A 72,089-nucleotide genomic window follows, 5' to 3' on the forward strand; every position below is an offset into this window, starting at 1 on the left:
TGGGCGAGATGTCATGATTCCTCACCTTGTCCACACTGGCCTTTTAGTGGGAGGTTGTTGGGGTAAAAGGTCTCTCGGCCTGCCCATGTACACTGCGACCACCCATTCTTTATTCATATATAATATGATAGTGTAATAAGGCTGTCAGTTCAGTTGGACAGCACCTATATTGTGTGTGTTATTCTCTCCCGCATCTTCCTCTTCTCCTTTTCCACTGCCATTGCATCCCCTTCAGTCTTTCCTTTTTTCTTTTCACTCCTCACCGAGGCTGATTCACCTTTAAGTGGGAGGTTGTTGGGGGTAAAGGCACCTCTGCCTAGCCGTCTTTGTATTACTACATTGATGGTACCCACGCCTGCACATTGCAGGCGCCCATCACTGTCACTTCATTCATTATTATTTCAGTGATATTTGAATAAAGGGAAGGCCTGTCACACATTGTGACTGTTGAAGTTCCTACATTATGTGTGTCTCTCTCTCTTGCTCTTGCTCCTTCCACCATAACTCTTGCTCCCGCTTGTGCTTCCACTTCAAGGCTCACCTCCCTTCACCAATCCTATGGCTTTTGTAACACGTGAACTTATTCTCCACACAAATCATGCATTGGCATCATTTCACTTTACAAAGTGATTAAATGGTGGAGGGGATTGTAATCATATTGGTGCACTTACTCTCATGCCATGACAACAATGATATACTTGGAACCTTGCGCCCTCTCTACATGAGCATTTTTCAAGGCCATTGTCTACTAAAATCCAATGTGGCATTTGCTTTTAGCAAAGTGGTCATGCTTCAAAAGATGGAATTGAAGCCGCTCCAAATCATTATAAGGGTGTCAATTTATGACACATTGTTTTTTCTCTTAGTTTAGAAATGAGACACATTTATGAGTAATCCACATGCACAAAAATCGATTTTGCTCTCAACTAATCACAAGTATGGTGTTTTTAAATGCATAAGATTGAAATATCAAATTGTTAATCATTTGTATAACATATTTACAACTTTGTTATGGATGATCTTATCCATATTAGGTTGAAAAAGGAACAAAAAGGCTTCCCCTTAGTAGTGAACATTACATAGCATTATTTAGTGACATATACAATCTTTTAGCATTTTCCTTTGACCTTAAGATTCCTTAAGACATATTGGAATGTCTTGCATCATTGCATTGTAGTTGTCGGCCAAAATACTTTTGGCTTCTTTGATGCACCTCAACACTTGTGGCATTTTTAGTGCTACATATGTATTTTAACTCTATTTTCTTGGACTCATCATTTATGCTCTGTCTATCACCCTAGAAGTGTCTACCTCACGTGCAATTAGTTGTGTAGGCTAGCCCTATCCATGGCTTTGACTATCTTACTCCATGATGCTAGAATTTTGGACACCTATAAAAAAGATTCATATCTTTTTCGTTACATTGGCAAAAGTAGCACCATGGGGAAAAATCCTTGAATTTCACCAAAGTTTCCTTTGTTTGCAAATTTCATGCCATGATCTATCATCATAAGAAGAAGTTTAGCCTAAGAGAAGTTGTCAATCTCCAAACTTTCTAAAGTCACTTCCCCCACACACTAAAGGATTCATGTGGCAAATGCTTGTTCCAATCATTTGCCACTTTCATAATCCACTTTGGATTGCTCTCCTCTAGATCATTTTTCTTCTTAGCTTTGGTGAGGGGCAATCCTCTACTAGTTGTCCATTATTTGCATGGGTTGACCACCCTAGTACTACAAGTTGTTGGCCATGGCTCCTTGATCATCCTAAGCTATCCTACATTGTGCTTTTTGTTGAGCGAGCCCAATTTGGTTTTGGAGATCTCTTGGCTTCTTAAACTGCATAGCTCCTACATCCCATATGTTAGACCATATCTTAATTCTTTTCTTATCCAATTGCAAATTGAGGTTGTGTCACTAGTGCCATCTCGTCCCTACACATAGCATCATCTATCCAATTTGATTGTAGTAGGGAGGAGTCACCCTCGTTGTTTCCTTGGCCCTTCCATCTCAATCTACTATGATATGTTGCTAAGTTAGGAATAATAAGTGTGCTAGAGTTGACTCCTTGATTGCCAGCTTCACTCAGTTAAAGAGTCTATTTGACCATCCCAAACCTTTGGGGTCCATTGGCTATCTTAATCTAGAATCACATCACAATAAGTTGTTGGCTAGGGAAGAGAAAGAATACAATGAAAGGAGAATTTTCGCATCGAACTCTAAAAGAAAGTTGAATACAATGAGAAGGACAAATAGTCCCTGCATGCAACCTAGGTGTTAGCGAGGGCATAGATCATGATAGAAGGCAATACCAAAAAATGGAGAAGAGTACTTGCACTTTAGAGTGTGCTAAAACCTACAAGTAATAATAGTAGCCAATAGAGGGGAAATGCAATAAATAGTAGAAAATTCCCAAATCTAGCCTACCTACATTTGGTGAATAAAATAATGAAAACACCATGAAAAATGTAGATCGCCATCATAATGCTAGATGCCCCATCCCGTGTGGTGTGGATTTTGTCAAAAACCATAGAAAAAGAAATGGACTGAACTAGAAAATAAATACCTAGTGTGACTACACCTAAAACATGACTAAAAAATAAATACATGTTCTAGCTAGAGCTCTCTCCTCTATCAAAACATATGACATACTAAAATTTAGAGTTCCTAATGTCCCCATCTAACTCAGATTGAGGCTCACATGCAAGAGATGATAGACAGGACACACATGATTGCTAACACCACCTCTCTGATCCTCAATGTGGTTGAAGGCCAAAGAAGACGAAATAGTTCCAAGGATCACAAAAGAAGTGTCAAACCTAATGGTCTGTCTCACTAAGGAAACTCCTCACAATCCTAGGGATCCCCCTCTGAAGCACAAGGAGCCACGGAATCCATAGCCTCATCGCCAAGATTGTTCCCTTCTAAAAGGAATGGTGGGTACAAGCGAATCAGTAGAGGAGATGGTGGGGGATGGGATAGAACCTATGGGAGGGGTAAAGGGTGCACGATCAAGAATAGGTGCACCTATAGGAGACTACCTCGAAAGACCTTATACAATGAAAGGGAAATGGAACCTATAAAGCCCTCTCTCTTACCAACCTATTGCTAAGATAGCCCTTGTAGAAGAGTCCTCAATAAAGACAACTAGCTCAGTGAAGAAAACTTGAGGACCGAGTCTAGTAAGGCCATGAATAGAGGGAAGTGGAAAGCCTAAGTTTGGAACATGTAGGACTTTTTAAGTGGAGCTCAATGGATGACGAGTAATAATAGCAAAGTGTTAGCACTATTAATAAAACACCTATGAGAGGCCACCACAATTATTTTACCCTCAAATGGACAAAGATTGAGCAACAAACCTCCTCAAATGAGGCATATCACTGAAAGCACCGCTATTAATGAGCCAAGGCCTCTCTAAAGATGAGGCAATTGCCGAAGGATCCTTCAATATATGGATACAAAGGAGCACGGACTCATGGGTAAAAGCTAGTGAAGAAGTAAAGGAGGGCTTAGCCACATCCTTTGCTCTTGGATGAAGGTGAGGGTATTTCTTCCAACACTTCTCCTTATAATGGGTGCCCTTCCCGTAGTGTGGGCATTCAAGATTCTCTAAATATGTGTCAAAGCTCAAGGAAGACTTCAAAAGGTGAAGCTCCTTCTTATTCTTGGCCTTTCTCCTTCTCGTTACCCCCTCCCACACCTATTGTAAAAGCTTTCAAAGAAATGGATCCATTGGCTCCAATCTCCTTAAGGCACTCTTCATGCTTCAAAACAAATGATACTACTCCTAGAGAATAGTCTCTCATACCCTAGAGGTCAATAGGATAGTATAGAAAACATCATACTTAGGAGATGGTAGACAAGTAAGAAGGATCTTTGCCATATCCTCTGAAAATATTGTCCTACCATAGGGATGCAAGCTCATCTTGCATGCCTCCATTCGATTCATGTGCTCTTGCATAGAAGGGGATTTGTGAATTGAGAGCATTCGAATTTTCTTTTCTAGAGTCATGCAATGGGCAAAGGTCTTTTGATGGTAGAGAGAGGCTAACTTTGTCCAGACTTTCAAGGTGGTCCAAAGTTTGTGCACATGGACAATGATAGAATCCTGAAAGCTTATGAAAAGGAAAGACCGAGTTCTAAAATTGAGCCAACCCCATAGAGTAGCTTGGTCCATCATAGAACCAATGCATGGATCATTAGATGATGAATAGGCACGGAAATAAAATCCCAAATATTAAAGGCGTTGAGGATGCACTCTGCTTTACATGACTAAAGGGAGTAGTTCAACCCATTAAGTCGATCTTCATTTAGTAAGGAAGGAAGCATCGGCACTTGAATAAGAGGTGTTATCACAACTATGCAAGGCTTGGAGGTATGGGCTTATGGATAATTATGGAGAGAAGTAGGGGGGAGAGGGCTTCTTTGATCTTCTCGACCTAATTGAGTGAGACAAGGGCTCTAAATGTCAATCTTCAAGCCAATCTTTGCAACGAATTGACTAGTGAAACTACCTATCAAGAGAAGAAGGAAGAAGCTCCTCTTCAAAATTGTCAAACGCATTGAGCTGGTAGTAATCTATCTTTAAAAAACCTACAAGCACACTAGGAAAATTTGCATTTTGGTGTTAGGATGCTTGAAAGGAGGGTAAAATAACTACCCCCTACAAAAGGAACTTGTAGTTATCTTGCACACTTTGTAGAAGGCTTGAACAATGCAAAAAATCTGCATTCTTCATGATAGATCTACTCCAAATAGCAAGTTGAGTGTGGCCTTCCCTTCTATAGAACCTACAAGTTCTTGCATTGGTGATGATACCATGTGACAGTATGCAACATAAGAGGAAACATGAACACAAAGAGAGAAGAGAAAAATTGTAATGAAATGAGAAAATTTGCACTAAACTCTAAAAGAAAGTTGAATACAATGAGGGTTGATTTGTCCCTACACATAGCCCAAGGTATCAATGACGGTACTAGATTAGGCTCACGATAGATGGCAACACTACAAGAGGAAGAATAGTATTTGTATGTTGGAGCGTGTTGAAACCTACAACAAGTGATAATAATTGGCCAACCAATGGGCATTGCTATAAATAGTAAAAATGTCCGAATTTGGTTGACCTAGTCAAATACAGGTTGAAAATGTTGGCTGTCCTACATTTAGTGAATAAAATATTGAAAATGTTAGGGAAAATTGTTGATTGACATCGTAACATTGGCCACCTCATCCTTTGTGGTGGTGTGAATGTAGTAAAAACCATTGGAAAAGAAATTCACAGAGTTGAAAACTAACCAACCTAGTGTGAACAAACCTAAGACCTTACTAAAACAAAAATGTATGCTCTAAATAGAGCTGCCTCCTCTATCAAAGCACATGACAAACTTAATGTGAGAGCTCCTAATGTCCTAATATGAGGCTCATAGGTAGGAAATGATTGTGCATGGCTTACATGATTGCTAACATACCTCCCTTGATCTCCATAAGAATTCCCTCATCCTTTATTTCATCTTTCCCTAGCATGTCTTGGAGACTCTCCCTCCCCTTTGGAGGTTCACTGTAACACTTACTATGTGTTGAATTCCTAATTGAAAAAACCCTTACCTATAAATTTATCATGAACAAAACACCCCCTTTTCCTATTGAACTTGTGAACATCCCCCTTCATGATACCCTTATATATGTAACAATAGCTTAAAAAATGGATTTAAAAATCCATTTTATTGAATCCACATGATATACTTACATATTTGTGAGTAGCCCTCCCCCCCCACTTGGAGAATGGGAACATGGATGCCACGTAGACTATTGTGATGAGGCTAGAAAGGTTTGTGCTGCTATAAGTTTACCGACCAATCTAGTAATCACTATGTCCCATTTGCCAAACTTGTCCTTCACTTTGCTATGGAATTGTTTGAATTTGTTTTTCACAATGATACCCACATGCAAGAAGCACCCTAGGTATCTGAAGGTGATGTCAAGCCTTTTGGATCTAAGGCCTCTAACCCATTTTGAGGGGTCCTCCCAACCTAAGTAATTAACTCAACTTTATGAGCATTGATTTTTGGTCCTAAGAGCTTGGCAAAATCATAACACACTTTCAATAGCATCTTAATTGCTACTGTACAACCACTACATTGGGGTTATCATTTGTGAACATTTGTGATACAAACTTGCTTCCATCTTGGAGAGTTAATGCCTTGAGAGAATTACCTCTTGCTTTGAGTTCAAGGTTCTTGAGGTGTGGTTCGATGAGTAGCGCAAAGAGAAGAGGGGCAATAGGGTACCTCTATCTCACCGATACTTTAGAGAGAACTCTTTTGCATGGTAGTCATTAATGGAGATGAATATTATGGCATTAACAAATAACACAACTATTAGATTCAAATAAAAGGCAATATGATTCTTCATAAGCCTTTTCAAAATACATATCGACTAATAGCCAACTCTACTTCTGATTCATTGCATAGTCCATGGCTATAGCTAAAATCATCATTGCACCATGAATCCCCTAGCCTTGCATAAAGCCATATTGGAACACTTGTGATTTTGGACAATAGAAGTTTGATCCTCTTTGCCAAAGTCTTGGATACAACTTTATAGATGACGTTGAGCATTCTTAAGGGATGCCATTCAAGCGGTTTGCTCTTGTCTACACCCTCAGGGATGAGCATCACTATCCCCTATCGATGAAGCGAGATTTTGCCCTAGTACTATCTATGGATGTCATTGTAAGTATCACAAAGATCATCGGCACAAAATTTTCTAGAAATGTTGGTAAAATTTCATTGATATGCCATTATGACGCGGGGAGTTTCATCTCTTTAGTCCCATCAGAGCCCATTCAACTTCTGTGTGGTGAAAGGTATTGCAATGCAAGAGCATATCTCTTCCTAAGGATGTTGCAAGAGCATAATTTTTGCTGCAAAAGCTCTATGGAGAAAGCACAAACGTTTAATTCGAGGGATGAGGAAATGTCTTGGGCTGGAGGCTCCTTCGGTCCTCATGTGCCTTGTATATGATAGGCCTTTGGAGACACTTCAAAACGTGAAACACATGTAGGGCCGATAACGTAGCATGCCTACATGTCAAGCTGACTCAGAAGTTGGCCCTTTTCGGGAGATCATTAATTAATGAGTTATAATTATTACAATTATTGTCATTACTATTAATACTGCACCTATTCCGCAATTAGTTAATAAATATATACAGAAGCTCTCTCATTTGAACCGTCCCTTGCGCTTCTTTGATCTTCACTTGCCTCTGTCTCTGTCAGGAGTCATGACATGTGAGCCCACTCCATTTCAACCATCGCCTTCCTCCATCGAGTTCCCGTTTTGTCTCGAAGCTGCCATAACCCTTCCCGCCTAGACCCTCCTCTTTTGCCCTATCCTGCATTCTCGCGTCGATCTCTTCATCCTCTTCATTGCATGATTTCCCTCTCCTTGGTTCTATCCTAGGGTTTTCTGCTTCTCACCTCCGATCACACCCTGCCTGTCGACAACATCCGACGCCATTAAACGGAAGAAGGCTTTCAGGCTGCCATTGGTTTGTCTGCGTTCTGACGTGACTTCTGCATCCCTTTCAGCTGCCATCCACATCGGATTTTATGGTCCCGTGGACCAACAAAGTGCGGCATCACTTTCTGCAATAGCACCTGCTTTTGGTTTACTTGCAGTAGGTAACAGTTGCAGATGCTTGAAATCCTCAAGGGAGGGGTTTCCTGTCTTCGATCAAGCTCCGTATTGTATTTGGTGTGGCAAAGCTCTATATTTTATTTGGATTGGCGAACCAGTTGAAAGGCTGCAAGTCTTGATGTATGGTCAAGATGTATGGCGTTGGGATGCTGGGCAGCTACCTTACACAAGGCGTCTATGCGGTGGCGAGCCCTTTTCAACCATTTGGGGGTGCCGTGGATATAATCGTGGTGCAGCAGGAGGATGGCACATTCAAAAGCTCCCCTTGGTACGTAAAGTTCGGAGACTCTCAGGGTGCCCTCAAAAGTAGAGAAAGGATTGTTGATATATCGGTCAATGATGTCCCGGCTGGTTTTCACATGTTTCTGGATAACAAAGGTGAAGCTTATTTTGAAAAAGAAGTGGATGCTAATGAAAGTGGGGTTTTTGCACCCCCTCATACTTCACTGTTAAGCGATAGCCAACAAAATAATAACAGTGCATCTCCTGAAGGCATTATTCAGATACAGGAGGGTCCAGAACTGGCAGAGTCTGACGCATGTAGAAGTGAAAGTCCAGAACATGCAGAGGGAATGTGTAATTCTGACAAAGAGCGATCGGAGATGCTGGAGACTTCAAGCAGCTTTGCAGGTGATAGCCGTATTTGTGAAGCTTCAGTTGGTAATGATGAGCTTGATCCAGAGACAGCTTCACTAGAACAGAGGCTATTAGATCAGGAAGGATTCAATGTAGGCATGGGCTCTGAACCAACTGATGGAGTCTCAAATATTATGGAAATAAATAAGACATTAGAATCAGAGGGAGGACTGCTTTCCTCTAGTGCAGACTTAGATACGAATGCTCTTTCAGTGGGTGTTGATACCGACAATTTATCAGAATTCTTAAAAAATACAGGTGGTGTGGCAGGAGAAGAAACAGTGGTCCATCTTGACAACCAAAGAGAGACTAGCATGGAGGCGGAATGGACTGATGACACTTGTATTATTGGACTTAGTTTAGATGATCAAGCATCATCTGCTGAGATATTATCATCAGCTGATAATAGTTTAACTGTGAACCTGGATTCAGAGGTTGCAAGCTTGCGTGTTCATGATGATAATACTGATCATGGAGAGGCAGAAATGTTCATTTCAGTTGATTCTAATGTAGTAACACTTGAAAGTATAGAAGTATTGGAAAGTTTTAATATGGTTTCAGAAGACATAGCTGCATGTGAGATAGTTGAATCTGACACTTTGAATGAAAGGGACAAGTTTGATACTACTGAAGAAATGACGATCGACAACAAGCTTATTTTACCTGAAAAGATGGAACTGTTGGAGATTTCTAGCACGGACTCATGTGTTAATAGTGCATCAATGGATAAAATAGATTTCAAGCAGACTGAATGTGAGCCAACGATCTGTGCAATAGAAAATCCAGACATCACTGTAAATGATGGTTGCACAATCGAAGATAGGGGGGAAGAGTCAAGTGCTTCAGAACGGGATGTAGTTTATAAGATGGAAGAAGGCCTTGCTGCAGATGATACAAAGGACATGAACACCAAAGCTGTTACAGTTATGCCCCCTTCTAGGTGGAGCCTTTGGCCTCTATCATTCAGGAGATCCAGAACTGAGAAAATTCCTTTGTCCTCATCAAGCATGCCAAAGGAAACTATATTGGCAGCCACAAGTGTTGCAATGAAAAGTCCATATACTGAGGAGCTTCTGGAAAAAAATGGTTTTTACAAGCCCAAAGTGCCCACTTATGTCCCAACATCATCACAGCTTGCATCATTAAATTTGAAAGAGGGCCCGAACAAAGTCAGTTTTACTTTCCCAAGAGGTGCTGGGAAAACACAGGTCTGTTGGCATGTTACATTTCCCTTACATAATGGTTTCACATATTAGTTAAAAAAAGTGAGTCACTTCTCAGGCATGCAGGTGGATGCTCGGATTTATTCATGGAGGTGGAAGACCAGGATTGTCATTTCTGATGTGGATGGGACTATCACAAAGTAAGTACGTGTGTTGCATTACTGGCAAGAAACAGTTCAAGTATCAACAAGTTTATTGAGCAAAGAGTTAGACAGGTTTATATGTATACACATTTGCGATATCCACACATAGCTCAATTATATCAAAACATTGTAGTTGGAGATTGAAAAGAGTGACTCATTCACCCTAGGATATTGGTTCATAGAAATGGATTGATGAGGCTTTACTCTTATGTGGTTGAATTGCTTACATTAATTGCTAACACTTTTCAATGATAACATACCATATTCTTTTCAATGATAACATACCATATTCTTCTGGATATACTGAATTGATCGCATGGGAGAATGAGTGTGTCATTGCTTGAATGTGAAAACACTTGTATAAGTGCAGATAATGTATCCATGGTATGAGCCATTGCTATTTTCATGTAGAATTGATGACATGTTTTAGTTTTCATAATAGTTCGAGTCCCACGAAGGCTTTGCTCAAGTAAAGAAAAAATAAAAATTTGACATCGTTCTAAGATATAGCTATGGAGCATGTATTACTTAACTAAATAACTGCAATTGAATGAAATAAATCCGGACAGCTTAGCACTTGTATTGAAGGGCTTTCACTCCCTTCTTTAAATATCCATTCTTTAAGTATCAAGGGATTATAAAGCAAGACATGGCTTGATAGCTTGTATGATCATGATGAAATTAAGAAAAGGAATGTATTATTCTTCTATGACAAAGAGAGCCAAAGAAGGCTGTCGGGGAATGCTCTTAAAATTAAAACTACAAACAGAAGTTCATGCTTATGTTCGCATCTTCAAAATCCTAGCTATTATTAATGACAGGCTGGCTAGCCTTGACAAGTCAGTATCAGCTCAATACAGAGAGCTGGCAAAAGCTCAGTTGAATGTGTATATGGTCTAGTTTGACACCTGGAACTGGGTCATCCCTTGTATCTGAGCTTGGTTTTTAACTCAGCCACACAACTACGGCTCTAGCCTAACTACATGCTTAAATATGCACAATCTTGGTCATTTAAATTCTCTTTTTCCTAGCTCAATAACAGCTGAGTTTGGCTTCCTATTTCAATATTTCTTAAAAGCAATCCAAAATCAGTTTCATAATACTGAAATGTCTAGTGCTTATGTCTTTTGAAGAGAGCCAATTACAGAAGTCATCAGGAACATCAGTAGAGTTGAACAATCAGCTGGTAGCAATGTTTAACACGGGTTAAGGCTTTATTTACACAAGGAGAACAAAATGATCATCTATCACATCGGATCCCATGTCTGTGTTTATATGTATCTTATTTGGTTTGTGAGGTGGATATGAACTCACGTGAGGAAATAGATTATAATATTCACTCACTTTATGTGCAGTCACATGAGCTACTAGCCCAAGCTTAGTCTCAAACTACCTTAGTTGATAGATTGGTGTGCACATGGCACTTGCTACTTTCAAGGAGATTCATCATGGTTTAAATTTTTATAACTTGACGAGAGTTTTGTGTTTATATGTATCAAAGGAGATTTTGCTGTTAAGATGTGTAATTAATGGAGTGCAGGTCTGATGTTTTGGGCCAAGTAATGCCTCTTGTTGGAAGAGATTGGAGTCAGTCTGGAGTCACACGGCTTTTTTCTGCCATTAAGGTGATTTATCTCTGCATTTCTTATTGGACTTTTTTAAGCCTTACTAGAACTAGTCTTTGAAGAAGCAGTTTCATGCACTCTTGTAAGAAACCAATCGTTTAGTCCATTTCTGTATCCTTGTTCCTCAATGGGCTAAGCAAGAGATCTGTTAAGATTTTAAGTTGAAGGAGAGATTCATAAAGTTTAATCAAGAAGAAAGATGTTTTGAAGATTTTCTGGAACACGATCATTTTGCATCTATAGGAACTTTATAGTTTGTTTGAAGCAATGTGATTTTTCTCTCTTCCAATGAAATCTCAGTAAGCAGTGTGAATGCCATGTCCTCCAATGAAAACTCCTGTTAATGATAAACAATCTCATTCCTAAGTTGCACATCTTGTTTAATGATCTGTTGGATTGGGGAAATTTGCTACAAACAGAGACTGTAACCAATGCTTTTGAGAGATGAGACCAGAAAAATTGTGCAAAGGTTAGGAAGACACACTGATATTTTTTATGCTCGGCTAAGCCACATTACAATAAACATGAGCATCAGTTCATTTTTGAATGACAGTTGGCACAAGGGTTGATCCTGTCCCAAAGTTGCCCCTTGTTGAAAGGAGCTCCTTTGTCTTTGGATGTAGGTTGTCAATTGAGAGGCTTGATGCTGAACCCACATGAATGGCATGAGAGCTGATCTTGTCAAGGAATCTCCATTGTCTTGGATGTAGGGGGTTGAGCATTAGGCTTTGTGATGAACTCCTGCAAATTGTTGTTGTGAGGATAGGCTTGGCCTGTAGATTTCTGGAATAGTTGGTGCCATGCAAAGTGCAAACCTTTGGGAGGTTGCGCAAGATAGGAACTCGAACACATGCTATTTATAGAGATTGACAAGGGCATGTGACCAAGTTTGTTTGATAGGGTTTTACAACTAGCTGACTATCCACCCATGTTTGATTTTTCACACAACTATGCCTACATGCCAGATCTTTTGCTCCTTCCTATGAACCACACTGTTGAATCTGGAAGTTGGAGATTATGATTTAAAAAGATGCACCTTGGTCCTTCGATCTAGGATCTTAGATTACGGAAAGAGGATCCATAAACCAAAGCACAAGTGTGTACAGCCATGCAGGTTGTGGGCTACCAACAGAGTGCTCCAAGACTGATTCTCTCTAGCAGGATGCAGTGTGCATGTATTAGATCAATGATGACATGGAGAAGTGGGCTATACATAAGCATGAATAAAGATAAATAATGATCACATCAACCAGCCATAAATGCCATCATAAATGCTGGTCGGCCAAGGTAAAAAAGTACTGCCCATACAATAATAATGCTTTCAAATGCTGAGGCAAAGAAATGGCGGCAGAACCCATGAAATTTACTATGCCAACATGATTGGGCAAACAAAAGCGCATGCTAGTACTGATTGTAGCTGTTGTCTCTCCTTTAGTGTAGGCAATTTCCCCTTGTGGATGGATCATGACTTTAAGTAAAGTTTAGTACTTGGGTTTTACTTTCCTGCCCTTTTTTTTCACCCTTTGCCTCTTGAGTTTCACACTTTTGGGCATTTTCAACCTTAAAATTAAGGCTCACCACTTTTTGGCACAAATACTTTTCTTAATAATCAAGGCATAAACGATGTTAGATCTGAAAAGAAACTATACCTGAGTTCATTATTTCCGAGTCAATGTATTCTTGTTCTTTCATTCAGTTCTTCATTAGTATGCTTCAGTCGCTCCACATTTCTCTGACATGGTATCAGAGCCAAAGCATCTTGGTTTTGGTGCTGTCTTCTGTTTTTGACTCCTGTTTCTGGTCTGATCTATCCTCCTTAACTGCTGCAACCTTGCATTTTGCTGCAATTGTCATTCAGCTTGCCTGGGCAAATCATTTTTCAGTTGGTGGCAGTTTTCAACTGTTGAAGCGTGGGCAGCCCTGTGTAATCTATGTTTTCAGTGTTGAACCTTGCATTTTGACAGTTGTACCGTGTTGTGATCAGCCCAGCCATTGTTTTCATTCAGCTGCTGATATTTCTCCTTGCTTTGCACTTGTTTTTTCTTCTTTTCTTTGGTAGATGTCAACTTTGACAACTTGCACTTCATCCTTTCTGCACTTTATTTCAACCTGATCTACACACTCGAGGGAAGGTTCATATGTGTCAGTTGTCATTCCTCTATTCACCACACACTCCACATACACTTTCTCTCTCTTCCTACTTGAATTGTTAAACTTATGCTATTAGGCTTATAAATCATAGGTGCCTTAGTTATTCTCTCTAAAACGCGTACTTATCTTCTTTTTTGTGTATCATCTATCAACAACTCCTCCATATTGTAACCCTGATGACAAACTTGAAGGCCCTAACTACTTAACTTTGAAATGTGATAATGAAAGTATGGTTTGTTCAAAAGCATATTTGTTTTGTATTTTGGCTTGCGTCCTTGATAACCCTCTTTGGAGAGAGAGAGAGAGAGAGAGAGAGAGAGAGAGAGAATCAACACTTAATTTACGAAAAAAAAGAATCAACACTTAAGTCTTAAAATCTAGAGAGAGATCATATCAACCATAATTCGTGAAATTTGAGATATAATAATCAAGTTTCAACAATAATAAAGATTCAAAACATTGTAATCAGCAATGGATTGTCGCATTCATGATATAACATTGTAGTCAAAAATGTTGCATAAGTCCAACAAGTGTGCATTGTAAAGACACAAAATATGCACTAAACTTTAAAGTCTAAATATCCAAGTTACAAGAGTCTCAATTTCCAAGTCAATACTCTAAAGTTTCAAAAGGCTAGCCACTAAGTGCTTTGATTAATGGAAGATGGCTCCATTGTGCCTGAATGCTCGTCTTGCTGAACAACATCCTTGCTATCACCATCACCATCATTATCATCATTGCAATTTTTTTCCCAACGTATAAAAGAATCAGCCTTTGCAACTGATGTACGAGCTAGCAAGCGAAGATTGGAGCTCACATAAACTAGGTCATTCGTCTTCATTGCACCAAGAAGATTTCTTTTCTTTGAGTGAATGTGATTGAATGAGCTTTATAGTTGCTCTAAACAAGAAGAGCTAATTGTTTGGCTAAGAATACGAATAGTCAAACTTTGCAACTCTAGAGCTTTTGCCCCGTAGTCCTTCCACCATAAAGCAACCCAATATTTATCTTATTCTCTAGTGCATCCTTTGTACCAAACATCCCTAATGTTTGCCGATACACAGAGAGCTGATTTTTAATTTGCACTGCATTTCACGGCTAGGGTAAAGCCTTGCAAGCAATGTGTTCCAACCTTGATCACCTCAAGGTCTCTTTTTTGCATCTTTTCTTGAAATTGAGGATCAAGCACATATGTTGCAGTATGCATAGGAGAGTCATACTCATTCCATGTATTGATGTATAATTCCTTGATTTGCTCATACCTGGCTGCGTTTGGTTTCAAACTCTCCAACCTCTCAATCATGCGATCCATACCTTCATAGATCTTTCCAATGCATGGATCCTTGCCATCTGCAAGCCTCAACATGTGCATAATAGGATCAACCATTTGGTTGGTGTGATTCACCTTGTCCTAAAAATTTCTATTAGTGACATACGCATTACATAACACAGCAGTAGCAGTGGTAGCCCCAATCCAATTTTCATACTCATCACTAGCAAATAACTCTCTAATTGCACCTTTTATAACGTGCCCGTCTATTGGCTATCCAAGTACGTTTTAGTGGACCATCGAGAAACGAATCTAAGCATCGTTGCTCAGCACTTCCACGGACCTGAAACTTGAGTCCTTAGTGGTCAAGATCTCCTGACAACATTCTAGAGTCGGGTCTTGGATATCCTACTTTACGCAGAGATACCCAAGCCGAAGCAGACCCATGCCGCACTTAGTACAAAAGAGAATGGAAAACAAGAGGGATGCACTACTCAACCTCTCTACCTGTAGGGCATAGTCCCATTCCGGTCCCTTAAAATGGCATGAATCAGGTTTTAACCTATTAATATTTAAAGGTCGAATGATAGTAAAACCTTGTGAGAAGCCTCCGAGTTCTTTGGGACCATCTTGTCGTAGGACAGACCCGTTGCGGGTTTTGCCCACGCGCTTCCCTTGATAGCTTTAGTTTTCTAACTAGGTCCTATCACATTTATGTGTGACATTCAAAATTAGCTTCCTTAATTAAGCCTTTTAGAAAACGGGGTTCGTTTGCGTAATTTACAGCATAAACATAAATACAAAGTACGCAATCCTTTTGACAAACAAGTCTCTTAATTTATTTTTCAGTTAATCTTTGTCTCTTGCTTATACAGGAGAATTATGTACCCCTTTTGTCCAACAGAAGTACTTGGTCCAAATCACATAGCACTATAATTTCTATCCTTTACCTAGAATAGGATCTTCCAAGAAAACATTCCTTTATTCCCATGGCAACTTGTCATCATAGATCCTTGCCATGCATTTACCATCAAGCATAAGCACTTGGAGTAATCATCCAAATTACATCGTAACAATCAGTTTAATGCAAAAAACATTTAAGACGATGTTAGATCAATCAATAAAACAATGATATTCTTTTCAACATTGCAGGAATGGTCGCGATAACCTTCCATCGCATATTTGCTCTCTCCCTTGGGATCAGGAGTGTTTCTACGTAAGATTTACTTAACACACCCTTCTTTTGACTAAGGCATATGTTAAAGTTTCAACATTGTACAAGGCCTAAGTTCTCTTAATCTCTTACATTGATTGATAACTCGGCCTTTCTTCAACAAGTACAAAAGCATCAATCATTCCTTTGACTTTTATTTCCTAATCCTTGAGCTCTTCGCTTGCCCTAGAGTTGTTGTTGCATCTAGCCCAACCCCGAATATGATTGATAAACATAGTTGCTATCAGACAGATTTCAAGGCATCTTAGTCCTAACCCTTATGGTCGTTGTTTGTGTTAACTACGCACTAGAGTTTGGAGATTGAATTTCCTCTAGGATAGATTACTTACCATGTGATCTGTCAAGCATGCAAGCTCAATGTACTTTCAGTGTGGTAAGATACTTTATCTATTGTTTTCTAGGAAAGGAGAGTCGACAATACCTTGGAACCTTGTATGCCGTTCATGCTACGTATGGATTTGTTGCATAGCATCTAGATGCAACTAACTTCCCTAGATACATGCGCTTCGTAAACTCCATCTTTCGAATTTTGGGATGAATTTATTCTTTTCAATAATCCCGTGTTTTAGTTCGGGTCTAATGTATCTCACGTGTGAATCAAAGCGAGCATTCATTAATTTGGAAATACATTACTTATATCCAGTACCATGCTTGGATTGGCAGTGATGCCTTCGCTTGCGGCTTTGTTGCTCGTGGAGGGATTGCCATCTGGGTGCGACAATATTCGCTTGGGTGCCATCCTTGATCTCTTCTCTTTTAGATGCGTTTTGCACAGGACTTTCGTGTTTTGTGCTCGATTAGCGAGGGCCAGTTGGGGAGCAAAATGTGCTTACGATTGAGGGATAAACTTGCGGAAACGGGGTATAGGTTCACGACAAAGGAGAGAGAAGGAACGCGTGGGACATCCTCTAAGGAGGGGAAGGGGAGAACCTTCAAGGAGTCTTTCTCCCTCTCACACTCTCTCTCTCTCTCCCCCTCTCCCTCTTCTTCTTTTTCTCCCCTCTCTTCTTCCTTTTCTTCTTCTTCTTTCTTACTCTCTCTCTCTTGCTTTTTTTCTCTTCTCCTCTCTTCTCACCTTACCTTCCCTCTTTCTCTCTCTCTCTCTCTCTCTATAGCAAAAGGGGGGACTCTCTCACGACAGCCTAATGGGGCAAGGGGTGGTATTGCTTGTTCTCCTTTTGAGGGGGGGAGGGGGGATTTTATAGGCGATAAGGGGGTATTATTGAAAGGGGGACGTGGAGTAGTAGTGGTTTGCCCCCACCCACCACTTGTCGGCCTGTAGTAACGGGTTAGGCACGAAGATCGAGACAATCAATCTTTATGCGCAACGAGAGACAGAGAGAGTGAGAGAGCAGAGCAAAGAGTGCACGTTTTTAGGTACAATGATGACTGTGTATCTTTAGGTTTTTAGATAGATATATATGTGTAAGTACAAGTGCTAAGGGTGTGTTCACACCCGAGCACATTTAAAGGCATGAGGGCCTTTATTCCCAATAACCTCCCACCTAAAGGCAATGTGCCTTAAGAGGAGAAAAGAATCAACTCAGTCTAGGTATGTACAAAGCTGAAATACATATATCTATCCAACTTCCATCATTTGTCGGCAATGAGCAAACCGCTCTGTTGAAAGACCCTTCGTGAGAAGGTCTATAGGATTATCATCTGTATGTACTTTGACAAGCTCAATGCTCTTGCTGTCAAGTACATCTCTAATGAAGTGATACTTTACTTGTATGTGCTTTGCCTTGGTATGAAAGACAGGATTCTGTGCTAGCATGATAGCACTCTGACTATCACAATGGAGAACAGGTAACTCTGTGATGCCAAGCTCTTCCACCAGACATGAAAGCCATAAAGCCTTCTTGCATGCCTCAGTGGCAGACATACTCTTTCTCTGTAGTAGACAATGCAACACACTTTTGTAGTCTGGAGATCCGAGGGATCGCTCCTCTTGTGAAAGTAAACACATACCCAGAAGTGGACTCCCTGCAATCCGCATGACCAGCATAGTTTGCATCCGTAAAGCCAACAATAGATGCCTTTTACTTCCCAAAGCAAATGCACAACTCCTTTGTGCCTTTGAGGTATCTCATAATACCTTTCACTGCATCCCAATGCTTCTTGCCAAGGGTTGCCATGTATTTGCTAACCATTCCCACTGTAAAGGCAATGTCAGGACGTGTAGCCACCATAGCATACATCAAATTGCCAACAATTGAAGCATATGGTATCTTGGCCATTTCAATTTCAGCCTTCTCATCATCAGATGTAGGGCTGTCCTCTGCACTGAGTTTCACATATGGAGGCAATGGAACCCCAATTGTTTTCCCTCCCTCCATATTGAAACGCTGCAAAACCTTGGACATATACTCCTGCTGAGATAGATAGAGTGATCCTTTTGACCTATCTCTGAGTATTCGCATGCTAAGAATGTGAGTTGCATCACCAAGATCCTTCATGTCAAAGCTGCTATGAAGACTTTGCTTCAGTGAGTCCAAGGCATGAGTATCCCTGCCAGCAATCAGCATGTTATCAACATACAAAACCAAGATAATCAGGCTGCTATCTGCTGCCTTCTTGGTATACAAGCAGTGATCCACTTGACTTCTATGAAAGCCTTGAGACTGCATGAATGCATCAAACTTATGATAGAATTCTCTTCGTGCTTGTTTCAGCCCATACAAACTTCTTTTGAGTTTACATACTATCTTCTCTTTCTCTTTTTCCACAAACCCTTCAAGCTACTGCATATATATGTCTTCATGTAGATCACCATTTAAAAATGCAATCTTTACATCCATTTGTATGAGCTCCATATCCTCAATTGCAACCAAGCCCAAAATGGTTCTCAATGTAGTCAACTTGACTATCGGAGAGAAAATCTCATCAAAGTCAATTCCATACTCTTGCTTGTACCCCTTTGCAACCAAATCTTGCTTTGTACTTTGGTGAGGAACCAGAAGTGACCTTCATCTTGTAAACCCATTTGCATTGAAGGGTTTTCTGCCTTTTAGGCAACTGCACCAAGTCCCAAGTGCCATTTTTCTCAAGAGATACCATCTCTGACAACATGGCTTTATACCATTTCTTGCTGTCTTGTTTGTCCATTGCTTCCTTGAAGCAAGATGCTTCGCCATAGTCTGTCAACATGACATAATCAGCCACATTATTTGCACCAGGAACAAATCTGTCAAGTTGTCTAGTAGCCCTAGACGATCTCCTAACCCAATGATCATTGTTTGCTGGCTGTTCCTGCAAATTTCCATTTTCAGCATGCTGTCCTGGCATTTCAGCTTGCAAATCAGCATTAACAACTTGTTGGCCTGGTTATTCTTGCACATGTGGTGGCTCATTATCTTGGGCAATAGCTGGCTGATCATTAAGTGAACGGCTGCCATAACAGCCTCTGCCCAAAAACCATGGGGTAATGCAGTATGAGACAGCATCGTACAGACCTTATCCTGGATGGTCTGATTTATACGCTTTGCAACTCCATTTTGGGGTGGATTATGAGGGGCAGTGAGCTCCCTCTTTATCCCTTTGCTGTCACAAAATGCATGAAAGGCCTTGGACACATATTCCTCACCATTGTCAGAGCAAAGACACTTAAGTGTCTTATCTGTTTGATTTTCAGCCAATGCCAAGAATATTTTGAACTTGTCAAGCACTTCATCCTTGCTATGAATAGGATAAATCCATACCTTTCGTGTAGCATCGTCGACAAAGGTGATGAAATATTTATTTTCCCCTAAAGATAATCCTGGCATCTGACATACATCTGAATGTACTAACTCTAGAGGAGAAGATCTCAAAGAAAGAGACTTTTTATGAGACGTTTGTGCATGTTTACCATAAATACAATGATCACAATGCTCAAAATTAGCACAGCGAAGACAAGACAAGTAATCTAAATGAGAAAGCACTTTCATTCTTGTTTGACTCATGTGTCCCAACCGACCATGCCACAAAGAAACACTTGGCTGCTCGGTCACGGCAACAACATTGTTACACACACTAGATACATGAAGTGGATACAAAGTCTCACTCTTGCAACCTCTGGCAATCTCTCTAGATCCCTTACAGATCTTCCATTTTCCATCACCAAAGGTGGTATAAAAACCATCATCATCTAGCTGCCCTGTGCTAATCAAGCTCTTCTTGAGCTGAGGTACATGCCGTACATGTCGAAATGTAAAGATAGAGCCATGCTGAAACTGCAACTGCACATTGTCAATACCTGCAATGTCACATGCATAGTTGTCCCCAAGATGGACAACACCATGTTGACTCCCTGTATAGGCAGAGAACCACTCACGATGAGGGCTGACATGAAAGGAAGCACCTGAATTGAGAATCTAGGTATGCATGTCACCTCTTCTGTAAGTAAAGCATGTGCACCAAAGTGCGAAGAGACAAAGAGTATGTCACTCCTACTATCATTGTCATGAGTGACTACATTCATCTCTTCAATCTTTACACTACTCTTCTTAGGCTGATTGTCCTTCTTCTCTTCCTTGCTATCATTTGTATTCTTGCCTTTTCCTGTCTCTTTCTTCCAATTGTAGCAGTCACATTTAAAGTGACTCTTCTTGCCACAATGATGGCATTCAACATCTTTGCCACGTGATTTACTGCGTCCCTTGCTATCATATTTACCTTTTTGCTGTGATCTGCCCCTAGTATGCAAAGCACTGGAAGACTTATTGGATGCATTGTTCTGCCGATTCATTTCTTCCATGAGTAGAGCACTCTCTACATCAACATACATACAAAAGGATTACATTAGAATTGCTCATAGCAGTCCTGAATGTATCCCAACTCTTTGGTAGAGTGCAAAGCAAGAAAGTAGCCTTAAATTCCTCATCAATCATGAAACTTCAAGGCAACCAGCTGGCTCAAAATGGAATTAAACTCACTCAAGTGAGTAGACATTGCTGTACCCTCTTTCATACGTAAATCTATAAGCTTTTTCAGCCAATACACTTTGGTTGCAGCACTCTTTTGTGCATACAGTTCTTCCAGTTTAGTCCATATAGCATATGCAGAATCCAAACCTTCAATGTTAAACAACAAGGCATTAGAAACCAATAGCTCTATGGTTAAGCGTGCAAGCTCATTTAACTCATCCCAATTGTCCCGTTCCATATCTACGGGCTTTGCCCGTTGTGTTTTGATCGGATTTGCCTGCTTCTTTTGCAATAGGATATTGTAGCACTGCTTTTGCCTAATTGCAAAGTTATGTGCTCCTTCAAGCTTCTTTATGTGCATTTAAGTACTGCTGTCATTGCTGCCAGCCATGATTTTCAGCCCAAATGTGACAAAAAAATCAGCAAATGCAGTCCCAAACCTGTCACCCAAGTGACCAAGGTACAAACAAGTACCAACCAGCAATAAATGACCACGTAGAAGCACAGTTTTCAGATCTGTAAATAAATTTTCAGAAGCACCAAACCATGTGCTACAGCATTCCACAACTGATTATAGCTGTTCCAAGGGCATATACATCACATTACATGAGAAATCCCAAATTTTAGCTGCAATTTCTGTTGTACATGTACCCACGGGCATAAGATTTGACATGAACAGTCAAAAGCCCCAAAACTTTTGTGCTCAAAGCATCAACCACACATCTGCATTTTCTCTGTCATGCATAGAACAAGCCAATTTTGCCAAAATAGAGCAATTTCAGCAAAACCCCCAAATTTTATCAAGTGTTGATGTCCAAATTGCATGGAATTCAACCTACATGTACATAAAATGACCAAATGCTGCACAGATTTTACCTAAACTGCAAAAGCCCCAAATTGCACGGGGTCCAATGTGTATCAATGTCGAGAAGTTAGGTAAATTTCTACCCAATTTGTGCATGTACATGAAAAGCCCCAAATGTCGCATGCAAAATGTCACAAATTCTTGCAATTCTGAGACAGATATCACTGTTGCATCTTGCTTGCACCAAATCTGGACAAATCCCCAAGTTTTCCAAGTCTTTCGTGCACTAATTTCAGCGAAATTGAAAGAATTTCACTAAAATGTGAAAAGCCTCAAAATTCCCAGGCAAATGTGCTATGACTTTGCAATTTTTGAGTCAGATTGTCTAGTTTTGCTTTAAGATCGCCAAATTTGGGAAAAGCTCCAAATTTTTGGCTCGATTTTGCACAGATTTGAGATTTGTGCCTTTAGCGCATACCAAGACAAGTGGTAATTGAAGAGATTTTTTTTTTTGATTTAAAAAAACAACTGAACGAAGGGGGAGGGGGGAGCCGTTGACCCTCGTGCGACTGACGGCTGCTATCGCTAGTCCGTCACGTGAGCGTGCGCATGCTCGTTGGACCTGTCCGTCGCGCATCTAGCTGCGTGCTGTTGTGTGGTCGTCGCTTGGTCGTTTGCAATCCCGTGGTCGTCCTTTGGTTGCCTGCAGTTGTGTAGTCGTCTGCAGCCCGCTAGGCTTGCGAACCAAACTGTCCGTCGATTGTCCCACCTAGGCTGCCTGACCACCGCGTTGGTCTCGTTTGATTGACGTTGACTCGTCAGTTTTGTTCGCACGCTAGTAAGTGCCTGCTGGTCTTTCGCTCGACTGCTCTTTGCACCTGTCGATTGTCGACTGTTGCTTGTCGAGTCCACTTGAGACTCCTGTAACACCTTAGCTGTCTCTTGCCCGCTCTGATACGAGTTTGTAGTGATGGGTTAGGCACGAAGATTGAGACAATCAATCTTTACGCGTAGTGAGAGACATAGAGAGTGAGAGAGAGTAGAGAGTGTGCACGTTTTTAGGTACAATGACGAGTGTGTACCTTTAGGTTTTTAGATAGATATATATGTGTAAACACAAGTGCTAAGGGTGTGTTCACACCCGAGCACATTTAAAGGCACGAGGGTCTTTATTCCCAACATGGCTTGAATGGCGCTGTGGAGGGGTAGTAGGTCTGTGGCCTCCCCCTTGTCGATGTTATCAACATCGCCTCCTTTCTCATCAGCATCAACGTCCTCCTTCCCCTTGTCGTCATCCTCTCACCCCGCCACGTTGTTCATCCTTTTCTCCCCCCCTTGCTACTTGTCGGCGACGGCAGGGGGGGAAAGGAATTAAAAAAATTTTCATTTTTAATTTACAAAGGGGGAGGGGGTGGTTTCTATGCAGCGAGGCGGGGGGGGGGGGATGGAATATTACACCTTTGCAATAGTGCAATCGACCAAGCATAAGAAAATTATATGCAAATCCTGTATTCAAGTATTTGAGAAGTTCTTTGTTACTTCTCTTGCGAAACTCAGCATGCAAGTATTGATGATTACATATAAATGTGATAATCTTGTTGCCTTTCGCAACAAGAGATGCAATCCATGGCAAGTCCCCAATATCCATCAACAAGTTATTCAAACAATGCGCCATGCATGGACTAAAGGTGATATGTGGATACATTGCCATTAAAATGTTTCCTGTTGCCTTGCTTGTAGGTTCACCATTTGCCACAAATTGCACTACATCTTTTGCCCAACAGCTTGCACTGCCTCGCACCACTCGGATGCCAATACATCTGCACTCTTTTCAGTCTCTGAAGCATCATGACTACCAATGAAGTATACATCCCCATGAGAATATGTGACAATGCTATGTATGGACCTATGGCGTGTGTCACTCCATCCATTTGCTATCAATGTCACTCCATTTCTTGCCCATTGATTGCGAATATTTGTTGTTGCTATCTCTATGGCTACTTTCTCCTTTTGAAGCAATGTAGTCTTGATAGTTTTTGATGAAGGGGGCTTATATGTGGGTCCATACTCTGCAATCTTTGTCACCATATTTAAAAAATAAGGTGACCTGGCTGATTTGAATGCAATATGGTCATGGTAAAAAAAGCATGCCACTACTGCATTTGTTTTCTCTTTTTTCTTTGGTTCGCATGAAGTGTGCAATGAACGACTTGCTACCACTGATGGCCCACAAGAAGGTTGCATAGCCACTAATCCTAGTGGTCTTTTTGCATGAAGCACCATGCCCTGTTGGCCTTGGAGACCATGTTGTTGGATCCACTGCTATATTTGAAATCCTCTTAGTATGTGAATTCCCCATAGAAGTGGCTATGCGGTCAAGTAACTCCTGCCTTTTCTCAATAGATACATTGGTGCAAAAACGCACCTCTTTTCCCTCCTCATGTAGAAGATGGGCTCTCACTTTATCAGCCCCACTTGTGCGAGCATAAGAGTAAAGCTTGCATTTCCAAGGGCGAGCCCCTCCACCTCTCAATGGCACCCCTACATCTACCTCATCCCACCATGAACAAGTAGTGCTTTGACTTCGTCCGGTTGTTGACGAAGTACTTACTAAGGATGATGAAGATCCCATAGATGTCAATGTTGCTATCTATATAAAAGTGACAAATAATCAGTAAAGTGTAATGAAATTGCAGAAATTTGTAGCCAAAATTTCAACATGCATGTGTTAAATGTTTGCTAAAAATGCCCGAACTTTGGTACTACTTCAGCCTGGATTCATTTTATTGAAAATGCCACAAATGTGGGGCATTCCAGCCTGCATTCCCTTGCTGAAAATGCCCCAAAATTTGGCATATTTTCAGCTCCCAAATTTGGGGCATTCCAGCTTGCATTCCCTTGTTGAAAATGCCCCAAAATTTGGCGCATTTTCAGCTCCCAAATTTGGGGCAATGATTGATTTAAAATGCCCCAAATTTGGGGGCTCTTTTAGATCCTGGGATGATGGATTCCAATGCCCCAAATGTGGGGACGTTGCGGCCAAATTTGGGCCCCAATCCTTGAGAAAGCCCCAAATTTTGGGGCAATTGCCAATAATTGAAGTTTGATCTAAAATGCCCCAAATTTGTGGGAGATAATGATCCTCACTTGATCGTGGGGTGAGTCAGACCAGGCAAGAGATTCGGGCTAGGCAGACACGAGCAAGCGGGAGTAGGCAGGCGAGGCAAGGCAGGTAGACAGGCGGGAGAGGCGAGGCGGGAGAGGCATGCAAGCGAGAGAGGCGGGAGAGGCGGGAGTTGGGCGACTGAATGGGCGATGTCAGGCTAGCGAGTTGCGGCCATTCAAACAATTTAAAAAAAAAGTCCATTGTTGGAATGGCCGTTTCAAACAAGGAACGGCCTTGAAACGGCCCGGAACGGGACAGGGGACGGGCTGGAATGTTTTGCCAGCGTTGCTTGGGCTCGGACCTCTTGGAATGCGTTAATCTGTTCCTATGTGCTGGAACGGGTGTTCCTTGTCTCTATGATGTTGAAGCATACTTAGCGTTGCTTCGGTGCATCTTGAAGGAAGTCCTATTCGCAATCACTTGATATGGGACATCTCTCGAGATGTGGGAGAAGCTCTAGGTTATATACAAGGCTTCAACGACCACGAGGGTTGTTATCCTCTATAGGGCTACAGTTGGTTGTTTTGTTGAAAATCCCATTTGAAGAGATCGATACTATTTAGTTATTCATTCTTGGAGTGACATAAATGTAGGATGTTTGATAGTGTAGCAAATGCCTTATGGGCTATAACGTCTAATACTTCCATTAGTTTTTGACACAAAACATTGATGCCTCTAGAACATGAATCTAGGGAGGTTGCCATTTTGTTTCGTTTTGGCAATCCTCATTCGAGTTTCTTGGTTGTTTCAGAGAGGGGTGATAAAAATAAGAAAGAGTGAGGTGCTACTTGTGTGGCAAGAAGGGGCACTTTTGCAAGGATTGCAAGAAGCTAGCAATGATGTGAAAACTAGAGGAGGAGGTGAAGAAGAGCACATAAAGAAATACTTGAACATAGAATACAATACAATTGTATGACAAGGCATAGACTAATAATAGAACTCAATAAGGTCAGGTTAACTTAGAGACAATGAACATAGAAGATCAATGAATAGATACAATGCTCAATGTAGTAAACACTCTATGCAAAGTGAATAGAGAACCTCAAATTGTTGTATCTTTGAAGGATTGGGACATAGAGTATGCTAGAGTATGTATCGTACTCCATATAGATTTTGAAATGCAATAGATAGCCTTTGGATGTGATTAGCAAGTAAAAAAGGATTTGGAGGGACTAAAAGAGGTTGAAAATAATTGGTGTAGCTCGAACAATGGGCAATAGGTTGGAGAAGGTTAGGAGAATGAAGGTGACAACAAGTAGCTGCAAAGTGTAGTTGTTAGTTGGCCTCGAAACAATAGAAATACTTGAAAAACAAGATTGGGCTGAGTGGATAGGTTGGCTCCTATTTATAGATGAGCGGATTCTCCCAAGTTAGGGCTTGGCTTATGGAACATAGACACTCTCTAGGAAAGTTTGGTAATTTCATGAAAAATTTGGTAATAAGCATGTTTTGGATTGTGTTAAAGAGCTAATAAGTGTGATGCATTTTTGAGCTCAATGCCCCTTCTCAAATCCAAAACTGGAATAAAAAATGAATTGTAAGCATAGCTCAACCATCCTACAGGATACCACCCCAAAGGAGCTAAGGCATCAAATAAAGGGTGCACATTTGTTGTCCACTGGCCTATTGAGACTACTGAGATCATGGTTAATCTTGTGTTAGGAGTCCAAAGGGCACCCTAGAATGGCCAAGGCATTGGATAATTGGCTACTTAGTGGCCCTTAAGAACTTGCAAAGGCAATAGAATCACTTTGAACCTTTTGTTTTTGAGAGTGAGTTTGTATTTGGATTTTATCGAGTATTCGTGTCTCAAGGAAAATAAAAGAGATGGTCAGGTTCAACATATCATAAAATAGAAAGCAATCTTGTCCACTTGTGGGTGTCAGTGAAGAAAAATATACGGGGGATCTATGTGGGGTGTTGTTATAAAGAGTGTGTTGAGAGATTGCAATGTGAGCTACTAGAATATGGTGGACCATAAATACACATAGATGCATGTTTTCAAGAATAGAATTCCAATATATGGGATAATGCAAAGGGCAATGCAAAGTCTCATGCTTAAGCAAAATGCTATGCAAGGGTGCCACTTGCACAGTGCCCTTAGAGGAGAATTGTTCACTTTCCCAAGCATCTTTTTAAAATCATGATTATCCAAATGCTACAGATAATGATACACGATACAATAAATGGTACTGAAGCAGAAAGTAACCAAAATTGTTTAAGCACCAAGAGAAGAAGCTGCCTTCTTTGAAACCAATCTTTCTTCTTGGAAAGGGCGGTTATTTCTTGGTTAAGCATTTAATTATAGCAATCAACAAATGAATATAACTTGAAATGCTTAGATCACCTTAATAATCTCAGACATTGGACACCTTGTTGACCTCAAAATTGGCACCCCTTTTAGTATTTCTTTAGCTTGATTGCTAATGAAATGAGTACAAGTTGAGATTCACAATCTCCTTTGCTGTTCCAAAAAGTCTCTTTGTTGTAGCAACAATTAGTAATCAATTTGGGCGAATCGCCCCTTGATTTTTCATCCAGGACTTGCACAAATGGAACCAACAATTGGCGAAACGTTGTCCCAAATTATAGTGAATGGATTGGTATGTGAATTTCTCGACAGTTATACAAATTTCAGGTGTTGAATTTGATATTCGATGTCTTTACCAATTGGTGGTCCCGAGCATTTGAGCTGGTTGAGAGTAGCAAGAAGGTACCATCTATTTTACAAACTAAAAATAAGATCTTTGAGGTTGATCGTTATGTGAAAAACTTGGATGTAGCCTATGCAAAGATAAACTATGTATTTCAAAAATCGCAAGAAAAGCAAAAGAGGGCAGCTGATCACCACAAACGTGCTTTGTAGTTTGTAGAGGGTAATTATGTATTGTTGCGTTTTGAAAATGCAAGATTGAAAAAGATGAAAGGAAGAGAACGATTGTATCCGAAGTTAAGTATAAGATATTATGGGACCTTCCAGGTATGGGAGAAGATTAGCGATGTGGCATATTGGCTGAAATTACCTCCACATCGGTGGATACACAATGCCTTTCATGCCAGTTTATCGAGGCCTTTTCATGGTGATGTGCCAGAGGATATGTTTGCAGAAATTCAGCCTAAGGTTGAGGAGTTGGATGAGATTTTGGTACCCAAGCAGATTTTGGCACATAACGAAAAAAAAAGTCAAAGGTAAAGTTTCTAAGAGATACTTGGTGAAATTTTAGAATTATTCATCAATGGATACCAAATGGATGGAAGAGGATGACTTGGCAGACCATCCTCAGTTGTTGTAGCTTTACTTAGATGTTTTTCAGTTAGAGCCGACTTTAGTTCGGGCTTCGTTAGGTTCAACAGAGCAAGGGTTTAGAGTATTGCCTGATTCTCAAGGAGGAGGTAGCACTTCCACTCCTTCAGTTATGGACAACCCTCGTATGTAGTGGATCTCAGATGTATTGAGCATGCATCCAAGGCATTGCGTTGACAATATGTTTGCCATGAGGACACTACTGCATGCAAGGTACTGCGTTGATAGTATGTTTGCCATGAGGATACTACTTAGTGTACTAGTCATTGTAAGATGTATGCAGATGAGTATGAGTTTCACTCGAGCAGTGGAAGTATACCTTTGCATTAGCTTATGATCAATTTAGTATGAATTTTGTCTAAATTTTGAGACAATTTCTAATTAGTTTCAGCTCGATTTTTGATTAACTTAAGAACCGTTATGGTCACTTCTGGGATCAGTTTTGCATCAGTTTTTGCATTGATTGGTGGTTAATTTTTGCAATGAGTTTGTGATCAGTTTGGAGTCACATTTGCAGTAGTTTATGATAAGTTTTTAGATTAACGAGTGATCAGTTCTCAGATCAACAAGTAATTAGTTTATTATCAGATTATGCTCAGTTTTCAATGGTTTACATCTAGTTCCATGGACAACAACATATGTTATGATACCATTGATGTTTTAGCCATGGTTTATGCTTGGTTATGCTATACTATGGTTTGGTTTTGTTAGATGAGTTGAGCTCATGAGAAATAGACATGTCAATGATAATTTGACAATGTTTTGAGATTTCTTTGAGTCTTATGTTATGCTATGATTGATTGGTAATTTTCAGCATGTGCTGGGCATATGGAATGGTTGAGCAACAATGCGTAATGTTGTGTTAACTTTGGTGCCTTGTGAAAATTCAAATTCACTATTTTGCATTTGATGCATTTGGCAATGCAATTGAGGAGGATTGTAAGGATTTTAAGGGAGAGGATTGTCATGAGGACATGTATATTTGAAACCTCACTTAACATGTGGATTGATTTTTAATCACATGGTTAGGTAAATGTTGCACATGTGAGGTGTAACTGGGGTCAGAGTAAGTTTATGAGCTTGGGATCCAAGGAAATCATGGGATATCAAAGGCAAAAGTGTTACAAGTTATGTCGCATAGGTGCTTGGTGGTATCTAGTGCCAATTGTTGGCCCAGGTCATTCATTTGGTCATAAGTGTTGGTTGGTGACACTAGGGAAGTGGCGTTCAATGGTACCTAACGCCAATCTGATGGTCAAAGATGGTGCAAAGATACTCGGGAATGGAAGTTACCTAGCCACTTTAATTATTGGCCAATCAGATTATTTTTCAAGCATCGAAATAATCATTAGATTAATTTTTAGTATTTAAACCATTTGGAAATGCTACCACTTATAAAAAATGCCCATGTAAGATTGAAAAACGTCTTTAAAGATTGGAGAGAGGCATTTTTGGTGTATTCAGCCAACAAGAGAGAGGGAGGAGATGTTGCTGGTTTGATTTGCAGCCATTGGAGGACCTTCTGAGACAGCCAAGGGCAGAAGACCAATCAACAGCAGGTGACATCTACAGGCTGTTGAGACAGAGCAATAGTAGTAAATAACTAATTTTTTTCAGTTCTTTGCATCTACAAGCTGTTGAGACAAGGCATCAGCAGTAAATGACATTTTTTCTTCAATTTTTCGTGAAGAAAGTTTGAATTTTCTCTCTCCTCAGCATTCTCTCTCATCTCCTAGCCTTTCTATAGCCTTACTTCGAAGATTACAGCATTGAGATCACTAGAGGTTGAGAAATTTCAGATTTCTTTGTTGTAAGTCCTAATCTGTAGCACAAAATAGGGTTTTGTAGCAGCCTCAGGAAGCGTGCCAAAAATTGGAGTTTCCAAGACTTGGATTCAATAGGGCTAAAGCTGTTTTTAGCCTATTCAAGTGGAGGGACTAGCAAATCATTGAATTTGGGGCATTTTTCATCTCCATCAAAGCGGATGAAGGCCAATTGATTGCTCGAATCAAGGGGCAAATCAGATTGAAGACCTGCTGGCCATTTTGGACCAGCAAGGGGAGTTACAATACCGAAAGGGATTAGGAGAATTCCATTGTACGTCAACTTCTTCTTCAATTAAGTTAACTAAATAGCAAAAGGGACGCGAGTTTTGGGGCCAACAGGGTGTCCAATTGTCCAAGATTATATGGTAAAGTGTGCATTTCAGTTTTGTGAATTTGTCTATTGGTGTAAATAGTGCTTAAATAGGTTATTTACCACCCTATCCGAGGAGAAATCTTGGCAGTAGAAATTTGGGTTTAGTAGCAACCTCGGGAAGCATGCCAGAAATTGGAAGCTCCAAGACTTGGATTCAACAGGACTGAGTTGTTTTTAGCCTATTCAAGTGGAGGGACCAGCAAATCATTGAATTTGAGGCATTTTCTGTCTCCATCAAAGCGGGTGAAGGCCAATTGATTGCTCGAATCAAGGGGTAAATCAGATTGAAGACTTGCTGGTTATTTTGGACAGCAAGGGGAGTTGGAATACTAAAAGGGATCGAGAGAATTTCATTGTACATTAACTTCAATTAAGTTAAAAAATACCAAAAAGGGCGCCAGTTTTGGTGCCAACAGGGTATCCAATGTCCAAGATTATATGGTAAAGTGTGCATTTCAGTTTTGTGAATTTGTTAATTGTTGTAAATAGTGCTTAATCAGGTTATTTATCACCCTATCCGAGGAGGAAGGCTGGTTATGGTAAACTTGTAAATTCCTTATAGCACATCTTTCTCGAGCTTTTCTTTGATTTCAGTTTGGGGGGGACATCTTGAATGCTCAATGTTGTCTCTGTTTCTTTTATATCTCGATGGCTGGAATTTCTTGAATAATTGTCATATTCAACTTTGGATGTATAATTTTTTCCATTTCTAGAAATATTAAGTATTGAAACAAGTGAATATTATAATTGTAAAGCTTTGTATGTTGTTCAGGGCGCTTACAGTTTTCTATCTGAAGTGTTTGGAAGTTCTGATTTTCAAGATTAAAAAATGTGAGAGTAGAGTACTTGATGGTTGGCACATTTCTTAGGGTTTATAATTGCCTGAATCTGGCTGCTGTAACACCCAAATGGTTGTGAAGTCTAACATATTTTTTTGTTTGTAACCAGGATAATGGGTATGAAGTACTTTTCTTGAGTGCTCGTGCCATCTCACAAGCATACCTTACTCGCCAGTTTCTCTTAAATTTAAAACAGGTAAAGAGTCATTGGCTTTTGACACACTTGTTTCTTTCAAGCCTCACTAAAATTTAGTTTTTCTTTCTTCACTTGCAAGGATGGAGAAGCTCTTCCTGAAGGGCCAGTGTTTATTTCTCCCGATGGTTTAATACCATCTCTTTATCGTGAAGGTACTATAAAATGCTTTTGAAGTAGTTTGGAAGTTTTCTAATGTCTTCAAAGTTTATTGGCTTGCAGGATTAAGGGTTGAAATTTGGGCCGTCTTTATCTGCCAGATTTTATTTAATATTTTAGTTTTAGAAATATAATCTGTGTACTTGTTACATGTTCTTATTCACATACGAAATCAGATCTATCAGCTTCTGGTTACTAAGTTTAGGGCAAATATATGGAAGTGGGATTGTGGATGTGTCAAATGAACAGAGAGTATCCGGGCTGAGTGCTGTTAAGGAGAAATCAGAAAGAGGGGGTGGTTAGAGTTTTGGCATAGATGTTTAATGTCTTTGAAGATTTTTATAATAAGTGGGACGTTGTGAATGTCAAAATTCATGCAAAATTGAGCCTTCTTTCCAAACATTTTCATGCCAATGTCATCTTTATCGGGTTTTAAAATAATGGGCATCCTGGGAATGCCAAGTTGGTATCCAGATTTGGGCGTTCTTCCCAAACATGCTCCCAAAAAAGGCCGATTTGGGTCCTTTGATTGGAATGTCATCAAGAGGGGTGCAATTGAATCAGTGGCAGCTTTTGTACGTGTGCTGAGATACAAAGCGCAGAATGATTTTTAAGTTCCTTTTGCACAAGCAAATGCCTTTTGTACAAAATTTCATTTTCTTATGGCTAAATTTTCATTGCTTTGCAGTTATAAGGAGGGCTCCTCATGAATTCAAGATATCGTGTCTAGAGGTGCTTCGATGGAGATTCTTATTTTTATATATTAGGTGCACACAGAGGTTATTTATTGTTTACTCATTTTGTTGTCTTTTGGATTCAAATCTTTCAGGGTATTAGAGAATTATTTCCGAAAGACATCAATCCCTTCTATGCAGGGTTTGGAAATCGAATAACAGACGAAATTAGCTACCTCAAAGTAGGGATCCCAAGGGGAAAAATATTCATAATTAACCCAAAGGTGATGTATATTATGAGATTGCACAAAACCACAAATGTTCAAAATGCAAGTCATTCTTGTTGTTTGAGTACAGAGATATTGATAAGTTACCTTTGTTTTGAAAACTAGGGTGAGGTAATGGTGAACCATCGTGTTGATACAAAGTCATATACATCTATTCATGGATTGGTGGATGATATGTTTCCGCCCATGTCCTCTTGGGAACAGGTATTTTTCTGCTGCTAGATATATGTTTTGCTGAGTTTTTCCACATATTAAAGTGGCAACTAACAACCACGACTGGCAATGATCAGGAGGATTATAACTCATGGAATTTTTGGAAGCTTCCACTCCCTGACATTGATATTGAGCTTGATGCTAAAAGGTAGCGTACACACATTTATCCAGAACATGACGAGCTAATCAGGTCTCTTAAGTTGGTTGATTGAAACAAATTGATTATACTGGTTTCTTGTGGCAGCTCAAAAGCTGCCAAAAAGGGTGGCAGCATTAAGAAATAAGGGGCAAGCATCAGGAGCTTATTTATGAAAGCAATATGCTCAAGCCTACAGATTCAAGGAGCTCCGAAGGTGCAAAAAAAGGTGGTAGTCCTAAAGGAAGTAGTCACCACTTGTTCATTTGCATCCAGTAGCTCTATATTTATATTAGTTGCTGGGAATGGCTCTACTTGGGCAGCTGAGTTTATCATTTGCTATTAAATTATTTGAGTGTATAATTTGGTCACCCCACAAGGGGGTGCTACGGGAATGTAAAAAGGAGGTGGATGTACATTGTGTAAGTAGTAAAAATTCACACATGGACTTTTCATGCTGATTCTCCTATGTAACGACATATCAGGGAAAGGTTAATGTTTTGGATATGGTCTTTGATACCAATGCATTCTTTATACATTTCTTATCATGTGTATAGTGTTTCTGGACTTAAAGCAGGAATGTTGCATACAAGCTATCCGAAGCTTTTTGTATGATTATACATGTACCTTAATGGTTACAATGATTTTGGCTAAAATTTTTGGGGAATACAACATATTTCAATCACTATAGACTTCAACTTTCGCTCTGCTCTATGCTCTCTTGTCAACACCTTTTGAAGGATGGTGAGTATTCAAAGCTCGTTGTTTATACAGCCATATTATATTATGTGGTCACATTGGAAATGCCTATTCCCCTGCGGAGGGATGTTGAGGGCGCATAGAACTTGCTACCATGAAGGGCCAGGGCAGGTGTGAGCCATCATATTTCAAAATAACTGAATGATGAATATTATATTATGTGGTCACATTGGAAATGCTTATTCCCCTGCGGAGGGATGTTAAGGGCACTTAGAACTTGCTAACATGAAGGGCCAGGGCAGGTGTGTGAGCCATCATATTTCAAAATAACTGAATGATGAATGAACTCACTCTGAAGCTTTTGCTCTGTGTGTGAATTGAAAATGCTTGAGGAGCAGATGGAACTCTTTACTACTGAATTCCAACATGTGAAAAATAATAAAATGGGTGGACTTGCTTGGAAGCTCATTTTGAATTTTTAGAAGAGCATCTGGAATGTTGGGTCAGGAGGGATATCCTTAAAAAAAAAAGCTTCCCTCTACTTGTGCTAATTTGGATAATGATACATGTAGACTTGAGATATGTGTAACAATGATCTAGCTTTGGTTGGTTGGTTCATTTGTTTTTTATCACTTCTGTAAGCATTTTTTGCTCCTTCAAAGCTTTAATTCAAATAGTGTTACTGCTTCATGCAGTAATATGCGCTTCCAAGTGGGAGCGGAATAAAAAATGCTTACATGCTCTAATGTTGTGTGGATCCTTTGCTAGGGGTGTTTTGGTTGGCCATCCTGGACTTAGCATCATGCACGGAGGAGTTTCTCTAGCTCATTATTGTTCGTTATGCTTTTGCTTCTCGGGTGAGTCTTTGACAATCTTATGGATAAATTTGTGTCTATTGCTTAGTTGCATGCATAAGCTCATGCTTGGTTTTAACCTTGCTTGTCATATGGTATGTGCTTTGGCCAACCTTTGTACGGGCCTGGTTTGGGTCTTACAGGGTGTTCACTTTCTACTGATCAGTTTTACCCTTGAGATATTGATTTTTTACACTTGGTATAGATGCTTTTCGTTGTTTAACTTGGTATAGATTCGTCCTATTGTATTGTTTGTAGCCTCAATTCCCAAAACTTGGCATATGCTCTTTTCCCCCACCATAGTAAGTGGTTTTACAACTAAGCACACAGTCTAGGCTTGACCCTAAAACTACTCTTGTTTGACATGGTAAAATGTATCTAGAATGCCAAATGGTAGAACCTTGCATTGGTGCTTGATGCTTGAATAATTTTCAGCACAAGGTGTTCTATGAGTAATTTTTTGTGAGATGTTATGGTGGTGATGAGTAACCTCTCTTTTGTGTGAGCATGTGTATGAGGACTTTGATCTATTTCTATTCACGTGCTTTGAATTTGTAGCTTTGTTATTACCTTGCTCTTGGGCATCGTTTACTATGACTAACTTGTTGGCTCCATGTAGAATTGCAGCCCTCTCTACTTGCACGATTTCTCTTGTCCATCTTCTCTCTTATTCTCATTGTTGTCATCTTTGCATTGACGCCCTTCTTAGGGGTGACTATTCTTTGCCTTTTTTGACATTTTATTGTCACTTGTTGCTTCTAACCATCCCTCTTGACTCACGTTTCTCCTTCGTTGGTTCTTTGCTAGCCCTCTTATGTTCTTGATGATTCTCTTTGTGGTATTAGGCTTGAAGTGAAGGGGAATTCAAATATGGCTTCTCTCTTGAACGATGCCAAGTGTGGAGAGCTCCTTGGTGGTTCTAGGAAGAATATTGATGTTTTGTGGTTTAGGAGTTTTAATGTAGAGCAATTTGATTTATGCCACTCCTCGACATCCTATCCCCCATTTAAAGCTTAGAATGATGCTCTTAAGAATGTGGCAAAATGTGGTTATACAAGGTTGAGACTCAAAGCTTGGATTTTGGAGATTGATGTTAAGTTCACGGTGTGACATCAAGGAAAGCTATAGGTGGGGTTGACTCTCCAATTGTTGCTTTATGTATGAACTTGAATCTTTAGAGATGTAAACTAGTGATTTCTAGAGAAAATTTTATCTCAACCAAACACACTCCCAACTTGAAGAACATATATTAACCTTTGAATATTTTTACAACTACAATGTCTTTAGTATATTGGTTGTATTGGTGGTTGCAAGATGTTGAAATGTTTTTGCAAAACATTTGCAATTGTAGCTAGTGTAGAAGCATTCTTTAAGTTTAATACTAAAATGAATTTGTGAAGTTGAAACAATGTGATAGTTTTAAGTGCCACTAGAGTAGCACGGCTAGTATTATTGCATTAACCTACTAATGAGTGTATTTGAAAGTGAGAATTAAACTTTGGTGTGATAATTATCACATCCCTCGGATTGGTAAATGCATATTTGATCATGTGTGGCTCTTATGGATTTATGTTTGCGCTATTCATAAGAAGATCACAAGTGATCATTGTTTTAATTTTCATAGTGATGTGTATTCACATTGATTGTTGGGCTACTTTTTCTTTAGGAGGTGTTTGTTTTCTTGGGCCTTGTACACATGCCTATGCACCTTGTTAGGGCATACTTAGTCTTGTTACTCTTCTATTAATACTCTCAATGCACTTTGAGTTGTGCTCTCTCAAGCTACTTCTCTAGGTTGTATACTTGTATTCATGTATCCCTAAATTCAATAATTTTTATTAGAGCAAGCTTCAACCTATTGGGCAAAGTTGTTATTGTAAGAAAACTTACAAGGGGTTTGTATTATCGGAATTTGATCCAAGTTTAATTTGGCTTTTGTTTGCACTATTGCCAGTATTGTACAAGCTATTTCATTCTTTTGTGCAAAAATTTGTGACATTAGTCATTTTTACAAACAAGAGCCCTTATAATCTTCTTTATATAGCACATGTTGGTTTTGTGTATATTTTTCTCTATACATGCAAATTTTGTATTAAGTACAATCAATGGCCATGGCTAGAAACAATGATGTATTTCGTATGTTAGACTGTTGAGGACAATCGTTGGATGAAATCAACTATTTAATGTGGGCTTTACATGATGCATCATGTATTGATTGCAAAGGGGCTTTAGAACATTGTACATGCAATTGAAGGACGTCCTAGTGGTGTTTTTAAAAGTTACGTTTAGCAGAAATAACAAAAACATTTGATGTTAATGATTCTATATATTAATCTTCTTTATATAGCACATGTTGGTTTTGTGTATATTTTTCTCTATACATGCAACTTTTCTATCAAGTACAATCAATGGCCATGGCTAGAAACAATGATGTATTTCGTATGTTAGACTATTGAGGACAATAGTTGGATGAAACCAACTATTTGATGTTGGCTTTACATGATGCATCATGTATTGATTGCAAAGGGGATTTAGAACATTGTACATGCAATTGAAAGATGTCCTAGTGGTGTAATAGAAGTTATGTTTAACAAAAATAACAAAAATATGTGATGTTAATGATTCTATATATTTAGGTTTTGCTTCAGTTTTCTAGAGTGCCACCACTACCTGCTTTTGAGCAAATTCATTAGGATGGTAGGGTAGACCCATGCTTTAATTGCATTGTTTGTTAAATGTGTCATGATTCCATATCTTTGATCATGTAAGATATCTAGTGATACTTGGGATACTCTTGTATGTATATATAAGAAAGAAACGAGGCTCACGTTGCTCACTTGCATTATCAGTTAGAAAGTGAACATATGGATAAAGGTGACTCCATGGATAGTTTTTGACAAAGATCAAAGATCTTAAGGAGCAATTGACTATCACATATGGGATTTTGCTAAATAGTTTATAGATTGTTCTCAAGGGTCTTTTTGATTTTGATCAAAGTGTTGTTTATACTCTTTTGTTTGATGAGGCAAGGCAATTTGAATGCTTTGCTATTTGATGAATTGGTTTTTGCTTTGTTGTAAGAATAACAATCTAGACAAACATGTCCATTAAGCATGTTACAAACTAAGCTTTTATGGCTAATAAAAAAGGTGAAGGAAAAGCTTTCTTTTTTGTTAGTAAGTAATATTTGTGAATGTTTAGACAAAGAAGGTTGCTAATGATGAGAATAAAAAAGAGAGTTAAATGTTTTATAGGTAATGTAAGGCAAAATATCATGTCATAAAGGACTACCTAAATTGATTGAAAGAGGCTAATAAGAAAGAGGTTGGCGTGATTGTTGCAGATTTCTCTTCTTCTAAGATATTGTGTAACATATAAAATGGACATTTAGTATATGATGGAGCTATGACCCTTCATGTGATTATTGCATGTTTGTTGTAGATTCAGATGTGCGGTACTTTGACCGTGGTACCACGAAGCATATTACTTCTCTATGCAAGTTGTTTACTTCTCTTGAGTGTTGTTAAGGGCAATATTGTAACATGTGCTAATAACTCCTCTTATCCTATCAAAGGAGTTAGAAAAATTGTATTGACTACTATTAATGACAATACTTTAACACTTACAGATGCTTTGTATATATCAGAGATAAAAAAAGAATATATTGTTAGTTTTCATATTTACTAAGATTGGCTTGATTGTGAAGTTTATTGATGTCATATATATAATTTATGATCTCTTATGGTGATATGATTATTGCATTTGGTTCATTATGTCATGGGTTGTATAAGCTCAATAATTATGTGATATATGTGTAAGATATAGTATGTATTATTGTAGATTCATAAATAGTTTCATATGTAAAACTTTGACATGCGTGTTTTGGTCATCTGAGTTTTGTTGGTTTATTGTGTTTACAGAAATATGATATGGTGTCTTCATTGCCTACTCTCGAGTCTTTGAAAAGCACATCTATGAAGGCTATATATTAGGTAAATTACAATGTGCTTCATTTCAAAAGATGGTTCACTGAGAGTTGTTTATAAAGTACAACTTATATATAGTGATGTTCGTGGTCGAATGCAAACAACATATTTTGGTAACTACTTACATTTTGTTACATTCATTAATGACTATTCTAAGCATGTATGGATATATGATTTAAAAGCTAAGTTCAAAGAATTTTTATGCTTCAAGTAGTTTGTTACTATGGCTAAACATTTGTTAAGATTTAAAGTGGATATGCTTTATTCTAATTGAGGGGGGGAGGGAAGAAGAATATGTCGAAGAAATTTAATGCATATTAGACTAAACATGGGATATAACATTAATGTGTAATGTCATATACACAACAATAGAACGGTGTAGCTGAGAGAAAAAATATATTACCCATGGAGATGACACAATATATAATTAAGAGTTAAGCTTTGCCATATAGTTTTTGGCTTGAAGTTACTTTATGTGTAGTCTATGTATTTGACAGGTGTTCTGCTAAGGCTTTGCAGTCTATTACTTTTTATGAGGCTTGGCATGATAAAAAACCATATGTAGCTTACTTGCGTATTTTGGTTGCTTGGCTTATGCTTTGGTTCTAGTGAAACAATCCAAGAAGTTGGATGACAATGCTGTAAAATGTATTTTTATTGAGTACCGTAGTAGTAGTGGTAGTATTAGTCGCTGAGTATGGAGCTAGATAGAGAGTTGACATGAACATGGCGTGCTATAAATATCACAGTAGCAAATGTTTTTTCCCGCTTATATAAATACACCCCTCACATTGATATACAACAATTTAGACAAAGACGATATACCACCATCTTTCATAAGTCTAGAAGCGGAGTTAGAAGGGAAACAAACATTGTTGGCATACTGCTAAATTGCTTGATAAGGTAAGCTTCAGCATCAAGCCACAAACCTATATTGGTGCTCCTTCTGCTTTCGTGTCTTGGGTTGTGAGAGAGGGTTATTTTTGATCATCGCTCATGACACATTTTTTGGTGCCCCCATTGAGCAGTGCCGAAATTGACTTTATCTTGGCTATTTTGATTAGAGTGCGACTTAGTTTTGATTGCTTGGGATTGTTGATTGGTTAGTTGAGATGATTGATGATTTTTCTTGAGTTTCATGGTAATTAGACCAAGGATTCCCAAAGATTTTTAGATAAAATTGAGCTATGCTGTTTGATCCAGAGAGACCTTAAGGATAAACTCCAAATACTTAGGTATCAATTGTAGAAGAAGCATGAAATTGGTTAGTTGACTTTGAGAGAAGCCTAAAATTGAAAAGACCCTCATAGAAGTTGGGCTATGAGATCATTGGAATTGGTTTTCTAGCTAGATTTAAAAAGAGAGAAAGCCAAAGTGAGATTTGGAAAAAAATAGAAACTTGTGTGAAAAAAGAGAAGTAGTGGATTGACTTTGCTAGGGAGTTTGAAAGATTGTGGGAATGATGGAGTTTAACATTGCTAGAAGGTGAGATAGCCCCATGTATATTGAAGACATTGTATTTTGTAAATGGGTTAAAATCAGAAGATTGGAAAGTGAAATTAGAGGTTAAGAACCCTAATACCTTTGAGGAGCAAGTAAAGATAGAAAAATATCAAGAGAGGAAGACCAAGAGAAAAAAGAGTTAGGATTAACCTTGGGTTTTGAGAAACCACGGGAGAGGTTGAGCTCAATGCAAGTTGAGAGATACATCTTTGAGGAGAAGAGAGTTAGTTATGCCTATTTTGAGAGAGGTCTACTATATTTCATATATAGGAGAGATGAGTTGACTCGTGAGGAATCAATCAAAGTCTGTGAGGAGAAAATACCTAGGGTGGTTGAGGAGAAAAACATTTGTTTGACTGAATATGATTGGAGTGAAAAATTTAGGAGTGTGAGCTCTTATCCGTTGATTACCATAGATTATTCTAGTCAAGCGATTAGTAACTTATTTGATGAGAAGGGATCTATTGACATTACTTTAGAGCTTGAGGGCTATGAGGATGAGTTTTCACTAGTAGACAAAGATGATCTAGAGATGGAGTTGAGTCTTAGGGGAGATAGGGAGAGACCAGATTGTTTAAAGAGTCTAGATATTTCATGTTCTTTGGGGGAGGATGAGACTCGAGATAGTTTTGATTGTTTTGATGAAGAAATGAGTGATGATAGTTCTAATGGACTTGAGAGCATTGTAAAGAGTAGTGACAACTTAGAGAGTAAGCTTATTTGCATTTAGTAGTGAGGGCATAGATGGACCTAAGTGTTTGAGAGATAAAGAGATAGTTGAGGAGTATTTCTTGAGTTTTTAAGAAGACCATGAAAGGGGAGGGCTTGGAAATTGGAAGATTTGAAGATAAAATCGAGGATTCAGATTTGTTGCCTAATGAGATTGATATGGTCATGCTAGTGAGATTCTGGATGTCGAGGTTGATCAAGAGAGTATTGAGGTTATGGATTTTGACTTTTATTGTGATAGTGTTGTTATTACTAACTCTGGTGAGTCTTGTGAGTTGGTTGATGATGGTTTGACTAGCCTTGGTGAGGCTTTTGTTTGTGAAGTTATTGATGTTGCTTTGAGTAGACCTGACTTTATACTTTTTGATGATTGTATGATTGGTTTGGGAAACAACGAAGAATAGAAAACATCAAATTTTGATAATCTTGCAGTTTCTTTAAGTTCTCCTAGAGTTTTTGATGATGATTATGATGATTCTAATTGGGGTTTTGAGGATCCTGAGAGTGACACATATGAGAACATGAGAGGAAATTTGCATAAGGCTTTGAAAAGAATTGAAATATTGAGGGAGGAGAGGCTTAAAAATAGGGAAATGGAGTTGGAGGGTGATTGTGAGGTGGTAGTTGAGGATTTGGGAGTTAAGGAGTATTTGGCTGATGTTAATGACTTGAATTTGTTGCATAGTGATGATGTTATTTGTGATGTTCTCGACATGGAAGCTTCTTCAATTTCTTGTGAAGTTTTCCATAAAATTATTTTGTATGGATACTATGGAAGGTGTTTACCACTCTTTGTATGTGAAAGACTCAACGGAGTCATGTTTTATTGATGAGTTAAGTGGTGTGGTTGGGTATCTTGGAGTAGCCCCATGTTTTGATGTATTTGGTTCTTGTGGTGTTGTGAGTTTGAAGTTGAATCTTTTTGATGTGGTGCTTGATTTGGATATTGAGGTGGGAGACCCTTGCATAGCATCTTTTGAAGATGTTCTTCATGATTGAAAAGATAAATTTGTGGACGTGTTTGAGTTTGGCAACAAAGAAAGGGTTGAAACTTTGTTTAGAATCTCTAGAGGTAATATGTTTTCTCCTAGGGTGGATGGGTTGGATTTGAGGTTTTCTGTGGATGATGCATTTTTATTTGATAGTGAGGATTGTCTTGAAGCTTTTACATTGACAATCTTGGTGATTTTGATGAGAATTTCATGGATGATTTTTGTTTACGTGTAGAGGAGTTGCTTGAGAGAGATGTGACATTAAATTTCTTTGATTTTGAGTTTGTTGAGGAGCTTATGAATAGATATTTGGACTTTATTTTTGAGTGGCTCATTGATGTTTCATCGTTTTATGAAAGTAACTATTGCGTATAAATGCAATGCTTGCAGACTAGGGGGAGGGCTAAAAATGTCGTGCTTTTGCATAGGTTGAAAACCCCTAGAAAAATATTAGATAGGTAGGATTTTTGTAGCTTAGCCATTTGTGTGACTATTTGTTTTGTTGTTTTGTAGCTGGATTTTTTGTCTTTGTCTAGATTAGAAATTGTTTATGTTGTTATTTTGGATTTGTTGATCTTGGAAACTTGATAGCCTTGGTTAAGATTCATGTTTTTTTGGACAGATTGGAGTAGGATTTTGAAGGTAGTTGTAAGATATCCTAAAATGGGTGAATTTTCTTGCTGATATCTTTACACAACACGGGGATTATGGGTTCATGGGTACTTCACATTGCACTTGTCAAAGATACACTACAATCCGAGGTTGTCTCTTAAATTTATCAATTACTTCCATGCCACGAGTTTGGTTGATACACTTTTTGCACCATTGCTGAGAAGTAGCATGGCATGATGCTCGCTGCAGCCATATCCAATAAATTTAGAAGTGCATGTGCACTTGAGAGAGCACCTTTCATTGTGCATGCATAGTTTTTTGCATATACGAGAGTTAGGATATTCATCACCAAAATAGGAACCCCTAGATGAGAGAAAAGGTGGATGGGTGAGATTTGAGGGTTGTGAAGGATGCCTACAGTTGTGAGATGGGATGTTTTCTTGGTCAACACCATGAGGACCATGTTTAGTTGAGTGATTGTGAGATTTTCGGTGGGTGGAGCGGAGTACAACGATTCTTCTTTGTTGAAAGTTGAGAGGTGCGGTTAAGGATTGTAAATCTATCAAGGAATTGTGTTTGCACCTTGCATGACGCACATAGGCACATGTAGTTAGGTTAGGCACTATATTTTCAGTGCATCCATCTTTTCGTGTGTTGCATGGATTGTGTGATTGCACAACATTGGTTCTGACCTTGCACCTTTTCAATACCATGCTTGAGTGAGCATCAGGTTTATCTTCAAAGCATGTCTCTGCAACCAGTAATTACAAGAGGGCTGCCCAATCATGACTAATGTCGAGCAGAGATGTGCCATCAAAACCATGGAGTATGATCTAACTTATGTGGCTCCTACCTCATTTTGAGTATTTGCCATCACCCATAATCGACCTACTTGGATTGCATCCTAAGTGAGGAAGAACTACATGTTGCTAGCTAGATCAACTATGTGACTTCCTAACTGATGTCCTGACCTATATTACATGCATCAGCATTAGACCTTAGGACATAGATAGTCATGCTACCTTAGAGTACAACCCACAATTTTACACTTGGCTCATGCAAAAGTAAAAGCATCATACCCATGCGCTTAATGCCTTCATCCTCCAATCCTACGAAGAATTCACATCATTTTCGAGGGGGAGGGGGTAGTAAGGTGGAAAGGAAAGGGGCACAATGGAAAAGAAAACCTTATAGAAACACGAAAGAAACAGGAAGAAAACTTTAACATGAAAACTTGAAAGTAAAAAGATGGGTAAGGAGACTTTGCACTTAAGAAGAACATTCAGGAAATGCTTGCTTGGAACTTATGGATTGTTTGAAGTAGAAAATTTGCATTCTCTCTTTGAAGTCCCTTTGTTTCATTGTGTAAAGTTGAAATCTTTTTACCTTCATGTAGAAAAATGGCCTTGCAAGTGAACTAATAGAAGTCGTTCTTGTATGTTGGCAAGAACCCAAAATGGCAGCACAAATTCCATTCTCAGAAGAAGAGCATAATAGATACCGGTTGGTTATTGAGACAAGAGTCTTCAACCAACTCAAATACCATAGCATTGGCAACCTGAAAGAACTGATAAATGTCGAAGATGCAGTGAGAAGAGGATGATTGACCGATACAACCTTCACAAATACATGGAAAAAGCTAGCCAAGAAATCAATCACAGTCGATGCACAAACTTCTTGAGGACCTTCAATGCTAGCATGGGCAGGGGCACTGTAACTGTCACGTGAGGAGGCTCTCCCAGGAAGGTCAAAGTTGCACGGAACTGGTGGAGAAAGCATTAGGGCTAGTGATTGTCCAAGGAAAAAGACAGAAGAGGGATATCTACAGCATGTTGAAGATGATGAAGGGTGCACACTGACAATGGAATTAGCTTAGTGGACATTCCTGATGCTACCATCCACAATTGCAAGCAAAAGCAGTGCATGCACTCTTCTCCAGCCATAGATACAATGCACTTATGATGGAGATCCAAGTGCCCATTCTTGAAAGCGTCGCAATAGGAGCCCTAGAGGAAGTCAACCTAAATGCTTATGTCTAAAGAACAATTGAAACTTTAGCCAAAGCGCTAGCGCCCAGCCACTAGCAGGGGTGAGTCACCAACTGCAATCTCCAAATCCGATCGCAGAACACCCGCATCCAAAGCATCGACCATAGGGTTTAACCACCATTATCCAAGAGGCAATGGGAGAGGTGGAAGATGAAGAGGAAGTGGAGGAGACCCCTGAGAGATCATCACTCCATGAGCAAGATCAGTCAAGTGAAAGAACAGTGAGTGAGGGCAGAGGACAAGAGACGCCACCTAGCCAAGAAGAAGTTGCAAATTAAGATTTCTCTGAAGAAACAAGAGAGAACCAAGAGAGATGACAAGAAAAGAAAAGGCTAAGCTACAAATGGTGCAAGAAGAGTCAAAAAGGGCCGAAGAAGAGAGGGTGAGAAAATTGGAAGAAGAAGTAGAAAGTCTATGCAAGGAGGAGGAAGAAGACACAATGAAAGCTATTCACATGTCAATCGAACAACATGACAAGGAGGAGGAGTTGACTGCCATGAGCCCACTAATAGACGAAGAACCAAGCACCAATACCAAGGCTGGATATTGAGGAAGGAAAGGGCAAGGGCTTGCTACATCTGATCCCATTAGTTCTCATGGCCCCAACTGCAACCATAACAACCACATAGGAAGGCATCACAAGCACAGTGAATGAAAGTAATCTAATGTCCTGGGTACAGTATCTGGTGGGTAGAGTATACGAAATAGCCCAAAACTCAAGTGGAGAAGCTCCAATGGCAGGAATGAAGAGACTAGCAACTACGGATGTCAAATCATGCAAGGATCCTAACAAGCAGAAAGTAGAGGCATCAACAATGTCGATACCTATAGCAGTGCCACCATTGATGGGGTATGATGAGTATGTCAAGGAGCTCCATGCGCAACTAGAAAAAGCAAAGGAAGAAAAGAAGATAGTGATGGCTGAGATGGAGGGGCTGAAGAGGAAGCCTCAACAGCATTCCACTTGGAGAGGACACGCCAAGTGGCAAGGTATCAAAAGGAGATTTATGAGCTAAAGGAAGAACTCAAGGCCAAGGAAGAAAAAGACAATTGGCAAGAAAGGTTCGAGGAAGAAAGACAAGAGCTCATAGGGCTGTAAAGAGAGTATAAGCTTCTTATTGTGCAATAGGAGAAATTAAGAAAGCAGTTGGAAAGGATAGAGGATGCAATGGAAAGGCTTGCAACAGAAGACACATCAAAAGCTCTCGAAGAGGAAAATCACTGTAAAGAAATGGAGGAAATGGAGAATAGATTGATGTCTCAGCGCTAGAAGAGAAAAAAAGGCGGAAAGGTGAGATGAAGCACTTGGAAGAGGAGAAAGGAAAGGCTACCCAAATGTGGAAAAAGCAAGAGCCAAGAATGGTGGCCTTAGCCAAAAGACAAAATGAGAGTCTAGAATAAATGAAGCCAAGAGCCAAAGAGTGGGTAGCTAATAGCAAGGAAAGAGTGCTCAGTGAAAGACTTGGCAATCCATCTAGCCCATGCGGAGAGCAAGAGAGTGCTAGCAAAGAGCAGGGCGGTAGATGCCATGGAGAAAATAATGATGGGCCAGCAATGCGCTTTCCTCAACACTATTATAGATGTCACACAACTAGAAGAGGAAGAGGTTGCAGAAGTCTTGAAGAAGAAGTTAAAGATTGCCTGCAAAGCCTTAAGGCATAGCTTGTGTGCCTAAACACAATAAGTAAGAACTGGTCTAAGCCACTAGCAAGAGCAAAGAGAATACTTGCTAAGGGTAGGGTTGATGGCTCAAGAAATAGAATTGTTGGGGTATAAGGGGAAACAAAGACCATTGGAGCCTGCAAGAGGAGAAGAGCAACAAGTACCACCTACTAAAGGAGGGCCGAATTTCAAGGTGGGAAAACAAGAAGAAAAACAAGTCTCACAACCGAGTCCTTCACAATCAGAAGCGCAACAAGAAGTTCCACAAGAAGATCCAACTCCAAAAAGGAAAGCCAAAGTTAGAAGGAAGAAAGAGAAGATGTTAGAGTAGGCACGAAGAAGGCTAAGGGTGCAACCCCTAGCAGTTCCAGAAGTTTCTATTCCAAAAAAAGAAGAGTGCTTTCCTATCAATTGGAACATGGAACTCGTAGTGTGGGAGCAATGGGAAAATTTTACCTTTCAATTCCACCCCTCGATTAGCCAAGTGCTATCCCTTAGAGTGGTTGAAGTGGTGATAAAAATGGGAAGAAGACTTCAGGATTGATGGAATGAAGAAAGAGAAAAGAACCCAACACTGTGGAGAATAGAATCACTAGACTATTAGAAAGATAAGACCATGGAAGTGTCCACTACTCGAGTCCTTATCAGCAACTAACCATAAGTGCCATGGGACTAGCACTCGACTAGGATGGGGTAATGTTAACCCCATTGCAAGACAAAGAAAAAGGAAGCAAAAGAAAATTCAAGAAAATTCAAAAATACAAAAAAAGGCGGCCGGATGGAAGGAATAAGAGGAGAAAAGGCCAAAAGTGCAAGGGCAACCCTTAAAGTTCAAGGCAAATGCAAAAGGAAAAATGCGCATTTTAAAATGCAAAAGTGCCCCTAAATTTTTGTAAAAGAACTCCAAGCTCCCTCCTGTGCAAGTTGTAACGTGTAGATAGGCATAAGTGAAAGGATAGTGTAAATAGAAGGGAGTAGGAAAAGAGGACCTAGGCAAGATGGCCGGTCATGGAAAAAAGGGGATGGGTGTCCAAAAGGGATTAGGCCATGTATAAAAGCCAAAAAGTGAATAGAGAAGCTCATTCTTGGTATAGGGCAAAAGTGGCTCTCCTCTTCTTCTTCTCTTCTTCTCTTCTTCTTGTTCTTGCTTGTGCTTGAGAGAGTGAGGGAGGGAGTATGAGAGAATGAGGGAGTAAGTGTGTGAGGTTAAGGGACCGTGGTGGAGAAGCTCTCAATTTTCTCCTCTCTTCTTCTTCCCTTCTTCTTCTCATCTCTTGTCTCGCGCGGCTATGGAGTATGGAGCTTGAAGGTGGAGGTTTGAGGTTGCTTGAGCTCACATCTCAGATTGTGGAGCTACCGAAAGGTTCGAGAGAGAAGGATACTCATCGGGCATGGAGATAAGCTCAGTAGACTCATAGGATAGAGGGTATACATAGCTATGTGAGAGGTGACCATTAGCATTCGACTCGAAACACTTGAGCAATAAGCGATCGGTGGGTCTTGGTGGTCAAGCGAAAGCTCCCACAATCAAAGTTAAGATAAACTATCAATTTGCATAGATGTTGTGCAGCAGCTAGAGGGGGATGCTTAGAAAATGTAGCTCTAACAAGGTGTGTGGGATGGAAGAGGAGATGATTCTCTCATGCATAACATCTAGCTCTAGTAAAAAACATATGCAAATGACTTCTACCCATTAAGAGAAAATCGGAAGTTAGAGCAATAGCCATCGTAGGGATTAATAGGTGTGGTGACATATGGAATGGGCCGAGATTGGAATGGATGCATATGGATACTCTAAAGAGGGAGCATAATCTAATAGAACTAAAACATGATTGGTTAGTCCAGGTATTTAGAAAAAAGGACTCATGGATTGGGCGGATCTAAGAAGATTTGGGGAACTATAAGGGAAAGGAGGGAGGGTGTTTGAAGCATAGGAAAGATTTTGAAACATTTGATAATGCATGTTTGATCAAGATGTAAAGGGATTGGATGAAGGAGGAGAGAAGAACTGTAAGTACATGATGGAAGAGAAAGATTGATCAACCAATGGAAGTCTATATCCTCTTTGATCTCAATATGTCCTTGAGGAGAGTGGTAACTCACAAATTGAGTATGAAAGATAAGCTCAATCCTTGGGAAAGTCTTTGCTTTGTGTGTTCCGCAAAAGGTTTGAGAGACAATCAAGCATGTTTTGTGGGATTGCTATGAAGTAAAGGGATATTGATTTTGCTTGGGGATAGAGACAACGTGAATGAAGCCTTGTACTCTATCTAGTCCATCTTTAGAGCTATACTTAGTAAAGGCATGTAGCGAGTTAGAAAGGAATTGGTTTTTGGTAAGTGATCCTCTTTTTCCAAGGTAACAAAGCTATAATGCACAAGCTTTTTAGTGATACAAGGCCTTTTATTGGGACTTCTTGGTAGGAAATCTAGCCTTCATAAGGCCATTAGAAAAATGTTCATGTAGTTGAATACTTGTTTGTAAGGTGCACACATATTTCTTTTTGAACATGAATAATACACTATGAACGCATTACCAAAAAAAACATGTGCATCATGTGCAACCCTCTCTTAGACATTTGTCTTGTGTAGCACATGCCATCATACCTTGATGTAAAAACTAACAAAAATTTCTTTTCTATACATGGTACATAAAGCAACAATGGGAAAGAAAGTAACTATGATTTGTTGCTTTAAGATGCAATTACCAATATCTTGAAGAGAGGATATGAGGTATTGATATATTGAATAAAGCCTTTCTATGGATGCATTTTCAAATAACAAAAACAACACCTTATGAGTATTAATACAATTGATAGCACTGCTATCAAAAGTCTATATAGAAAAAGCAGAAGCTACCATGCATGGGTCATGCATAGAAGAGTTACGGGTACATTATGTGATGAATATCTGTTCTTATTAATCATAGTACTTTTGTGGAGGCTTTTCTAAAGAGAGGACAACCTTTAGAACTTTTACTACAAGTGCATGCAATTATCAGAAGAATGATGTTAGGTTCTTGCAAACCATTTTGTATCTTAAGCTTTCAATGACCATGCAATGACATTGCAACCATCATAAATGCACCTAAGGCTATTCTGTTTTCGATGAACGAGAAGTCTGGGTAATTATTTATTATTACTTTGTGTGGAAGTTTGTATTAATGGTCACAAGAGTGAACCGGCATCATGATTATAGAAGCAAAGGGTACCTATTGAGGATGTGGGAGAGTTGTCCTCCATTATTTCTAAATGATACTTGTTATGTATCTATGTCAGGGTGAGACTTTTGGTAACCTTTTAATAACTCTTGTAGGTTTGGCTTGTTTATAGAGTAGCTTATAAGGGACTCAAAAAGGCTAATAAGGATGATATATTCTTACTACGGCTGAGACCACATGGTGGGTGGGAGCCTCCCCTCGGTCGTCGGGAGCCAGCTGGCTACAACACAGTTATGCGTCCCAGGGATAATTCTATAAAAAAAGGGGAGGGCCAACACCCACCCCCCCATATTCCCAAACAGAACGGGGCTTACATCCTCCTTACCATTTTGAATTTTGAATCAATTAAGTAACGTATCAGGACTCAGCAGTTCAATCCATCTTGAGGATTTTTCAGTTGCGCAAGACACAAACCTTATTATGTTCCAAAGAAAACTCAAGTGTACGTATCCACAAAGTCAATGATACCTAACTCCACAATATTTACTTGAGTTTTTTTTGATAAAGATGATAAAATTCCTCCTCCCACAATTCCTTCAGCCAATCACGTGGTGCTCGTGACCCCACATGCATGCACCACACACGCACTTGTAACCTTGGCATGCTCCCATGTTATAACTAATAATTAATTATAATATTTATGTTTTAATAACTTAAATAAGTTTAATAAGTATTATTTAATAATTTAAATTATTTATATTTTTAAAATTTAAGTAAATAATTCTAATTTATATTGTAATAATTTATGTTTTAATTTAGTCATTCACGTTTTAATAACTTTAGTAAAGAGGTTATTAACTAATGCAATATATATTATTAAATAACATAGTACATATATTAATAACACACACACACACACACACACACACACAAATTAAGTAACATAATAACATGCAGAAAGATATATATATATATACACATACATACATACATAATATGTATATATATTATATATATTACATAAAATATTAATACTACATAACATACGTGTGTGTGTATCTACACACACGATATTTAATATATAATATACAACATATAGATATATAGTCATATACCGATGATGATATGGCAAACTAAGGCAGCATGCTGATCACCTGGTGCACTGGCATGGCATCTAGGCATTGTAACCAATGCATAACAACTAGCCAAGAGAGCATGAACAAAGGGTCTTTTTGCTCAATGGTCTATGTACACCTCATTAGATTTCACATTAGTGGAGATGGCAGGGTTCAATGTCCAAATTGTTGATGATTCTCCTTGACAACTCTAAATCTTTCCTTGTGAACCCAACAAATCTACCATTATCATCTACACCTTCCCAATTTCCCCATATCCCCATCACTCCCTTTCTCCTTGCTTTCTACTAACAACAAAGCCTACTTCAAAAGCCAGACAACAAACATGGCCAAAAGGCAATAACAAAAGTCTTGAAGAATCACAGACACACAAAATGAGCAGAGCAACATCACCTTTGTCCCATCCTTCTTCACCACAGTTTGAAGATGCCCATATGGACCTTGAATTTCCACAAGAACCACATCAAACCGCAATAGATCAAATGTTTCATACAATCTCCACACTCATGATGTAGATAAATCACACAAATCAGACCTTGGCAAACATGCTAGCACACAATCATCAACAACAAGGACACAAGATATATCCAAAAGTCCAACCAAAGGCTTTCAATGGTCTCTTAATGGAAGATGTTCTAAGTTGGCTAGTCAAATTTGAGAATGTCTTAACTTATCACACATGGAATGAAGACCGCAAATCCTTGGAAATTTGCACCTTGCTTGAAGGAGTTGCAGCAACATGGTTTATGTAGCAACCCATTCAAACAAAAGCAAATTGGACCACAATGAGAAAGGCACTCATCGAAGGCTTTACATAGCAAAATGTTACTCAAACAACACTCCAACAACTTGAGAACCTCAAGCATACATTGTGAACTCAATATATGCATATCATGAGCAATGATGAGGTAATCTGTTTTCATCACTCGCTATATCTATGCCTACACATTGCACATGCACATGAATGATAAGGAAAATATTGCTAATTGATATGTGTTATACATATCATGAGATGGCTTCCCTTTGTTATGTATTATTCGCATGATTGGGTTTTGGAGTGTATATGTGTTTGTGTTGTGGCTCGTGCAAAGACCCGATACTCGTCTTTTTGATGTGGAATACTACATTCCACTCAAACACCTCGCATACATTGCCAACTAAACAGTGAAGAGAGTTCTAAAATAGACATGAAAGCATAAAGGGTGTTAAAGAAATTGAAGCAAGAACAAGGAGAATATTCTTGGTAAAAATGGGTTTGGATTACAAAAAGATTCGTACTTAGATTATCACAAATTCAAAAGTAGTTTGAAAAGCTTCAGATGCATAACAAGCTCAGTCATTCATTATTATTCTGGTGATGTGCTAAAAACCTCTCTCAAGAATAAATGATGTCATGAATTATAGTTTTCTCCTTTTCAAAGAATTTCATAAAAGATAATTAATTATATACATGGAGTTTGCTAGGACAAAAGGTCAAGCCCACTTTCATACAAGCACCTCTACTCCTCAAAGTAGACAATTATTGCCATTTTGTGGATAACATGTGTATATATGAAAATGGGCTTGGCCTTCTACCTCAACGAACTCTACATATATAATCAACTCTTTAATAAAATTTTTTGAAGCAAGGAAAACTAATGTTTGTAAATTTATTTATTATGGGATGCATATTCAATGTGCCAACAGAATAGTTATGAATAAATGGGCCTACTAATGTCTTTAAAAGTTTTTAGACTACACTTAGATTCATGATTATCTAAGAATAAATATTTTTATAGTCCAAACTATATATTTTCCAAGAAAGTTCTTCGAGAACTTGCTTCAGCTTCTTGGATATTCATTATGGTATATTCTCTATTTTGGGACTCTTCTCACTAGACACCAATGATCCACACTCACTTAGATATAGAAAGAGAGAAGATGTAATGAAAAATGTATAAGTACCTCCATGAAGGTATTGACTCTAGAGAAACAAACCATGAAACAAAAAAAAATTCAAGTAATATAACAATACATATATAAACATTATTACTATATCGTTTCGACACACATTACTCATTTTATGGCAAATAATTTTTTTAAATAAATATTTTGTCTAGTTTTAATGAATACATACTGCATCTAATATGAAAGAATCATAAAAAATATAAGTAGGCATGCAATAATGATATGATCATTAATAGCAATAATACTCTAAACAATTGATAGATTTTATAACACATGAACATACATATACTCATGCATATATATTCTACATAAGTAATTCACATTGTAATTTATATACATTGTATATCACTTATAAGCAAGTTATGTACATAACTTACAAGTAATAAACTTTCATTAAAGTATATGTTTAAACTAATGATAAGCAAATGTTAATGAACTATTTTTTCCCAATTAAGGACAACATAGTCCAATTAGCATCAAACAATGACCATACCATGAACTAACATTACCCAAGCTAAGACATTAGTCCATTAAAAAAGTTCATACATGTTTAAATACTATTTTCTAACCCAATGTTTTATATCTAGGATACCCGTGGCCTATGAGAGGACCAAATATCCAAGATATAAAGCACTTTGTGATTGCCCTAATGTTTTTTCAAAAATAAGAAGCAAGCAAACAATCAAGGTTTACCTCTTGGTTTCATTGGAACACACAACTTGATCTTATTTGCACATGCTTTGACCTTATTTTAAAGTATCTCTATACAAAGAATTGTTGTGAAATGACAAATGATGTATGCTCCAAGAAGAGATGTCATGAATCCCATATGCACAATGTGGAGAGTGGAACAACCCAACTACTATCACGCATTGTACTTGACTATCACTTTCAATATGAGTAATACAATATCATGATGCTGTGTATTTTTAGTTAGTGTCATTATCAATCTCTTACACAAGATTGTGTTTCTGAGTCCAAGCTTCCATCTTGTAACCTAATTCACTTGTGTAACATTTGGTCTGGTCATTATCCATGTCACTATGAACTTAGTCTTCATCTTCCAACCTCCATAGCTGTCATGCTCTAGATCCATGTTTTCAACATGGTATCAAAGCTCAGGTGAGCATGGCACATCTCCATACACTGCTTCTCTAGTCTCCCTTCATCTCTGGTCATCTTTATCTAGCTCACACCCATCCAGCTCATGCCTCCATTTTTCAACTTCACATTCATCTTGACCTTGTGTCTGTCATCATAGCCAGCCTGCACCCACCTCTGTTTGAGCACTGAGATCTCTCAAATCAGATCATATCTCTTCATGCTCTCTTCAAGAAACTTGTTCCTCCGCTTGAGGCACTCCTTCCTGTTACATCAAAGCTCAACATTGTGCCTTGCAGGACTCGACATTTCGAAAAATCTCAGTCGTCATCATCACTACCAATCTGCGCCTGCGCTTGTTTATATAGTCTGTGCCATGCCTACAGTCCTCTATGTTGATGATGATCACGGGGCATTTGAAGACCCCTAAGTGGGCAATCTCAGGCTAAAAGGGCTCCCCAAAATTATCTCTCTATCTGTCACAATCTGTGAAACCCTAACTGTCATCTCTGTGGGCAACCATAGCCAAAGCTTTGAAGCTTGAAATTTTCACTATTTCTTCTCACTAAAGCTATCAACAATGATTTTAATCATTGGGCTACTCTCTGAAGTTGTCTGTAGATCTAGAAGTGTCTAAGGAAGCTCAGAAGTAATCCACAAAGTTCGTGAGAAATTGATAAACAAGAAGCAAATCAAGCACTGACATCCAACACTAAGCTCAAAGAATAGTATCTATTGATACTCAACTAGTGTCAACTTGACACCGATCTTCTTGTGTCTCTTGTTGACACATTGAACTACAACTCTTTTGCTGGTTATTTGAAGCTTATCAACATGGCAAAGCTTGAGCAAATAGCCAAGTTCAATGGAGAAGGCTTTCATGCCTAGAGGAGAAGACCATGTACCACCTTATGTGGAAGGACTTATGGGACCTATTTGAGGATGATGCAGATAGCAAGAAGGAAGATGATGAAGACATGTTCATTGAAGAATACTAGCTCAAGATAAAGAAGTGGAAAAAGATGAACAACAAGGCTTTAGGCATCATTGCATGGGGACCATTTGATGATGTATTGCACCATATCTCTGGCATCAAAGATGCTAAAAAGGCTTGGGATGAGCTTGACAAGATCTTTGGAAGTCAAGCCAAAAACTCTAAGGTCAAAGTTGTTAATGCAATTCTATAAGCTTGACATAAAAAACAACACTTCAATGACTATGCTTATTAACAAATTCAAAAGTCTAAAAACTCAATTTGCCACTCTAAAGAAAAGAATAGATGAAGATGAAGCCATTGATGTACTCCTTGCTAGTGTAAACCAGGATCCTTATGAAAATCTTGTCTCTACTCTCAGCAATGTACCTAGTTTGTCATAGAAAGATATTGAGCACTCTCTTCTTGATGAAGAGAATAAACATAAGAACAAGAATGCAAAAGATGGTGTCCCATTATCTAGGGAAAATCTCTTATACACCAAAGGAGCTGTTGGAGCAAAAGACCGAGGCCGAGGATTCAACTCCGACAACAAAGATCGGATGATATGCCATTATTGTGGTAAGACTAGCCATATAGTCAATGAAAGTTTCCACTATAAAAGAACATAACAAGTGCAAAATGGTAACCATCAGAATTAGTTCATGAATGAAAGAGAAGAAGAAGACGATGCTTCAACCATCAATAACAACTTTGATAGATTGTTTTGAAGAAATTATCTTTCCCATAGTGGATCTTATATTTTACCATACTGGATTTTGTTTCCCTTAGTGGATTTGCTTTGTAAAACAAAATGCTCACTAAATATGTAAAGTTCCAAGCTTTAACTTGACTAGGTTGCCTATGAGCGAGTCTCTCAGGCCATGTCATCATGTAGGGGGGGCAAAAGCCAACAAGTGTAGGAACTCATCACTTGAGGGGGGGTGTTGAGAAATGACAAATGATGTATGCTCCAGGAAGAGATGTCCTAAATCCCATATGCACAGTGAGGAGAGTGGAACAATCCAACTACTATAAAGCATTGCACTTGACTATCACCTTCAATATGAGTAATGCAATATCATGATGATGTGTACTTTTAATTAGTGTCAATCTTTTACACAAGATTGTGTTTATGAGTCCAAGATTCCATATTGGAACCTAATTCACTTATGTAACATTTAGTATGTTGGTCATTATCCATGTTACTATGGACTTAGTCTTCATCTTCCAACCTCCATAGCTGTCATGCTCTAGATCCATGTTTTCAACAAAAATGAAACTTGGCTTATCCAAAGATTCCCTAAACCATCCACTTGATGTACGAGATCCTCTTGGGATTGTTCCATAAGAGAGTTCTTTACCCAAGAAGGATGCATTTTCCAAGAGAGAGTCATCCAAAAGCTAGAAAATGGGAAATGTGGTTAGAGTCCTCTATATATAGTGGAGGTTTTAGGATGTTAAGCCTAGACTCGAGTTTCCTACATACCCCACTGGGCCCAACAGGCTTCCAAAAAAAACCTCACGATCCCACCAAGATACACAAAAATCCTTGCAGGGCGACTAGCATAGTAAGTTTTACCCGATTAACATTATTAATGTAAATTCATAGAGTTAATGGTATGTTATTATTACAAGATCACAAAATGTAATCATGTCTTTGCAATCCCTAGTTATCATAAGGAACCAATGAGATTCACCCAAACCTCATCACCAACTCAACATCTTTCACCATTTCACTCAAGTTCCAAGCATTCCACTAAGTTTCATGAGATTGGCACTCAATAGTGAGGGGCAATAATGTTAACCTTATCTAAGATTGGCTACTACAACAAAGGTAAAAAGTGATGGCTATATAAAGCAAGACTCAAATAAAGGAAAGGCACAATAGGGACAAGGGTATCAAGAAGCATGAAGCCAAAAATTCAAAAGTGCAAAAGAGCCCTAAATTGCAAAAATCTAAAAATAGCTTAAAGGTATCGAGCACTCTAGGACAATTCAGTAGGAGATTAATATCGGTATCCTATTATTTTTTGTAATGTTATTTTCAAGTGTCAAATTCATTTCCATACAAGTTATAATTTGAAATTTCACACATGTGAAAGCACCATGAGTGTCATGCCATTGAATGACCCTACAATTATATACAAAAGGTGATCAACTATGATTACTAGAGATAAAAATTGCCCTACTTGTGTGGAAAAGAGTCCAATTCATATTTAAGTTGAAAAGGTTACTTTAAAAAACATTTCACTATATGCTAAATCTATCATGGCATAGAAAATAATGACTGAATGAATCACCATTAATTAACTCACGCATGCCAAACACCAGATGGATTAATGACCCTATAGTTATATGCAAAGGGTGATTACTCATAATTAACTAGAGAGTAAAATGGCCCTACTTATGTGTAAAAGAGTCCAATTCATATTAAGTTGGAAAGATTGATTTTAAAAACATTTTATTATATGCCAAATCTATCATGGCAAATAACTTATTTTCTATCATATCACCTCTATGCATCACCTAGGCATTCAATAGAAGTGAGAGTTTGGAGAGATTGCATGCAATGGGGATGTCCTTCTCCATTGAATCCATTCACTTGCTTCTATTTCTTAATCTTTTCGATGAGTAGAGGAAAGAGTGGAAGAGAGAGAGTGAGTAAGAAGTTGTCTATGAGATTCAATAGAGAGGAACAAAGAGAGAGAGAGAGAGAGAGAGAGAGAGAGAGAGAGAGAGAGAGAGAGAGAGAGAGAGAGAGAGAGAGAGAGAGAGAGAGAGAGAGAGAGAGAGAGAGAGAGAGAGAGAGAGAGAGAGAGAGAGAGAGAGAGAGAGAGAGAGAGAGAGAGAGAGAGAGAGAGAGAGAGAGAGAGAGAGAGAGAGAGAGGAGGATCTAGGCCTAAGTGATAGGCTAGCCACTGAGGTAAAAATGAACCAAGATGTGGAGGTTGCTAGAGTTGGTGACCTAGTTGCGGCTAGTGGACAGGCCACAAACTTGAACATCTTGGTGATATCCAACTAGGCTTCCTTGTAGAAGATCAAGTAGACATGACGCCTGGCTTCTCATCCCATTAGAGCAAAAGAAGAAGAATCTGTGCAAGGTCTTTTGTGGGTTTATAACATCTAAAATGCACAAACCCAAGGGTCCCTTTAGTAGACAAAGAAGGAAATTCACTAACCATGGCATTACTACATGCAGTCAGAGCTAGAACATTGGTCATGGGAGCTATCAAATATAAGGGTCCAACACTAATGCTTCTTGATGCAGATTAAAATTTGAGAGAAAGCCATATGCACACACATACATAGGTAGGGAGAGACACACGTTTTCTTGAAATGTAGGAGTGTGCAAGGGTTTGGGTAGTGCCACATGGGACACCCTAGTGGCAATAACATGGAGCCCTAAAAGGTTGCTATGTGGTAAACCAAATCATCTTGTTAATATGAAAATTTCAAATAGTGAGGAGACATACATTTTTTTGTAATGTGGAAAGACCATGTGAGGGTCTAGGTGATTCCACATGGGACACCTTCGAGGCAACAACATGGAGCCCTAAAAGACTGCCACATTGTAGGTCAAAATTTCTTGTTAATATATACTAGAGGAATGCTAGGCCATTTCACAGATAGCACAAAGCTATTGCGAAGCTACTTCATGAGGGAAGAAAACTTGCTATGCCATACACTCCCTCAATTCTTCACCACATATTCTCTCTCTCTCTCTCTCTCTCTCTCTCTCTCTCTCTCTCTCTCTCTCTCTCTCTCTCTCTCTCTCTCTCGTGTGTGTGTGTGTGCGCAAGCATGCGCTCATCTCTTTATCTCCAATTTTTTTCCTTTCTCTCTCTATCTCCCCAAATTTATGTACTTATTCTCTCTCTCTCTCTCATCTGTGACACATCCACCTATGCTGTCATAGAATCACCTATCTCACAGACCACACATTGTCTATGCAAATGCTTTATTGGTGCCACTAGCACTACCACTCACCACAACCCTATAAGATAGGAATGCTCACTACCAGTCCTTGCCTGTTATTACCACTCACCACTATCCTATAAGACAAGGATAGTTTGCCTATGCTTGCATATACTTACCCATTGGTTCCATAGCAATTCTCCTACCACACTCATTCCTCTATCATTAGACACCCGTCTCTACTCGCTTTGAGAGAGAGAGAGAGAGAGAGAGAGAGAGAGAGAGAGAGAGAGAGAGAGAGAGAGAGAGAGAGAGAGAGAGAGAGAGAGAGAGAGAGAGAGAGAGAGAGAGAGAGGGAGGGAGAAAGGGAGGGAGGGAGGGAGAAGCTAGATGACTCCCTACTTAGCTTGTTGATAGCTAGGTAGTCATGACTAGTATTCATTTTCTTTATATTTCCTTTCAATTCACCTCTAGCTTTCTGTAAGAAAAAATTACCCTACACTATACAAATAGAATGCACCTTTGGAAAGGCCCAAAACATATGAATTGTGTAATGTATTGTCATGTGTGGTATTGGATGTTGTGTTGCACTTGTTTGTGTTGGGGTTTAGATGCCACTTGTCCCTAACTACCTACATTTATCCATATATAGTATAAGCACACTTGTTCATGTAGGTAGTGGGTACCCATGACTCCTACTTTATTCTTTATTCCTTTGGTAACAATAGAATAAGGGAAGGTAGGTCACACATTGTGATTGTAGGAGTTCCCACATACTAGTCTCTCTCTTCTTACTTGAACCTCCATAGCTCTTACTCTTTTCTTGCTTCTACTCTACTTCCACCTTTTGTACACCTTTCAATTGGTATTAGAGTGAGCATTTGAGGAGCATCATTGACCATCTTGCTTATTGTAATAAAGCAATTTTCATGCTACTTTAATTAGACCAATTAGTCTATTTTAGGCTAGAGTATAAAAGGCAAGAGAGGTAGAAGGTTTTCTCCTTCCCCACCATTGCAAAGGGTGTGTACCTTGTAGCAGCCATCATCATAGTATTCTCAACAAGCAGCCATGGCTTCAACATTTGTATTTCTTTTTCTCATTGAATATTAATGGCAAGCTATGGTTTGTTTCTATCATTTCTTGGAAGCATTTCTTGTTAGTTTTCTTGTATTTTCTTGGATATGGCAAAGTATCATTTCATTGGTATCAGAGCATGGATTTTGATCCATGGGAAGGGTCATTTTCATGGTGAATTTTAGTCACAGACTTGTTATAGGGTAATTGGGAGGACAAGATTTGATCTCAGGTTTAGCTACAGTTCAAATTGTGACTAGCCATGGCTATCTGCATCAAGTCGTCACTATTTTGAGGTTCTTGGAGGTTCCATGGTGAAAATAACAGCTCGTGGTCAATTCATAGGTCATTTTGGAGGGAGATTGGACTAAATGGAGTTAAACAGGGATTAAGGAGAAGTAAACAGGTTTCCTTTTTGCTAATCAAGGATTTCTTCTTCTTTCAGGTTAATTCTCCATCTTCTAAGCATCTCATAGAGTAGGCTTAAGTCCTACTTTGCTCACGTGATCCTGAGATACATGAGGCTGCGTTTTTTGTGCCTGTTTGCACTGAATCCATCTTCCCATACTCACGAAAAAAAAAATGGAGTTATTAAGCTCCACGAGGCTTTGCCACAATGCTTGTAAGTCTTCCATTTAGTCTCCTTCAACTTTGGCATGAATCATTGGCCATTCTTGAGCTTTTCTTCCTCATACAAACCCTAGAAGTGGATTGTTATTATAGCAGAGATAAAATTTCAGAATTCTTGATCAATTTCATGGGGATTTTGCTTAAGTCTATTCCTTGAAGCTACTACACAACTCTCTTGACCGACATTGAACCTTCTTTAAGCTCGGAGCTTCATTTTGACATGGCTATGGAGTCAAAACAGGGCAGCAAGCTACAGGGTTCAAAATTTTGGTCTGTTCTCTTTTATTTCATGGGGCTTTGGTCTTAAATGACATCATGGACCTTCTTACTACTCCAAACACTCAAGATTTTGAAGGCTTTAAGCAATGGATTCAAGATTGACGGCCAATCTTCTCTTGGACTTCAAGCATGACAGGGATTGAAGAATTTCTTGGAAATCTTAGTCAAGGAGGCTCCAATTACAAAGGATCTTCCATTCATTTGGCTTCTTGGAGTTGAAGACTCACTCAAGGCATCATCCTTGGATTATACTTGGAGTTATTGTATGGAATTATGGAGTATTACTCTCTCTTGATCAATTGGAGGACTTATGAAGATGGCTTATTTCTCTTTATGGCTGAGGTTTGAGACAAGCAGCATATTCTTATTCAAGCATTGAAAGAGGTATTTCTAATACTCCCTTTTAATCTCTCCAATCATTAATCCACTTGATGACTGCATCTTGTATTGTTGAAGGAGAGATTAAGAGAGTAATCAAGCAATGACTTGCTTCATAGACTTTACCTTCAGCATTGATTGATAATGAACCATCAAATTTCTTACAATGAGCCTTCAATTTGGATTGTCAAGCATTGATTGAGTATCTACTCAGTCATTCAGCCATTCATTGATTGAGTTTTGATCATCCCATTGATCTATTGCATTTGATTGATTGAAGACCTCAAAATTCATCATATAATCCTTCATATTTTGATTGAGATTTACTTGACCCTAACCCATGAGTTTGTGTTGACCCAATCTTTGATAATTTTCCAAAATAAATTTGTAAAGGTGAGCATACTATGCAGTGAGTCATTGATACTATTGGTAAGTCTATCTCAGCCCATTTTCATTCATGATACTTTTCCAATTCATGCATATCATGAAAGGATCAATGTCTTGATTCAGTCTTGCATATCATACCTTATTTGCTAGAATACTAGCTCTGCCATGTTCAATACCGACCGAGGAAAAAGGTCAAATTCGGACGAGATAGCAAGATAATAGTGAGGTGACCCTTCCTTGCTATTAATGACTCTGTAAGGGTGCACAACCTAGCCCGGAAGGAACTTTGCACACCTTCCAGAGTTTCAGAGCCCATTTAGGTGCCTGTTCCGTCGTTTTATCCCTCACCATAGGTGGTGGACCACGGAAGACCACTCAGGATGAGAGTGGAAAAGATTTGAAGACACTGGGTACAAACAAGAGAAAACAGGGCAGTTTGGTCACAGTTTTGAATAGTTTGATAGGTCTACAGGTGCTACAGATTTGATTCTAGGTGGTGATTACAGCCTACAGGTTTCCTTTCAGTGCCCACATGAGTTTTACCATGGTCCATATGCATATGGAATGAAACAATGCTTAAACAGTGCTTCTATAAGGTTTTACAGGGTGCAGTCCCAGTCTGGACAGTCATAAAGAACCTATTACAGGAAAGGCATGTTTAATTCTGCAATAAGGGTTATTGTGGTCAATACGTAGAGCTCAAAGTCCTCTTTGATCCTAGATATAGCACGCCTCATTTGGAGTTGTGGAGCTCAAGTTATAGCCCATTCTGTGGCAGGTGATCACTGTAGACTGCACTTTAGTAAATTTGGTATATATACATATTGTAAGCTCCATTTGTAGCTATAAAGCACTTGAATCGGGGAAGCATAGCTCAAGATATAGACCAATCTTCGATTGACAGTGTTGAAATTACAACATGGCAAGGAACAAGAAGAAAGAGCAAATGTTAGACCACATTGAGGAAGGCTTGGAGGAGTATCATGCTGAGACAAATAACAATAATAGAGCCACAAATCAGAGGCTAGAATTCATGGGAGTTAGTACCACCAATGACGAAGTGGAATGGCCAAAGAACCCTCATGTCATAGATTAGGGGAATGAAGTAAACATCTCACGTGATTCTAACGACTTCCAGCAAATGTCTAAGCAACTTGGCAATATGAATGATGGTTTACTTCAGCTTACCCACTCCATGGATGAAAAATTTAATAAGATGATTTCTCATATGGAGCAACAAAGTAATAGATTGGATACCAAGTTCGATCAGTTGATCACTATATTCAGCAATTTGGGAGATACATTCCAAAGTAAACCGCCATCCGATGCTGAAGAAGTGCCACTTATTCATGGGAATGTGAGATCTACTACAACTCATCAAAATATACCATCGACTTATGAACATGGTGGTCCTTCTAGAGGCAATGAAACCGCTCAGCCACATGCTAACTCATGAAATAGAGGCAGGCCTATATTTCCTATCTCAAGAGAACATGGACAGCAAGGTCATTCACTGCATGAAGATGAAGAAGAGTTTATTCATGGATGTCACCCTTTTTATAAAGAGTTTGATACTCATCATGCTCAAACTCCTAATATAAGAGAACCTAATGTGAGAGAAGATCATGGACAGCATGTACATGGGGACAGTTTTCAGCATGTTAATGCTCATGACAGTTTTCATCATGTTAATGTTCATGAGGATAGAATGCCACATAGTGTTTCTAATCATACCCAATCACATGGAAATTCATTGCTTGGCCATCAATCTCATGGAAACCATCGCAATGGGTAGCAATCATATACTATCAATCATGGGCATCAACCAAGGAGTGACTCTTTTCATAGACAACAATCTTTTGGCTTCAACAATCATGGTGGGCAGCAATATCACTATGATAAAGAATACAAGGATAATATCAATATAACAAATTTCAAAGGAGATAACCCTTCACCGACCGAGCTCGAGGAGTGGATCAATAAATTGGAAATGTACTTCACTCTTTACCCTCGCAACGAACAAGCAAAGATTTGTTATGCAGCCCTACACCTAGAAGGGTATGCACATACTTGGTGGAGATACATGTGCAAGATAGGGGAAAATTTTCAATCTTGGGATGAGTTTAAATAATCCATGACTCAAGTATTTGTGTCACCCATGGAAAAGGAAAGACTTGAACGAAGATGGTACGATCTTAGGCAAAGGGGATCTTCCGTAAGGGATTATTCCAGCCAATTCTTAAATCTTTCCATGTATGTCGAAGGTATCTCCGATGCAGCCAAGTTAAATAAGTACATCTTTGGTCTTGATCCTAACCTTTCAGCTGAAGTTGGAGCAGCCAAACCAACTAGTGTACATGCAGCCATACAATATGCTGAAAGGTATAGCCAAAAGTATAGAAGAGAGTTGATTGCATTTCAGCCCAAAACAGGGACACGTTATCAAGCAAATCAGTCCATGAGATTTGGACAGCAGTTCAGCCAACAAAAAGAAGGAAATAGAGCTGAAAATAGGTTCTCAAATAATTCCAGCAGGGTGCCTATATATCCTACAGCTTATGCTTCAAGACAGGGCACTAATTTTAGGAGTAATGCTGATTCAAAAGGAGATTTCAAGAGGATTGAAGCTGTAGCCAAACCATATCCCATTGCCAACAACAATAAAGCACTTCCCAATGACAAAACCAAGGGCCTATGTTACAAGTGTGGAGAGAAGTGGTCTCCTGAACATAAACAGAAGTGCAAGGGATATATAGCAAAGTCAAACATGCTGACTATAGAAGAATTTGAGGATGAAGAAGCAAATGAAGATGCTCTTTTGCAAGTGGATGCAACCCCCACATATGAAGACATGCATGATCAAGAGGACCAAGATGTGCAGGAGGATTTAGAGTCGTCAATAGCTTTCCCTATGATCCAGGTGGTTCTATGGTTTCTTGTCAACCCATGTTATGTTCCATATCTCAGGATGCATGGATGGGTTGTAAGGGTGAAAATACACTTCGGCTCAAAGGTACTATAAATTCAAAGGTTGCTCATATTCTCATTGATACGGGCAGCACACATAGTTTTGTCAATGCTAAGTCATTGTATGAGCTGAAGCTATTACCACAAGAAATGGATTCCCTATTGAAGGTACAAGTGGCAAATGGAGCTCAAGAGTTGAGTAAAGAGATATGCCGGCAGACTCCTATTGAACTATCACAGTCTTGCACTATTATGACAGGCTTGATTGTCCTAGATATGGGTCCTATTGACATCATCATTGGCTGCGATTGGCTTAAACAGCTTGGAAAATTTTCCTTGGATCTTAACCAGATGTTTATGGAGTTTACTTGGAATGGGCAGCAAGTAAAACTTAATAGCATTGAGAGGAAACAAGTGGAAATAATCAGTAAGAAGAAGATGAAGAGGGAAATCAATGCTATGTCTTGCATTTTCACACTTCTTCTATCAAAGGCAGATGAAAATCAGCAATCTACTTCACCTAAGGAGCAAGATCCATGTCTATGTAAACTTTTGGAAGAGTTTAAGGACATATTTCAGCCACCTACATCTTTGCCTCCTCAGCGAGAAGTGGATTATCCTATTGATTTAATGCCTGACACTAAACCCATCAACAAACCTCCTTACAGATTATCCAAGTGTGAGAGAGAAGAAGTAGAGAAACAGGTTAAAGACTTGCTGGAAATGGGATTTATTTAGCCTAGTCAGTCACCTTTTGCTTCTCCCGTACTACTTGTCAAGAAGAAAGATGGCTCATTTAGGATGTGTATTGACTATAGAGATCTAAATAAGAGCACTGTGAAGAACAGGTACCCAATTCCCCGCATAGATGATTTGTTGGATGAACTCAAGGATGCAAAGGCTTTCACCAAGATCGATTTAAGATCAGGGTATCATCAAATTAGAATGAAAGCAGGGGATGAGTACAAGACAACTTTTAGGACAGAAAGAGGTCTCTACCACTTCCTAGTCATGCCATTCGGACTTTCCAATGCACCTGCAACCTTCCAAGCACTTATGAACAAGAATTTGCAGCCATTCTTGTTTAAATCAGTCTTGGTATTCTTTGATGATATTCTCATCTATAGCAAGAATAGAGAAGAACATTTGGAACATGTCAGAGAAGTTCTCCTTACTTTGAGAAGACACAGGCTTTTTGAAAAAGAAAGCAAGTGTACTTTTATGGTTGATGAAGTGGAATATTTGGGTCATATAGTTGGTGAGAAAGGAATCATGGTTGATCCAAAGAAAGTATAGTGCATCAAAGATTGGCCCATACCACAAAATTCTACTCATTGCGAGGATTTCTTGGATTATCTTCCTTCTATAAGAGATTCATCAAGAATTATGCCCATGTAGCAGCTCGTCTTATTGATAGATTGAAGAAAGAAGCTTTCTTTTGGGATGCTACAACCACTATGAGCTTTAATGAGCTGAAAAGTCTTCTTATTTCAGCACCCATCTTAGTGTGTCCAGAGTTTTCCAAGGAATTTACCATCTATGCAGATGCTAGTGGCAGAGGCATTGGGGCAATTTTATGCCAAGATCATGGTGTTATTGCTTATGAAAGCAGGAAGTTAGATGATAAAGAAAGGGAACTCCATGTCTATGAGCAGGAAATGTTAGCCATTCTTCATGCTATTAAGAAGTGGCATCACTACATCTATGGCAGCCATTTTAAGGTGAAGAGTGACCATCAAGTGCTGAAGTATTTTCTTTTTCAGTCAAATCTCTCTCCCAAACAAAGATGGTGGTTAGATACCCTTCAAGGATATGATTTTGAGATATCCTATATGGCAGGCAAGGATAATGTAGTGGCTGATGCCTTATCCAGGATGTGGGCATGTTCAGTTTCCACTATCTCTACCATACATAAAGATTGGATTCAGGACATTCAAGAAGAATATCTTTTGGACGAACACACTGCCAACATTATGAAGAAATTACAGCAAGACAATGGATCTGAATTTCCCAATTTCAAGTGGCAAAATAGACTTCTTTGGTTCAAAGGAAGAGTCTATTTGACCCCTCAATCATCATTTAGGCCACGTATTTTGCAGGAGATGCATTCTTCTCCTTTGGCAGGACATATTGGCTTATTTAAAACCTTTGATAAGAGCCATAAATGTTTTTATTGGAAGGGACTTTGGAAAGATGTCAAGGAGTATGTCATGCAGTGCTTACCATGCCAGCAAAATAAAGATTCCAATTTATTGCCTAGTGGTTTACTTCAGCCTTTGCCTATTCCTCATGGTAAATGGACTGATATCAGTATGGATTTCATTACAAGGCTTCCTACCACTAAGCAGGGTTGGAATAGCATTTTTCTTGTGGTTGATCGTCTTGCCAAATCAGCCCACTTCTTACCTATCAAAGTCCAATATTCAGCCAAACAGGTGGCAGATCAGTTCATGGAAGGAATTTTCAGACTTCATGGATTACTTATGAAGATTGTTTCTGACAGGGATTCCAAGTTTATGGGAAATTTTTGGAAAAGTCTCTTTACTTCCATGGGTACCAAATTAACTCCAAGTACTGCCTATCATCCACAAACAGATGGCCAAACTAAAAGGGTCAATAAATGGTTAGAGGTCTATTTGAGACATTTTTGCCATGATACGCAGGATGCATGGGATCATTGGATTCATCTTGCGGAGTTTTGTTATAATAATACTCATCATATGAGTTTTGGTATGTCACCATTCGAGGCATTGTATGGATACAAAGTCCAAGTACCTTCAGCATTGTTTCATGATGAAGTGAATCCTCTTGCTCGAGAAGAGTTGGAAAAGATGGAAGCCTTAATGAAGCAATGCAAAGAAAACATCAGGAAGGCACAAGAGACAATGAAATTATATGCGGATGATAAGAGAAGGCATGTGGATTTCGAAGAAGGAGAATGGGTATTTTTGAAAGTACCTAAGTCTCGTTATGCTTCTCTTAAGGGCAAACATAATAAGCTTGCTCATCGCTATTATGGTCCATATCAAATCACAAGAAAAGTTGGAGATCTTGCTTACCAACTTGATTTGCCTTCATCCACACGCATTCATAATGTTTTTCATGTGTCTCAACTTAAGAAGTATATTGGCCCTGGCATAAAAGTTCTTGAAGAACTACCTCCTCTTGATGAAGATGGCTTAATCATCTATGAGCCCGAAAGGATTATTGGCAAGAGGGAGAAGGTTCTAAGGAACCGTATTGTTATGGAATATCTTGTCAAATGGAAAGGATTGCCTATGGAAGAATCATCTTGGCAGCATGCTTCATATTTGGATCAATATCCATGGCTTCTTCAAGAAGATACTTAGCTCATTACACAGTGGACAACTTGTTGTTATAAATTTCTGTCATGCGAATAATTGACCCATCGACATCAAAATTGGATTTTGATGACATGGATGGATACCTTATGAAGTAAACTTCATTTCTATACCTCACATGCGTCATTCCGACATTTCTATCCAAAGTTATGGGTCATTTACTATCACTACCCTGTTCAGGACAGCATTCCAGATTTTCATTGTTTTGAGTTGATTTTCAAGATTCTTTTCATGGAAGAGTATCTTCTTCAAAGGACAACTTCAACAAGGAAATTCAGCATTGGTCTCTCGTTCCTTTACATTTACCATCCACTTGTCATTTCAGTTTTCAAAGTTTTGAGGACAAAACTTTTGGGCAGGGATGGATTGTAATAAAACAATTTTCATGCTACTTTAATTAGGCCAATTAGTCTATTTTAGGCTAGAGTATAAACGGCAAGAGAGTGCCAATGTAACAGATCTTTTCAATTCATTTCTTGAAACTCCACTTCTTGGAGCTAGAAAGTTTTCTCCTTCCCCACCATTGCAAAGGGTGTGTATCTTGCAGCAGCCATCATCATAGTATTCTCAACAAGCAGCCATGGCTTCAACATTTGTATTTCTTCTTCTCATTGAATATGAATGGCAAGCTATGGTTTGTTTCTAGCATTTCTTGGAAGCATTTCTTGTTAGTTTTCTTGTATTTTCTTAGATATGGCAAAGTATCATTTCACTTCAGCCCATGAAAAATCTTCCCTCCATGTTTTCATGGCAGCCATTACTCCACTTAGTTGAGGTATGCATTGAATTCTTCCATCTCCAAAGCTTGTTCAACTTGCTTCAAGACCTCATTGGGGATGTGTTGAGCACCATCGAGTGTTTTTGTACCTTTAGCGTTATCCACATGGCAACTAGAAGTAAACACAAAGCTACACCTATCTTTTAGGCTCGTGCTTATCACTTGCAAGCTACCTACTCTCCAATCTATTGCCTCCTGGCACAAAGCAACACTTTGGAATACTTTAAGATCTCTTTTGCTTTAGCTAGGTATTTCTTGGAGCCAAGAAACTCAATCATTATCTCTCTATTTCAAACAATCTATTGTATACAAGTTTGGATGATCATATCTCTCATTGCTGGAGCTCATCTATGCTTATATGTTCATATGTTGATGCTAGGATCATTTGTGGATGTCATGGTAATGTATTGAGGAGCTTCTTTGGATGTTTTCAACTGAAATAGCTCAATACTTGCAAATATTTTATTGTTGTAAACACTTGGACAACAAGGATTTTATTGGAAAGCTTTATGTCTATTATGTCTACATATGCTTCGGGTGTGCTACTTGGCTACAATGATGCTTAGCATTGATCTACATGCTTGGCCAAATATGCTTATGACATGCTTGGAGGCTTGGATTTGAGATACATTTGATGCATTTGAGCTTTGATCAGTCATTTTAGTAATCCCACTTATGGGTATTGTGAAGACTTATTGGATAAGTTTCTCCAATGAAGAAGTGTTTCATTTTTCCTATGATTTACTTTCTCTACTTATGTGTATTTCTTACTGGGAACTGATAGGAAATTCCCTCTTTCTTCCTATGTAGAGAATGATTAAAAGTTTCTTGTGAATGCGGGTTGGGGGACACCCTAGGCAATTGAAGACATCCAATGTAGCAATAGGCATAACAAGTGACAGCACATACAAGGACATAATATGTCTATACATTAGCCCATGTAAGGATGACTGAGTAGAGTTTTAAAGTCACCCACTTCTTTGTCTTCTTCTTTCTTCCTTCTCATTTTTTTCTTTGTTTTTCTTCCATTCTCTCTTCTTCTTCTCCTTCTTTCTCGTTCTTTCTCCTCTTTTCTTCTACTATCTTCTTCTCATTTCAACTTCTTCATTTCTTTTCTTTCTCTTAGCCATCTTCTTCTACTTGTTTTCTTCTTTTAACTTTGTGCTTCCGGATGTATCTTTGGTGTGCTTGGGCTTCCCAGATGCTTCAATATATATGGATTAAGCTTGGCTTGTTCACTTACCATTCTAAATTTTCTTTGGTGGATGCACTTTGATTCTTTTATGAAGATTTTGGTTCTTTGAGATAGTGGAATACTTATGCTTATATCTATGTTTCATGTATGCTACTTGATATAGTTACTTTCACTTGTGGGTTTATTTGACTCCATATCCTTTTGGCATCAACAATCACCTCTGTCTCAACAATTTGTCAATTATGTATACATGCATATCAATTATGTATTGTGAGCATCATTGCTTTTTGACCCATTCTGATATCTTTCACATGTATGATTTATATGCCTATGGGATGTATAGTTTACTGACACTTTGAGTTCTTGATAGCCTTTGGTACTAGTGGTCTATGCCTATTCATTGTTAGTTGTATTCTTAATATCACTATTGCTATATATCAGGATATCTTGACAGTGGGAGCTTGCTATTTTGTCTATTTTTCCTACAATTGTATTGACATACACTATTATATTTACTATAACAGTGCTATAATTACTATTTTCAATCTTCTTTTGGAGAGAAAACACTTTGATTTGGCACTCTCTTGATTGCAATTTGTAGACAGATATACCCTCTTTTGTTTCACCCTTCTATTGCCCTTCTGGCTTAGTTTTGGGAATTTTTTGCTATGATTATAGAAATTTATACTCTTGCACTTTGCAATCATAATGAAAGGTACTTCTCATGCATCATCCGATAGTGCTATTTTCAACATTGAGATGCTTGATGGTAAAAATTTTCAATATTGGAAGATATAAATATGGCAAGTATTGGTACAAAAGAAGTAGGTCAAGCCATTGAAAATAAAGGGCATTAAGTTACAAGGTTATGATAGAGATGATTTGAATGAGCTTGATGAGTTATGAAAGTCCATTATCATATTGTCTTTTTCTAAGAAATTGTATTTCAATGTTATCTCTCTATTGAGGATGGTGCATATGATTTATGGAATAATATGCTTGATCTTTATCATAGGTAGAGTTCTACATCTTAGTTGTATTGGTTGAAGAAGCTTGTGGACATTTTCGCATGAAGGAGTGCACCCCTATGTCTACTCATTTGAATGAGTTTCACTCTAATTTTAGCCAACTTGTCTTGCAAGACATCAAGTTTGAGGATAATATAAAGTCTTTGTTCCTACTTATCATAGTACCAAAGTCATGGGATACATTTCATACTACTATGAGTGTTAAAACTCCTAAGGGTGGTTTTAAATGCAGTGATGTAGAGAGTGCTTTACTTACTGAAGAAGTAAAATAGAAATCTATATTGATGTAGCCCACACTTCTCATGCACTAATTGTTAGGCAAAAATGATGGTGATGGCAATAATAACCATGGCAGAGACTCATGTCCCAATAGGGGGAAAAGTCTCAATCTCATGGGAAATCTCGTAGTAAGACCCACAGTCATAAGTCCTCTTTAACATGTCATTATTGTGGGTAGCAGGGTCACATTTAGCCTCATCACACAAAATGTGCAATGATAGAAGCAATGAGAAAGGAAAGGGAAAAGTACATGCAAAGTCCATTGAGATTGTGCCTAAGTATAGTGTGAAGATAGAGGAGATAAATGCCTTGGAGTACAATTCTAATGATTACATTCTTGTAGCTTCATCTCTTGATGCTACTCAATTGACCAATGTAGCATCTACTTTTAATGTTGGCTTCTTCATTCGGGGACTTCCTTCCATGTTACCCCACATTTCCATTGGTTTCACAATTACCTTACTATTACGGATTTTGTTGAGTTGGGAGATGACAGTGCATTGGATATCATTGGCATAGGTGATGTTGGGCATCAGTCTAATACCACTGCTCCTTTTGTGCTTCATGATGTACATCATATCCTGGCTCTAACGAAAAGTCTTATTTAAGCTAGATAGTTAGATGATGATAGGCACCATGTATCTTTTGGTGATTCTTTATGGAAGATCACCTATGGTAGACGTGTTTTTGCTAGAGGTACCAAGATTGGCAGCCTTTGATCTTTTCTTGTTTTTGGGTTTATTAAATATATTTTGGCTATGAGAGATCATCCACATCTCATCACATTAGGCATGTGTCTTTGAAAGGAATGAAAGTATTGACCAATGTGTAGTATCTCCTACCATTGGATTCTTCTTGTTTTGATTCATGTGATCATTGTTTGTATAGCAGGTAAACTCATGATTCACATAATAAGTCTAGTTCTACATGTGTGGGAGAGCCTTTGGCTCTTGTGCATTCACATTTTTGTAGCCCCATGCTTGTCAATCCTTGAGTAGTATTTATATTCATAGATGATTTTTTGCATAAGGTATGGGCCTATCCTTTTAAGTAGAAATTGGATGTTTTGCCTATGTTTCAATGCTTTCTCACCACAGTTGAGAAGTAGTCTGGATATAGATTGAAATGTCTATAGTCTACAATGGGAGTGAATATGTCTCTAAGGCTTTTGAGTACATATGTGATGAGTAGGGTATTAAGCATTAGTTGACTGCCCCCCATACACCCCACCCCAGAATGGTATTGCAAAAAGCGCATGAACATGGCTATTTAGAAAAGATTTGGTGGTATGCTTAGTCATGCAAACTTACCCTAGCACTTTTAGATTGAGGGAATTACCACTGCCATTATCTCATTAATAGCTCATCATGCACTACTCTTGGTGGTAGAGTTGTAGAAGAGGTATGGCTTGGTAAACCTCCCTTGTATGCACACTTCTGAGTCTTTTTAGATGCGAGGCTTTCTGCCATATTCCCACAAGATGATCAAAATAATTTGGATCCAAAGTCTATCAAATGCATCTTTCTTGGACAATGGGATGTAAGTAAGAT

The 72,089-nt window shown here is 38.8% G+C and overlaps 1 protein-coding gene across 2 annotated transcripts; it reads left to right on the top strand.

Annotated features, from left to right (window-relative positions):
- Nucleotides 1-7,238: 7,238 nt before the first annotated feature.
- On the top strand, nucleotides 7,239-35,692 carry PAH1 (Lipin family protein). Of its 2 annotated transcripts, XR_015691889.1 has the most exons (12): nucleotides 7,239-9,540; nucleotides 9,622-9,695; nucleotides 11,239-11,323; nucleotides 31,308-31,394; nucleotides 31,474-31,546; nucleotides 32,239-32,282; nucleotides 32,380-32,508; nucleotides 32,617-32,715; nucleotides 32,802-32,872; nucleotides 32,969-33,089; nucleotides 34,328-34,416; nucleotides 35,259-35,692. XR_015691889.1 is itself a non-coding variant. In XM_087684893.1 (10 exons), the coding sequence occupies exons 1-10, from the start codon at nucleotides 7,819-7,821 to the stop codon at nucleotides 33,006-33,008; spliced, it is 2,424 nt and encodes an 807-aa protein (XP_087541019.1). In that variant the 5' UTR covers nucleotides 7,239-7,818; the 3' UTR covers nucleotides 33,009-33,377. The 2 variants fall into 2 exon arrangements, 1 of the variants encoding a protein (XP_087541019.1); XM_087684893.1 differs by lacking the exons at nucleotides 34,328-34,416; nucleotides 35,259-35,692 and having other exon boundaries at nucleotides 32,969-33,377.
- The last annotated feature ends 36,397 nt before the right edge of the window (nucleotides 35,693-72,089 follow it).

Source organism: Lygodium microphyllum, chromosome 9 (genome assembly GCF_053477565.2).
Source record: "Lygodium microphyllum isolate KBCC chromosome 9, Lygodium_microphyllum_v1.1.10, whole genome shotgun sequence".
Taxonomy (NCBI): domain Eukaryota; kingdom Viridiplantae; phylum Streptophyta; class Polypodiopsida; order Schizaeales; family Lygodiaceae; genus Lygodium; species Lygodium microphyllum.

Excerpts from the sequence above, each read along its gene's own strand:
- PAH1 (XM_087684893.1), top strand. The coding sequence starts at position 7,819 with ATGGTCAAGATGTATGGCGTTGGGATGCTGGGCAGCTACCTTACACAA. Across the intron at positions 9,541-9,621 it reads GAGGTGCTGGGAAAACACAG|GTGGATGCTCGGATTTATTC; the intron begins GTCTGTTGGCAT and ends TCAGGCATGCAG. Across the intron at positions 32,509-32,616 it reads TATTCATAATTAACCCAAAG|GGTGAGGTAATGGTGAACCA; the intron begins GTGATGTATATT and ends TTTGAAAACTAG.